The 61,507-nt window shown below is 42.6% G+C and overlaps 1 protein-coding gene across 1 annotated transcript; it reads left to right on the forward strand.

Moving 5' to 3' along the window:
• The first annotated feature begins 16,107 nt into the window (after positions 1-16,107).
• On the forward strand, positions 16,108-58,632 carry LOC110521387 (protein phosphatase 1H). Its single transcript, XM_021598917.3, has 10 exons — positions 16,108-16,835; positions 31,690-31,861; positions 33,443-33,802; positions 40,283-40,395; positions 40,832-40,916; positions 41,904-42,022; positions 48,967-49,030; positions 50,594-50,701; positions 53,422-53,573; positions 54,038-58,632. The coding sequence occupies exons 1-10, from the start codon at positions 16,603-16,605 to the stop codon at positions 54,183-54,185; spliced, it is 1,554 nt and encodes a 517-aa protein (XP_021454592.1). The 5' UTR covers positions 16,108-16,602; the 3' UTR covers positions 54,186-58,632.
• The last annotated feature ends 2,875 nt before the right edge of the window (positions 58,633-61,507 follow it).

Below are 61,507 nucleotides of genomic sequence, written 5' to 3' on the forward strand. Positions count from 1 at the left end.
TGTGCATGTGTCTGCTCAAACGGTCAGAAACAGACTCCATGAGGGCCCGACGTCCACAGGTGGGGGTTGTGCTTACAGCCCAACACCGTGCAGGACGTTTGGCATTTGCCAGAGAACACCAAGAGTGGCAAATTCGCCACTGGCGCCCTGTGCACTTCACAGATGAAGCAGGTTCACACTGAGCACATGTGACAGACGTGACAATCTGGAGACGCCGTGGAGAACGTTCTGCTGCCTGTAACATCCTCCAGCGTGACCGGTTTGGCGGTGGGTCAGTCATGGTGTGGGGTGGCATTTCTTTGGGGGGCCGCACAGGCCTTGATGTGCTCGCCAGAGGTAGCCTGACTGCCATTAGGTACCGAGATGAGATCCTAAGACCCCTTGTGAGACCATATGCTGGTGTGGTTGGCCCTGGGTTCCTCCTAATGCAAGACAATGCTAGACCTCATGTGGCTGGAGTGTGTCAGCAGTTCCTGCAAGAGGAAGGCATTGATGCTATGGACTGGCCCGCCCGTTCCCCAGACCTCAATCCAATTGAGCACATCTGGGACATCATGTCTCGCTCCATCCACCAACGCCACGTTGCACCACAGACTGTCCAGGAGTTGGCGGATGCTTTAGCCCAGGTCTGGGAGGAGATCCCTCAGGAGACCATCCGCCACCTCATCAGGAGCATGCCCAGGCATTGTAGGGAGGTCATACAGGCACGTGGAGGCCACACACACTACTGAGCCTCATTTGGACTTGTTTGAAGGACATTACATCAAAGTTGGATCAGCCTGTAGTGTGGTTTTCCACTTTAATTTTGAGTGTGACTCCAAATCCAGACCTCCATGGGTTGATAAATTTGATTTCCATTGATAATTTTTGTGTGAGTTTGTTGTCAGCACATTCAACTATGTAAAGAAAAAAGTATTTAATAAGATCTATTAATTCAGATCTAGGATGTTATTTTAGTGTTCCCTTTAATTTTTTGAGCAGTGTATATATATATATATATATATATATATGAGACCATTAGGTTCAGAAAAGCTGTAGGAGGAATTCTCTCTCCCTCTTCTTAACGTAATGGTCAGGGGTACAGCAGATCACGTTACTATTTATTCAAGATTTACAATACAAATAATGAAGTTTATTTTTGGGGTGAAAATCTTAGTTCAATGTTACATTTTATGACATACTGTACAAGACAACATGAGCTATAACAGGAGAGATGAGTCTCTGACACACTTCAATCTGGAAGTTAGGTAGTAAAGTTAAGAGGACCGGAGTGTGTTTTTAACAAGCCCTTCAATTGTAAAGGAAGTGTCTCACCCACCCATGGGTTGCATCCCAAATGACACCCTATAGTGCACTACTGGGCAAAGGTTGTGCAATTTAAACGGAATAGGGTGCCATTTGGGATGCCTCCACAGCTTCATGAAGAGGACCTCCCAGAGACCAAGCTCTCCTGCAACATGTCCGCTTCCACACTATAACAACAGTCTCCCCTTCCTGTGCTATTGTTCACCACAGGTCAAGTGAACTATAACATTGTAATCTATTTATCAATAGCATTTTAAATACCCCACATTGTTGCCAATTCACAAGAATGAATACAGTAAAAATGTCAGAGCGAAGTACTGATTTACCACTGTTTGGCTATTCTCTCTCACTACCAACTGCAGTGCACATATGGGGCAGTGCATGGCTGAAGTGTACTTTCATTATGACGGCTAATCTAAACTGTCAACATGCTCTTAAGTCAGCTTACTCTATACCCATAAGTCATCTGTTCCTAGAACTGTGGGTCAGAATTCTTCATAAGAATGACCTCTTGGAACACATAGAACTTCCAAAGTAACACAGCTGCTAGGCTGTTGTTTCCTGGGACAGAAGTGGATGTTACAAGAGATGAGCAGAATATATATACAGAGATTCCACAAAACATGCCGGTGTGGTGAAACTAAACAGTTGCCATTTCTTAAAGGGATAGTTCACCCAAATTACAAAATGACATAGGTTTCCATAGCCTGTAAGCAGTCTATAGACAAGGTTTGACAGCAATCTGTGATTTTGGTTTAGTTTACAGGGCACTGTTTCCAAATGGTAACATTTCCTATCAAAGTCCTGGTACAGATATTAGCATTTTTTGCACATCATGTCCAAATCATCTGAAAGCTCAAAGAAAGCCACAGATGATTTGAACATGATGCGTGAAAAATGATATCCGTACCATAACTTAAAATGGGATTTGTACCACAAATGCCTAAAAGTCATGGTACCGATTTTAGCTTTTTTCAGGCATACATTTTAGAAACTTTTGGATATGATGCACGAAAAATGCTAATATTGGTTCTGGGACTTGTGCCACAAATGCTAAAACATTAGCATTTTGAAACAGTGCAACTAAAAACATTTTTTTTAAATAAGCATGGATTGGTAAGGAAAGCACATTTTTATTTGTCACATGCTTTGTAAACAACAGATGTAGACTAACAGTGAAATGCTTACTTACGGGCCCTTCCCAACAATGCAGAGAGAAAGGAGAAAAAATAGAAAAGTAAAACACATAATAAAAGTAATAATAACTAGACAATGAGTAAGGATAACTTGACTATATACAACAGGTGTACAGGGTGTACAGGAGGAGACTAAGCATACACCCCTGAGGGGCCCCGTGGTGAGGGTCAGCGTGGTGTAGTTGTTGTTGTCTACACTCACCACCAGGGGGCAGCCCATCAGGAAGTCCAGGATCAAATTGACAAAATATGTAATTTCGTAATTTGGGTGAACTATCCCTTTAAGAACAGGGTCACCTGGAAATACAATCGAACATAAGTTAATTGGAGACGGTGAAACATATCGTTGTCCGTGGTGGCTTGACTTTTGTTTGCAGGGGCCTTAAATGGCAAGGGGGTGAATTTCACAGAAGAATTCCAGGAAGAGTAAAATGTAATATCTGAAGTGTATTAATAAAAGCGGTGCTTTAATGTGTCTGGAAACACAGGGTGAAAGGCCTGTGGATGCCACCGTGACCGCTCGACTGACCGACAATAGTTTTTCTCAGTGAGCTCAGAGGCCAAGCGCGCAACCACTAATCAAAGGCACAGCTAGGAAAGTGAGATGGAGGCTACCAGGCACACCGTCAGCCCACACAGCCAGAGACAGCCAGCCTAACCGGGCGGGAACAGAAGTTTGGAAACAAAGTAAGTACCTAAAGACTTAAAACAGAAACAGTAGCTCAAGCCTCTCAAAGCAACACCATTGATAAATAACACAACAATGTGGAAGGTCTTCATATGCATTCAGCAGGAACAGAGTAAAACATGCAGGGAACAAGAGTAACACGCATAAACTATTCTTCCACAACTCTGTGGTTACCTGGAAACCCCAACCAAATTGTCATGTCCTCGCTAATGATTAATGAACAGATTGAGGGTGTGCTACCTTTAACCAGGCTCTATAGGGAATAGGGTACAATTTGGGACGCAGCCTGAGACAGACAAGCCTTCCAGTTGTTTATATAACATTATGGTATAATCGGTTCATATTAATTGGACCTGAATGAATGACATGGTGTTGTTCTGATGTTAGTCTGAGTTAGTTCTCATAGTTTATGATATCGTGTGTCACAACAGTTCACAGGAACAGAACCTGAAAGCCCATATGTGGTGAAATGTCGTGTGTACTTCATTAGGCCAAATGATCTATAGAACAACCCCTGTGGGAACATAACTATTGATTCATTAATAAATGATCTATTTCCATATTGTTGTGGCATGCAGTATTGTGAGCATGCCTGCATTTTACCTTACAGGATCATAGAATCTGAGAATAAAATGAAACATTGATTGTTAAGAAGCTTATATAAAGATTGACTGCTGCTCAATGCCATCCACAGAGAGAGGCAAGTCTAGGATGTGCTTAATGGAATCGATCTAACCTTCAAATTCTCTTGGGGAACATCGTTGTGTTAGACATGTCTGCACTACAGTCAGTGGCTTACCCTGGCATTGTGTTCTACACTCATTTATACAGTAGGGACAGGAATATGTTTTCACATTTCTACCATAAACAAGGCACAGGTATACCTGGGCACAATCAAAATGAATGGGCATAAATAATCTAACGTAATTATTTGAGATGACTTAAACCCCAGTCATTAAAATATCGATTTACAGTAGGCCTGTTCACACCTACTGTGTAATGACTTCAATAAATAGACTTTACCTACCCAGTTAAGGTGAAATGGGTCGACTCTTCAAAGCAACACGACTGTCATGGGAACCAATGCAATCCATCAGGGAGCTACTCACTGTAACTGACTCAGTCCACCTTCACCTGCCTAGTTAACTTAGAATATGTACTGTCCACAGGAGGCTACTGAGGAGAAGACGGCACATAATAATGGCTGGAACAGAGTGAATGCAACGACATCAAACACATAGAAGCAATGTGTGTGATGTATTTGATACCATTCCAACCTCCTGTGGTACTGTCCCCAAGGCAGCTGGTGGCACCTTAACTGTGGAGGACCTGTTCATAGTAATATCTGGAACAGAATTCATGGAATGGTATCAAAACTTCCATGTGTTTGATGTCATTCCATTTACTCCATTCCAGACATTATTATGAGCACTCCTTCCCTCAGCAACCTCCTGGGTTATTTCAAGATTCCCTGGCGTTTGTGTGAAGATGGGTTTATCGGGGAATGTCTTCAATTAAACACACTGCACCCACACACAGAATGTGTGACATCCCTCCATGAGAAATACAGTACATTAGTTATCAGCGTGGCAGGAAGTGCTGCATTTATATTTTCTACTTTGTAAAAAGGAATTAGGACTGATAAAGATGGATATTTACGGGGTTGGCCTTCGTGAATGTCCTGGCATAGGAGTATGAAACACATAGTGGAGGTGAGAAAATGTAATATCAGGTTAATAAATGTAAGCACAGCACAGGCTTCTCTCAGCGCTGGCTCCTCTACAGAGGCTCAGTTATTCACTGCCTGCCTTCTTGTGGATGTTCATAGACTGCAGCCAAGGCTTGGATGCCAGATATCCTCTGCATAGTGACTGGGCAGTGATGAGATCAGACACAGTAATTCAGGTTTTTGTTGAATTCTTCTTCTTTGAATACTCATTTGTGGCCCTATTCTCAGAAAATAAATGGTTTCCTCTGTTAGTACAATATTGCAACTTCTAACAGTGAGTCAAAAGTGGAGTTTTCCACTGTCCAGTTTTCCAGACAGACAGAGAAACACATAACCACACGCACACACAGTAATAAAAATAACAATGGCCCAGGACTGGATCCCTGCGGAGTCTGTTAGAACATCCACAGCTTAACCCTGAAACTTACCAGATGGGAAAGGAATCGGATGCCAGTTTGCTCCTACTAAATCTCTATCAACACACTCACAGCTTGCCTCCAATACAGGTCCCTGTAGCCACACAGAATCACATTGGGTGTGATGAGAAACACACTAGACACACTCATTCAGTCATGTTATTAAAAGCCAAGGGCCCTATCAGCTAAGACAAAAGATCAAGGACTGTAAAAAGCAACAACAACAAAAAAGTCTCAAAGGGGTTGTTTGTGAAGTCCCGCCATGCTTTTATCTAATCCAACACACTTACTCAATCCACTGCTGATAACTACTGGGATCTCTGGTGTGAATGAAGCCAGATGAACATGTCAGCCGAATTTCCTTGGAAGATTCTGAATGAGCTTGGTGACACCTGGTGGTCATACAAGGAATTTACTACTATTTAACTGACACACACACACACACACACTTTACACTAAAACTGCTATTACTTTACTGTTACATGGTTGTGGCACACGGGCAGCAGTAAGATTTTTCCAGAGTGCAAGGTTCTTATGGCTGCTGTTAGAACAACACCGGACAGTCAGGAAGAGTGCATTTGAGCTGTTCCAGGTTAAATCCAAGACAGAAGTCTCCGTCACTGCTATTATTAACACAACTGTTTTACCAACAAATTCCCTGATTCCACTAACTGAATATTGGTCTACCCACTGGGCACAGACGTCAGTTCAACGTCTAGTTTTGATTTACATTTGGTTGAGTTGTCAACTATTGTGAATTCAACGTGAAAATAACAAAAAATGGCACCATGTCGTGATTTTGGTTAAAACATGAAATGACCTTACGTTGATTACTTTTTGCAAATCCAATGAGTTTTCCACATTGATTCAATGTCATCACTTATATTTTTTGGGGTTGAAAGGACGTGGAAACAACGTTAATTCAGTTCTTGCCCAGTGGTACCCCCAACAGAATATATTTCTGCTGTGGCCCCAGACAAGCAAACCTGATTCTACTTGTCAACTACTCATCAAGCCCTTGTTCAATCAGTTTTTTTGTCCACGGCAACAATAAAAATGTGTATGTTGGATGTACCGGAGGACTGGAGGAGGGAAACCTGGATGCATTGTCTCAATGTGATCCTGGTATGCTGATCCATTACCACCTTCTCTTCTTAATGCACAGCTGGTCAGATCCTCTAATCAGCTGAACAAAGCACTGTGCAAAGCTCTGAGCTTTGTCGAGTCATTACCATGACTCATGATACGCACACACAGAAAATCCCATGGATAATCTGATGGTGTAGTTAAGGCTCTTGAATGAGTGGATGACAGTCTGTCTGTCCATCCATCTGTGTCCCGCCCATCTTTAGGCCTAGTGGGCTGATATCTAGTGCCCCCACCTCCTCTCTTTACACACACACACGCACACGCACACACACACGCTCTCTTGTACAGCTAACCTTGTGGGGACACAAAATTCAGTCCAATTCAACATCCTATTTTCCCTAAACCCTGACTCATACCCTTACACTAACATTAACCCAAAAACCTAACAATAACCCTAGCCCTAAACCTCATTCTAACCCTAAGACTAATTCTAACCTTAACCCCCCTAGAAATAGAATTTGACCTTGTGAGGACAAACAAAATGTCCCCATTGGTAAATGCTTTGTTTATTTACTATTCTTGTGGGGGCTTCTGGTGTCTCTCTCTCACACACACTCTTGTACAGCTAACCTTGTGGGGACACAAAATTCAGTCCCATTCAACATCCTATTTTCCCTAAACCCTAACTCATACTCTTACCCTTACGCTAACATTAACCCAAAAACCTAACATTAACCCTAACCCTAAACATCATTCTAACCCTAACACTAATTCTAACCTTAACCCCCTTAGAAATAGCATTGACCTTGTGAGGACAAACAAAATGTCCCCAGTTGGTAAATGTTTTGATTGTTTACTATGCGTGTGGGGACTTCTGGTGTCTGTCTCTCTCTCTCTCTCTCTCTCTCACACACACACACACACACACACCTTATGACAAGGGTAGGCCAGGCCAGTGGCTTCTTCCCTCAATCCCCTCACTGTCTCATCACAGGCATAATCCACTCATGACAAAACAGAGATGGTCTATCCCTCTCTGAAGACAGACCTCAAACAAAACACAGAGAGGGAGAGGGATAGAGAGAAAAAGAGAGAGATGTTTTTGTAGTGTGAATACAGTATTCAACCTAACTGATTTTCAGGTGCATTAGGCATTGACGTCAATCCAATGTTAATTTAACACGGAGGTTAAGTAAGGATTTGACCCTAAAGTAATGGAAAAATAACATTCTGGTGACGCAAGAAAAGCCGTTAAAAGCGTTCAAATTGAAGGAAAAAAACATTGATGAGCTGATAAAATCACAGCCAGATCTCCTTCTGCTGGACCAGAATAAATAAATAAAGCTCTAGTGAGGAGATGGGCAGCCATGGACAGCCAACAAGACACGACTCACAATACAACAACACAAGCTGCCTGACCAATCATCCAGCTGTTTGTCAGTCAGGTCACTGTTCATTGGTGTGGATAAGAGTGTCTGCTAAATGACTATAATGTCAAAAAGTAGGAACATTTTCAGACACTCTTGGCTGACAATGGAAAAATACTTAAAAATGCCTCTATTTTTGAAACCAACACGTCTAGGGTATAGCCTTATGTTCATTCAGGTTGGTAGAACAGGGAGGTAGCAAAGGTATTATTTTCCCTTGGGAATAACACACATCCATAATGCCAAGAAGTCAACTGTAAACCCCTTGAGCAAATCTACTACTGTACTGTATCTAACTTCTGTAACAAACCTCAAACACCAGATGTTAAACACTATTACTTCTCATTGGCAATTGAGATCTCCTCTCCATCACACACAGACTGTTTCGGGCATTCTTCTCTCATGTGTTCCACTACATGCCAGTTCTCTTGGTGACTGCAGACAAAACTCCATACCATATCTGTGGGAGACAGCAGACATTGACGTTCATTTCACGTGCGCTTTCCTCACAATCTTAAATAAGCATGCCCCATTTAAAAAATGTAGGACCAGGAACAGATATAGCCCGTGGTTCACTCCAGACCTGACTGCCCTTAACCAGCACAAAAACATCCTGTGGCGCACTGCATTAGCATCAAATAGCTCCCCACGATATGCAGCTTCTCAGGGAAGGGAACCAATATACACAGGCAGTTGGGCAACTTGCCCAAGCCTCCCCAATTTCTCCTTCACCCAAATAGCTGATGTTCTGAAAGAGCTGCAAAATCTGGACCCCTACAAATCAGCAGGGCTAGACAATCTGGACCCTCTCTTTCTACAATTACAAATCAAATCACATTTTATTTGTCACATACACATGGTTAGCAGATGTTAATGTGAGTGTAGCGAAATGCTTGTGCTTCTAGTTCCGATAATGCAGTAATAATCAACGAGTAATCTAACCTAACAATTCCACAACTACAACCTAATACACACAAGTGTAAAGGGATAAAGAATATGTACATAAAGATATATGAATGAGTGATGGTACAGAACAGCATAGGCAAGATGCAGTAGATGGTATCGATTAAAATATATACTTATGAGATGAGTAATGTAGGGTATGTAAACATAAAAGTGGCATAGTTTAAAGTGGCTACTGATACATGTATTACATAAAGATGGCAAGATGCAGTAGATGATATAGAGTACAGTATATACATATGAGATGAGTAATGTAGGGTATGTAAACATTATAGTAAGTGGCTAGTGATATTTTTTTTTTACATCAATTTCCATCAATTTCCATTATTACAGTGTCTGGAGTTGAGTCAGTATGTTGGCAGCAGCCACTCGATGTTAGTGGTGGCTGTTTAACAGTCTGATGGCCGTGAGATAGAAGCTGTTTTTCAGTCTCTCGGTCCCTGCTTTGATGCACCTGTACTGACCTCACACTCTGGATGATAGCAGGGTGAACAGGCAGTGGCTCGGGTGGTTGTTGTCCTTGATGATCTTTATGGCCTTCCTGTGACATCGGGTGGTGTAGGTGTCCTGGAGAGCAGGTAGTTTGCCGCCGGTGATGCGTTGTGCAGACCTCACTACCCTCTGGAGAGCCTTACGGTTGTGGGCGGAGCAGTTGCTGTACCAGGCGGTGATACAGCCCGACAGGACGCTCTCGATTGTGCATCTGTAGAAGTTTGTGAGTGCTTTTGGTGACAAACCAAATTTATTCAGCCTCCTGGAGGTTGAAGAGGCGCTGATGCGCCTTCTTCACAACGCTGTCTGTGTTGGTCCCTGTGGCACCCCCATAGAGACTGCCAGAGGTCCGGATAACAGGCCCTCCGATTTGACACATTGAACTCTGTCTGACAATTCAGTTGGTCCGCGATGTGTACGCCGAGGAACTTAAAACTTACTACCCTCTCCACTATCCCGTCGATGTGGATAGGGGGGTGCTTCCTCTGCTGTTTCCTGAAGTCCACAATCATCTCCTTTGTTTTGTTGACGTTGAGTGTGAGGTTATTTTCCTGACACCACACCCCGAGGGCCCTCACCTCCTCCCTGCAGGCCGTCTCGTCATTGTTGGTAATCAAGCCTACCACTGTAGTGTCGTCTGCAAACTTGATGATTGAGTTGGAGGCATGCATGGCCACGCAGTCGTGGGTGAACAGGGAGTACAGGAGAGGGCTCAGAACGCACCCTTGCAGGGCCCCATTGTCGAGGATCAGCGGGATGGAGATGTTGTTACCTACCCTCACCACCTGGGGGCGGCCCGTCAGGAAGTCCAGTACTTAGTTGCACAGGGTGGGGTCGAGACCCTCTTGATGACGAGTTTGGAGGGTACTATGGTGTTAAATGCTGAGCTGTAGTCGATGAACAGCATTCTCACATAGGTATTCCTCTTGTCCAGATAGGTTAGGGCAGTGTGCAGTGTTGTTGCGATTGCGTCATCTGTGGACCTATTGGTGCGGTAAGGAAATTGGAGTGGGTCTAGTGTGTCAGGTAGGGTGGAGGTGATATGGTCCTTGACTAGTCTCTCAAAGCACTTCATGACGACGGAAGTGAGTGCTATGGGGCGGTAGTCGTTTAGCTCAGTTACCTTAGCTTTCTTGGGAACAGGAACAATGGTGGCCCTCTTGAAGCATGTGGGAACAGCAGACTGGGATAAGGATTGATTGAATATGTCAGTAAACACACCAGCCAGCTGGTCTATGCATGCTCTGAGGACTGGGGATGCCGTCTGGGCCTGCAGCCTTGCGAGGGTTAACACGTTTAAATGTTTTACTCACGTCGGTTGCAGTGAAGGAGTCCGCAGGTTATCAGTGGCACTGTATTGTCCTCAAAGCGAGCAAAGAATTTATTTAGTCTGTCTGGGAGCAAGACATCCTGATCCGCGACGGGGCTGGTTTTCTTTTTGTAATCCGTGATTGACTGTAGACCCTGCCACATACCTCTCGTGTCTGAGCCGTTGAATTGCAACTCTACTTTGTCTCTATACTTACGCTTAGCTTGTTTGATTGCCTTGCGGAGGGAATAGCTACACTGTTTGTATTCGGTCATGTTTCCGGTCACCTTGCCCTGGTTAAAAGCAGTGGTTCGCGCTTTCAGTTTCGAGCGGATGCTGCCATCAATCCACGGTTTCTGGTTTAGGAATGTTTTAATAGTTGCTGTGGGTATAACATCGCCAATGCACTTTCTAATGAACTCGCTCACCGAATCAGCGTATTCGTCAATGTTGTTGTTGGACGCAATGCAGAACATATCCCAATCCACGTGATCGAAGCAGTCTGATCGAAGCAGTCTTGAAGTGTGGAATCAGATTGGTCGGACCAGCGTTGAACAGACCTGAGCGCGGGAGCTTCTTGTTTTAATTTCTGTCTGTAGGCTGGAAGCAACAAAATGGAGTCATGGTAAGCTTTTCCAAAAGGAGGGCGGGGAGGGCCTTATATGCATCGCGGAAGATAGAATAACAATGATCCAGGGTTTTAGGGAGTCTTGTTTTCAGATTAGCCTTGTTAAAATCCCCAGCTACAATGAATGCAGCCTCAGTATATGTGGTTTCCAGTTTACATAGAGTAAAATAAAGTTTGTTCATGGCCATCGATGTGTCTGCTTGGGGGGGAATATATGCGGCTGTGATTATAATCGAAGAGAATTCTCTTGGTTGATAATGCGGTCGACATTTGATTGTGAGGAATTCTAAGTCAGGTGAACAGAAGGACTTGAGTTCCTGTATGTTGTTATGATCACACCACGTCTCGTTAATCATAAGGCATACCCCCCCCCCCCCCGCCCCTCTTCTTACCAAAGAGATGCTTGTTTCTGTTGGCGCAATGGGTGAAGAAACCAGCTGGCTGCACCGACTCCGATATCGTCTCTCGAGTGAGCCATGTTTCCATGAAGCAAAGAACGTTACAGTCTCTGATGTCTCTCTGGAACGCTACCTTTGCTCGGATTTCATCAACCTTGTTGTCAAGAGACTGGACATTGGCGAGTAGTATGCTAGGGAGTGGTGCGCGATGTGCCCGTCTCCGGAGCCTGACCAGAAGACCGCTTCGTTTGCCCCTTTTACCGCAATGTTGTTTTGGTTCGCTGGCTGGAATCCGATCCATTGTCCTGGGTGGAAGGCAAAACACATTATGAGCCCAAATTGTTGCGAAACCCATTACTAGCCTGTTCAACCTCTCTTTTGTATCGTCTGAGATCCCCAAAGATTGGAAAGCTGCCGCGGTCATCCCCCTTTTCAAAAGGTGGAGACACTCTAGACCCAAACTGCTACCCTACCCATCCTTTCCAAGGTCTTCGAAAGCCAAGTTAACAAACAGATCACCGACCATTTCCAATCCCACCATACCTTCTCCGCTATGCAATCTGGTTTCAGAGCTGGTCATGGGTGCACCTCAGCCACGCTCAAGGTCCTTAACGATATCATAACCTCCATCGATAAGAGACAATACTGTGCAGCTGTATTCATCGACCTGGTCAAGGCTTTCGACTCTGTCAATCACCATATTCTTATCGGCAGACTCAACAGCCTTGGTATCTCAAATGACTGCCTCGCCTGGTTCACCAACTTCTTGTCAGACAGAGTTCAATGTGTCAAATCGGAGGGCCTGTTATCCGGACCTCTGGCAGTCTCTATGGGGGTGCCACAGGGTTCAATTCTCGGGCCGACTCTTTTCTCTGTGTACATCATTGATGTTGCTCTTGCTGCTGGTGATTCTCTGATCCACCTCTACACAGACGACACCATTCTGTATACTTCTGGCCCTTCTTTGGACACTGTGTTAACTAACCTCCAGACGAGCTTCAACGCCATACAACTCTCCTTCCGTGGCCTCCAACTGCTCTTAAATACAAGTAAAACTAAATGGATGCTCTTCAACCGATCGCTACCAGCACCTACCCGCCCGTCCAGCATCACTACTCTGGACAGTTCTGACTTAGAATATATCTACAAATACCTAGGTGTCTGGTTAGACTGTAAACTCTCCTTCCATACTCACATTAAGCTTCTCCAATCCAAAATTAAATCTAGAATCGGCTTCCTGTTTCGCAACAAAGCATCCTTCACTCATGCTGCCAAACATACCCTTGTAAAACTGACTATCCTACCGATCCTTGACTTTGGCAATGTAATTTACAAAATATAGAATAGAATTTAGAATAATTTTGCACGCCCAATTTTTCAGTTTTTGATTTGTTAAAAAAGTTTGAAATATCCAATAAATGTCGTTCCACTTCATGATTGTGTCCCACTTGTTGTTGATTCTTCACAAAAAAAATACAGTTTTATATCTTTATGTTTGAAGCCTGAAATGTGGCAAAAGGTCGCAAAGTTCAAGGGGGCCGAATACTTTCGCAAGGCACTGTATATATTTTTTTTAATCACTGAAGCTGGAGACTCATACCTCCCTCACTAGTTTAAGCACCAGCTGTCAGAGCAGCTCACAGATCACTGCACCTGTACATAGCCCATTTGTATACAGCCCACCCAACTACCTCATCCCCATACTGTTTTTTTTTCTTCTCCTTTGCACCACAGTATCTCTACTTGCACATTCATCTTCTGCACATCTATCACTCCAGTGTTTAATTGCTAAATTGTAATTATTTTGCCACTATGGCCTATTTATTGCCTTACCTCATTTTCACACACGGTATATATACTTTTTTTCCTCCATTGTGTTGACTGTATGTTTGTTTATTCCATGTGTAACTCTGTGGTGTTGTTTGTGTCGCACTGCTTTGCTTTATCTTGGCCAGGTCCCAGTTGTAAATGAGAACTTGTTCTAAACTAGCCTACCTGGTTAAATAAAGGTGAAATAAATTTTTTTTAAAAAAATCAGATCAATCTCAGCTATGACTGACCCAGTCATGGATGCATGCCCAAGACCCTAGCATGTTTGTTCTGACCTTAGTGTGCTTGAATACACCCTATTATACATCAAAGCCCTGAGCATAAATAATATTATATAAAACAACAATCCTGAAGATGCTTAGCCTTTAAATTCAACTAGCAATATAAGTGAGTTGACTGGGTTGATTCTGGATTTCAATACTTGTCTGTCAGAGGAAAGAAGAGCCTGATTGATTTGAGCTCATTTTGCAGACAACAGAAGTCCGTAATAATTGATTTTTCATGTTTCTGATAAAGTGTCTGGCAGCAGCACGAAAGGAAATCATCCAGACTTCCTTTTGAAACTAGGATATATAGTACCTTCAGAAAGTATTCATACCACTTGATTTATTCCACATTTTGTTGTGTTATAGCCTGAATTCAAAATGGATTAGGTAGATTTTCTTGCTTACCCATCTACACCCAATACCCCATGACAAAGTGAAAACATGTTTTTTCTGTGCAAATGTATTGAAAATGAAATACAGAATGATATAATATCTCTTTCATCTAAGTCTCTAAGAGCTTTCCACACCAGTCCACAACATTTGCCCATTATACTTTTCAAAGTTCTTCAAGCTCTGTCAAATTGGTTCTTGATCATTGCTAGACAACCATTTTCAGGTCTTGCCATATACAGTACTGTATTTTCAAGTAGATTTAAGTCAACTTGGCCACTTAGGAACATTCACTGACTTCCTAGTAGGCAACTCCAGTGTAGATTTTGCCTTATGTTTTAGGTTATTGCCCTGCTGAAAGGTGAATTCACCTCCTAGTGTCTGGTGGAAAGCAGACTTAACCAGGTCTTCCTCTAGGATTTTGCCTGTGCTTAGCTCCAATCCGTTTCTTTATTCTGAAAAACTCCCCAGTCCTTGCCGATGACAAGCATACCCATAACATGATGCAGCCACCACCATGCTTGAAAATATGAAGAGTGGTACTCAGTGATGTGTTGTGTTTGGCCCAAACATAATGCTTTGTATTCAGGACAAAGTGAATTTCTTTGCCAAATTTTTTGCAGTTTTACTTTAGTGCCTTGTTGCAAACAGGATGCATGTTTATAATAAAATATTGTATTTTCAGATGTTTAAAGCCGATGTAAAAAAAATTAAGCAAAAGACACAAAAACGTAAAGCATAGAAATACTGTAGCACATAGAAGAGATCTATCGCTTCCGACTTGCTTTCAATGAGAATGACAGATCTATAACTCACATTTCTGTGAATTTTGTTGGGTTGCCCCAAAAAGTTACATGTTTCAGCTTTAAACTAATTGTTTTAAAGTCCCCATTGGCCTCATGGTAAAATCCCTGAGCGGTTTCCTTCCTCTCTTGCAACTGAGTTACGAAAATTGCCTGTATCTTTGTAGTGACTGGGTGTATTGATACACCATCCAAAGTTCAATGAATAACTTCACCATGCTAAAATGTCAGGTTTTTTTTGCGAGGCATTGGAAAATCTCCCTGGAGATGGAATCTGTGTTTGAAATTCACTGCTCGACTGAGGAAGTTATGAGGTAGTTATTCAAAAATCATGTTAAGCACTTTTTTGCACTCAGTCCATGCAACTTGTTATCTGACTTTTTTTACGACTGAACTTATTTAAGCTTGTCATATCAAAGGGGTTGAATACTTGACTGAAGACATTTAACTTTTAATTAATTTGTATATATTGTTTTTAAACATAATTCCACTTTGACATTATGGGGTATTGTGTGTTGGCCAGTGAATTTTTTCCCCTCCAATTTAATCAGTTTTAACCCCAGGCTGTAACAACAAAATATGAAAAAAGTCAAGGGATATTAATACTTTCTGAAGGCACTGTATAGGGACTAACACTTGCATTATATAGAACATAATCACAGGCAGCATCATTTTGACTGTCTGCATAGAAATATATACCTCTAGATTGTCTGATATATTTTCTCTGATTGGCTGTCTGTAATTAGGTCAATGAACCTCTTAAAAGACAAACCCATTAATTAAATATTGATCTATGTTGCCAGTTTGGCATCTGCAGTGTCTCAGGAGTTCCTTATTTCTCATTGAGAGGCTCCTTCCATAATGAGAAACTAGATCTGGAAAATACTACCATAATACATGAGTTAATATAGTCAAATCCTCCCATCACCTAGTCACAGCAAAACAAATGTATTGATCATAGAACATCATAACTCGATAGGTATGGTTACTATAACATTGGTATTTACCTGGTTATTCCATAATAGCCTAATTAAAAGACACATAGGCTCGTGGAAGTTATATTCCCATTACACAAAATGAAAATGGGACAAGGACAACTTTGACATGACTGAGAAGAGCATGTGATGTGGGAGAGTCTCAAATTGAATGAGCAGAACATGCTTTGTCGTGCAGAAAATGAGACCAACTAGGCTACTACAAAGAGGATGTAGGCTATTCCAAAGAGGATATAGGCTATCTGTCAGCTGACTTCACTCGCCATATTTTGAGGGTCTGAGCATGGAGCATTTCAGGGCAAGCAAACACTTGGTTTGAAGTGTATTTCACTGTACATTGCCTTCGGTTCTTGTTGTAGCAGTCTACTGTTGCCTACCTACCACGGCATTCCAGGATAATTAGCCTACATTTTTCACCTACTGGCGCTTTGCCAATAACAGCTGCTCACGGTCATAGCGCGATAGGTACGCGACCTAATCCAGCAAGCAAACGGTTTGTCACATGACTGTGCTCACCATGAGTTTATTTCCGCGTTCATTCGGTACAGAATGATTTGATAGAGAGAGGCGCATACCTGAACCGTTGCGGTCCGCAAAACGCGCCGCCAAGCCAAGGCGATATTCTGAGTGAGGGTACCCCGGCATTAGCATTGCTTGGACACACGCTGCAGCAAGAACATGCTCACCCGGGTGAAATCAGCTGTGGCCAATTTTATGGGCGGTATGATGGCTGGCAGTTCGAACAGTGAACCTCTCGGTGGCTCCGATTTACCGCTGAAATACCCGTACACAAGACCGGAGTTTCTGGGACTGTCACCGGATGAAATCGAGTGCTCGGCGGATCATATTGCTCGGCCGATACTCATTCTGAAAGAGACGAAGAGGCTGCCGTGGGCCACTGGTTATGCAGAGTAAGTATGCGTCCATCTTTATTAAGTCGCAGCAGGTTACAGCATGCACATTGCACTACCTGCACCAGAGGAAGCGTAAACATCAGCCTCATTTGATTGTGCCCCGGTTAGTTCCATGGGAATAGGCTATAATTGCGTCTGTCAGCGTAGCCTGCCACACTAGTGCAATGGGTTGGCAACAGGCAGCCCTTGTGCCAAAACTCGCCCGCAAGTGATATTTATTTATTTAGGAGTTACATTTTTTTTAAATCAAAGATTGTCAAATCACCAGGAATCCAGTTAAACATTTGTTTAAATTAGGCAATATTTTCCCAAGAGACGTGATCGTGTCGCAATGTAATCAATGTTTGAAATTATTGTTATTTTCAAACACAATCTATTTTTGGGCTTTGTTATGGTCAATTTGTAGTGTACAAATTATTATAATTATGTTCTGACCCGACCATCCATTCAGACAAAAATCGTCCAGCAGCTTAATTTAGTTGCCTACCCAGTGTTTTGTCACCCATTAGGACACTACATCACTGCCAAGTCTAAAGGTAGAGCTCGAAAATTCTAGCCGCTTGGGTGCTGCCATAGTTTCATTAGAAGTACCCGTCCAAGAAGGTCGGGGTGGCAGGGTAGCCTAGTGGTTAGAGCGTTGGACTAGTAGGAAGGTTGCAAGTTCAAATCCCTGAGCTGACAAGGTACAAATCTGTCGTTCTGACCCTGAACAGGCACTGTTCCTAGGCCGTCATTGAAAATAAGAATTTGTTCTTAACTGACTTGCCTAGTTAAATAAACGTAAAATAAAATTAAAAAGTAATTGGCCACAGATAAAATTGTCAAATCATGTTACATGTACAGTCGCTTTGATTGGACTGATCATGTCAACATCATACTTTCAATCTTAGCCATTGGATGTAAACATTACACAACAAGTTGGAAATCTCAAATTCAACAATGAGTGGGTTGAAAGGAATCAGTGAAAGTAGCATTGTAAAGTAACACTAGCATGCTATTTAGTGGAGGGGCTGTGTGGTCTGAAATCTGTGAGTAAGGGGCTCTTTTCCAAGTTTAAAATAATAAACATTCAACATTGGCCATGCTGTCAAATTCGTTCCTCTTTCTAGAGCTACGACCTGAATATCAATGATTCAACCTTGCATTTTTCCGAGTTCCCAGTTCAGAAGCTTCTAAAGCCATGAAATCATTTTGAAGAATTTTCCAAGCTGATTAGGCACAGTCAACTTAGTGTATGTAAACTTCTGACCCACTGGAATTGTGATACAGTGAATTATAAATGAAATAATCTGTCTGTAAACAATTGTTTGAAAAATTACTAGTAGATGTCCTACCCGACTTGCCAAAACTATTGTTTGATATATATATATATATATATATATATATATATATATACACACAAATAGTTTTAATGTCTGTTCCTTGTCTGTCATTAGATTTTAGACTATTTTCTCTCAAGCTTAATCTGTCCATCTATTCTCCACAGTTTTCCATTTCTTAGTAATTTCTCAGCTCTGGTAGACTGACATATTATCTGTCTATGATAAAGAAATGCAATTTGTAATACAAGGACACAGTGTGAAGGAAGGAGCTCTCCTCTGCATGGATGTTACAGCTTCAACTCCCATGTCCCGATGATTAACCCGATTTTAGATGTGCAAATGCTTCTTCATCTCAAGCTAGACATGACTACTGGCACAAATCCACAAAACTGACCATAGCATTTTCGCCCAGTGCAAAAGAGTAGAATATACAGTATTTAGGCCTAATGCAGTGGTGAGTTCAAGATCGTCATGGTTTGAACTTCAGAGAACAAACATGTTTTAATGGATCTGTGTTGTTTTAAATGACACCAAAACCCCTCTGTCTGCATCCCTCGACTGTGGAATGTTGAGGGTGATACCCGTTTACTCCCTCAGGATTAGAGATCACATCTCAATATCATCTCAATCATCTCAACTAGCCACTAGGTATGGAGACATTTCAATCACAAGAATGAAAAAAGGATTAGCAGTAGAGGTCGACCGAATAATGGGAATGGCCGAGTAATTAGGGGTGATTTCAAGTTTTCATAACAATCGGATATCAGTATTTTTGGACACCAATTTGGTCAATTATTACAATGTTTTTTTTTACACCTTTTTTAAATCTTTATTTAACTAGGCAAGTCAGTTAAGAACACATTCTTATTTTCAATGACGGCCTAGGAGCGGTAGGTTAACTGCCTCGTTCTGGGGCAGAACGACATATTTTCACCGTGTCAGCTCGGGGGATTCAATCTTGCAACCTTACAGTTAACTAGTCCAACGCTCTAACCACCTGCCTCTCATTGCACTCCACAAGGAGACTGCCTGTTACGCGAATGCAGTAAGCCAAGGTAAGTTGCTAGCTAGCATTAAACTTATCTTATAAAAAACAATCAATCAATCATAATCACTAGTTTACTACACATGGTTGATGATATTACTAGTTTATCTAGCGTGTCCTGCGTTGCATATAATCGATGCGGTGCGTATCGTTGCTCCAATGTGTACCTAACCATGAACATCAATGCCTTTCTTAAAATCAATACACAGAAGTATATATTTTTGAACCTGCATATTTAGCTAAAATAAATCCAAGTTAGCAGGCAATTTTAACCAGGTGAAATTGTGTCACTTCTCTTGCGTTCATTGCACGCAGTCAGTGTATATGCAACAGTTTGGGCCGCCTAATTTGCCAGAATTTTACGTAATTATGACATAACATTGAAGGTTGTGCAATGTAACAGGAATGTTGAGACTTATGGATGCCACCCCATACGGAACGGTTCCGTATTTCACTGAAAGAATAAACGTCTTGTTTTCGAGATGATAGTTTCCGGATTCAACCATATTAATAACCTACGACTCGTATTACTATGTTTTATTATGTTATTATGTTAATTAAGTCTATGATTTGATAGAGCAGTCTGACTGAGCAGTGGTAGGCAGCAGCAGGCTCGTTAGCATTCATTCAAACAGCACTTTTGTGCGTTTTGCCAGCAGCTCTTCATTGTGTGTCAAGCATTGAGCTGTTTATGACTTCAAGCCTATCAACTCCCGAGATTAGGCTTGTGTAACTGATATGAAATGGCTAACTAGTTAGCGGGGTGCGCGCTAATAGCGTTTCAAACGTCACTCGCTCTGAGACTTGGAGTGGTTGTTCTTCTTGCTCTGCATGGGTAATGCTGCTTCGATGGAGGCTGTTGTCGTTGTGTTCCTGGTTTGAGCCCAAGGAGGAGCGAGGAGAGGGACTGTAGCTATACTGTTCCACTGGCAATACTAAAGTGCCTATAAGAACATCCAATAGTCAAAGGTCAATGAAATACAAATGGTATAGAGAGAAATATTCCTATAATTCCTATAATAACTACAACCTAAAACTTCTTACCTGGGAATATTGAAGACTCATGTTAAAAGGAACCACCAGCTTTCATGTTCTGAGCAAGGAACTTAAACGTTAGCTTTCTTACATGGCACATATTGCACTTTCTTCTCCAACACTTTATTTTTGCATTATTTAAACCAAATTGAACATGTTTCATTATTTATTTGAGGCTAAATTGATTTTATTGATGTATTATATTAAGTTAAAATAAGTTAATCCAGAATTGTTGTAATTGTCATTATTACAAATAAATAAATATCGGCCGATTTAATCGGTGTCTGCCTTTTTGGTCCTCCAATAATCGGTATTGGCGTTGAAAAATCATAATCGGTCGACCTCTAAGGTCGAAGGTGAACCCTTCAAATAACTATTTTTGGTTCCAGGTAGAACTCTTTCGGGTTCCATGAAGAACCCTTTCCACAGAGGGTTCTACACGAAACCCAAAAGGGTTCTACCTGGAACCAAAAAAGCTAATTCTATGGGGACAGCGGAAGATCCCATTTGGACAACCATGGTCATTCAGCACCTACTCAGCATGCATGCTGCAAAGCACCAGTTTTACAAGCCACTACAAATAAAAGCAATCTAGTCCATGTGAGGCTATGCCCAACATGCCTCTGCCAGCTCTGTGTAGGCATGGCACTGCTACACTGCAGTGGATTTGTCAACAGCTGGTTGACCAGCAGGCCGTGTTGTTGTGGTGAGACCTGGCCCATCTCCTCCCAGCCGGAAGCCAGGCCATATTGAGATGATGTGATATCTACTGATCCACTTAGGGAGAGAATAAACAGTGTCCTGTGCCAAGGAATCACCCTCTAACTGTGATAACCTAGTCATAGGCTGTGTTATAAGAGCTGGATGCAGGCTGTTGTATTTAACTGATGGATGGAGAAAGAATATAATGGATATTGCAGTCTAAACTAAAGCAGCATCCCTACCCTGACCCGGCCGCTTCGCACGCTCTCTCCCAGGCTGCTGTCAGGTCTTGTTAGTGCTAACATTTCAGAAGGGCAGAGAGTCCTCCTCTCTCTCTTCCTCTCTCCCTGCTTCCTGTCCTGCATTTACATAGCACTCATGAACTGAATGGATAAGGATCAATACATCAGTCGATATGTGATTCTATGTAGCATGAACACTGCTACTTTGATGACTGGAGGCCGGCGGACATGCATGTCTAAGGGGATGTCGGTCAACTTCAGAGTACCCATACATATCACTGTACTCACATAGATAGTGGATGGTGTAGCACATGATGATGTTGCATAATGTTTCTACTGTACATAGTTTCTATCTCATAACAAGGCAGATGTCCACAAGAAAATGAGAGCAGTTTCAGGTCAATTGTCCATCAATCACGGCGACTGTTATACACAGGAACTGCATCAGTGTCAACATTTTAAGTGTTCTCCTCTCCTAATATAATGTTGTGGTTTGAGCGTGACTTAAATGTGATCTAATCACTCACTTTGGGTTCGATTGATCAATCAAGTCGTGCCTTTGTCATTAAATAGACCCTGACAATGTAATCAGAATGTATAAGAGAGGAATTAGATTACACGAGAAATGTCTATTCTGTCGAATGATCAAGGTCTGCTTGTGAAGTAAGATTACTGGTGATAAGAGAATTGTACTTCTCCTCAGATGCAATTTTCACAATGGAGACTGATGGTTTGCTCTTCTCTGCACCGGCTTTGTTCAGACTATGACTGATTGCACAATCACACCCTTCACATGCACATCAGTGTTGGGGAGTAGTAAACTACATGTAGTTCAATTAGTAATTTAACTACAGTTGCTTTTTTAAAATGTGTTTTACAATGTAGCGGTGTAGCTAACTACTGGAACTACACACTGTCTTCTGCAAAAATAAAATCTGGGTAGGCAATCATTTCCTTTCCTTTTCGGGTTCAGACCTGCCTAATTCTCACTTGAAACATTTATTTTTGTTTTAACAGAAGGTGTAATTTGGCCTATTAACATATGACCCCAAAGTGATTGGTTCTTGGAATTTGTAGTCTGACATTTCAGATTTACATCTAATTTTTCACAAAGTAGTTTTTACTTTTTTAAAGTAACAATTTATTTTTTATTTTTTTGCTCTCTGCATTGTTGGTCTACAGCTGTTTTACATACGATTTGATTTATATTTTCTTAAGGGTCGCTTTAGTGTTGCTTAACTTCTTCCAGTGTGAAGTATTTGGTACTGTAGCTTGGTAAACTATTTTGAGTAACTTTCCCAACACTGATGCACATTGATTCAGTATTCTACTGCGTAACAGTCAAATTGTGACTTCATAGCTAAGCATATCACTGGCTACATTCCCAAATCCACACAAGCACTTAGCAATGTCCAATACATTGGCTTGTTTTGACGTGATATGCTCGTGTTGACTGTTGATATTGGAACACAGCCACTGCCCTATTATTAGGACCAGGCAATGGTACACAATGACTGGTCCAAATGCATTCGGGTCTATTTAAGGTCAGACCGAGTAAGTGAGGCCATATAGAGGAAGTGGAATGAGGTAACCAACTGAATACCACAATCACTGTCTCTGAAGATGCTGTTCATCCCTTAGGCCTGACCTGGCTGCCCATTCCACTCAGATCAAATACCTATCAAGATAAAAGTGTAACACTTGATGGTCGGGAGTCTAGCTCTGCAGCTCCGCCTCCTTGTAGCTCCATCTCAGACAGTCTGGGCTCAAACACCTAGGGATCATTCATTACAGTATCTTTATCTGTGGCAGGGTTTGCCAATCTCGGTCCTGGGGCCTCCCAGTGGTGCACGTTTAGATTTTTGACCCTAGCACATGGCTTTTTCAAATAATCAAAGCTTAATGATGAGTTGATTATTTGAATCAGCTGTGTAGAGCTAAAGCAAAAACCAAAATGTGTACCCATGGGAGGTCCCATGACCGAGTTTGGGAATCCCTGATCTATGGGAAACTCTGCTGAGGTGGTCATTTTGTGTAATCTGCCTGGTACAAGAAACACTATTTAAACTAAAAAAGTATCCTCAACCATACAGTACACTAAACCCCTCCCTCTGCAACTGGACCCTGGACTTCCTGACGGGCAGACTCCAGGTGATGAGGGTAGTCAACAAAACCTCCACCATGCTGACTCTTAATATGGGCCCCCCAAGGGTGTGTGCTTCAAAAAAATATCTGTTTATTTTGACAGGGAAGACATTTTGAGACCTAGGTCTCTTTTTCAAATGTGCCCTGTATAATATAACATTATACACTATATATAAACTCAGCAAAAAAAGAAACGTCCTCTCACTGTCAACTGCGTTTATTTTCAGCAAACTTAACATGTGTAAATATTTGTATGAACATAACAAGACTCAACAACTGAGACAAACTAAACAAGTTTCACAGACATGTGACTAACAGAAATGGAATAATGTGTCCCTGAACAAAGGGAGGGGGGTCAAAATCAAAAGTAACAGTCAGTATCTGGTGTGGCCACCAGCTGCATTAAGTACTGCAGTGCATCTCCTCCTTATGGACTGCACCAGATTTGCCAGTTCTTGCTGTGAGATGTTACCCCACTCTTCCACCAAGGCACCTGCAAGTTTCCGGACATTTCTGGGGGAAATAGCCCTAGTCCTCACCCTCCGATCCAACAGGTCCCAGATGTGCTCAATGGGATTGAGATTGCCTGCAATGACGACAAGCTCAGTCCGATGATGCTGTGACACACCGCCCCAGACCATGACGAACCCTCCACCTCCAAATTGATCCCGCTCCAGAGTACAGGCCTCGGTGTAACGCTCATTCCTTCGACGATAAAGGGTAATCTGACCATCACCCTGGTGAGACAAAACCGCGACTCGTCAGTGAAGAGCACTTTTTGCCTGTCCTGTCTGGTCCAGCAACGGTGGGTTCAGCGCTGTCTTAGGCGTCTCACAGTACGGACATGCCTAATGCACGTTCACGCAGATGAGCAGGGACCCTGGCCATCTTTTCTTTTGGTGTTTTTTAGAGTCAGTAGAAAGGCTTCTTTAGTGTCCTAAGTTTTCATAACTGTGACCTTAATCGCCTACCGTCTGTAAGCTGTTAGTGTCTTAACGACCGTTCCACAGGTGCATGTTCATTAATTGTTTATGGTTCATTGAACAAGCATGGGAAACAGTGTTTAAACCCTTTACAATGAAGATCTGTGAAGTTATTTGGGTTTTTACGATTATCTTTGAAAGACAGGGTCCTGAAAAAGGGCCGTTTCTTTTTTTGCTGAGTTTACATACATACACACACATTACAATACAAAAACAGTCATGGGAAGTACAGACAAAAGCATCACAAATCAACTAGAAAAGCTGTTACATTCCTCCACAAATAAGTCCCCAATTAATGCTTTAAATTGCCTGAACGTTACCAGAACATCAAGATGAAATGTACTTTGAATTTTGTTTACAAAAATACGGTGCATTAGAACTAAAAGCAGCTTTACCTAGCTCAGTGGAGACCCTATGAACCTCGAGTTAACCAATCCTGTGAACGGGTCAGGCAACTCTGGTGAATCTACTCGACAGCAAAGTTAGCTAAGACGGAAGTTTATGAAGTAGGGCCTTGTAAACAAACAGGAGTAATGTGGTGATCTGCAGGTCTTTAGCAAAGTCCAGTCAACATTTTGATACAGGATGCAGTGGTGAGTCTCAAAACTGTTACGTGTAACAAAAGCATTATGGTAGATGGCATCCAATGGTTTAAAAGTAGTAGCAGCTGCACTTTGATAAATCATTTCACCATAAGAACAGATAAAAAGGTTGATTGAATAATCTGTTTACTACTGCTTAGAGAGAGCTCAATATGTTTGTGTAGAAAAAGACACATTTAAATCTTAGCTTCTTAACCAGTCATTTGTTTTTTAAATTTCAAATCCATATCAATACAAATGCCTAAGTGTGTGTGTATGTGTGTGTGTATATATATATATATATATATATATGTGTATATATATATATATATATATATATATATATGCAGGAACATGTTAGATTGGAGAACCATCTGATGAGTCAACAGTGCCTTCGTAGAGTATTCAGACCCCTTGACTTTTTACACACTTTGTTACGTTACAGCCTTATTTTAAAACATATTAAATTGTTTTTCACCCCCCATCAATCTACACACAATACCCAATGAGAAATCAAAAACAGGTTTGTAGAAATGTTTGTTAATTTATGAACTGAAATAGCACATTTACATAAGTATTCAGACCCTTTATTCAGTACTTTGTTGAAGCACCTTTTGGCAGTGATTACAGCAGCGAGTCTTTGATTGGGGAGTTTCTCCCAATCAAATCAAGTTTTATTTGCCACGTGTTTAGCAGATGTTATTGCGGGTGTAGCGAAATGCTTGCGTTTCCAGCTCCAACGGTGCAGTAATATTACTTGTTAGATATCTAACAATACACACAAAGAAATGTAAAGTAAAGGAATGGAATTAAGAATATGTCAATATTTGTGCTAGCAATGTCAGAGCGGCATAGATGAAGATACAGTAGAATAGGATGGAATACAGTATATACATATGAGATAATATGTAAACATTAAAGTTACTAGTGTTCCATTATTAAAGTGGCCAGTGACAATTTCAAGTCTATGTATATGGGGCAGCAGCCTCTGTGCTAGTGATGGCTATTTAACAGTCTGATGGCCTTGAGATAAAAGCTGTTGTTCAGTCTCTCGGTCCCAGCTTTGATGCACCAGTACTGACCTCGCTTCTGGATGATAGCGGGGTGAACATTCAGTGGCTCGGGTGGTTGTTGTCCTTGATGATCTTTTTGGTCTTCCTGTGACATCGGGTGCAGTAAGTATCCAGGAGGGCAGGGAGTACAGGAGGGGCTAAGCACGCATCCATGTGGGGCCCCAGTGTTGAGGATCAGCGAAGTGGAGGTGTTGTTTCCTACCTTCACCACCTGGGGGCGGCCTGTCAGGAAGTCCAGGACCCAGTTGCACAGGACGGGGTTCAGACCCAGGGCCTTAAGCTTAATGATGAGCTTGGAGGGTACTATGGTGTTGAATGCTGAGCTAGTCAATGAAAAGCATTCTAACATAGATATTCCTCTTGTCCAGATGGGATAGGGCAGTGTGATTGCATAGTCCATTGGTGTGGTAAGCAAATTGAAGTGGGTCTAGGGTGTCAGGAAAGGTAGAGGTGATAAGATCCATGACTAGTCTCTCAAAGCACTTCATGATGACAAGTGAGTGCTACGGGGAAATAGTCATTTAGTTCAGCTACCTTGCTTTCATGGGTACAGGAACAATGGTGAACACCTTGAAACATGTGGGGACAGCAGACTGGGATAGGTAGAGATTGAATATGTCCGTAAACACACCAGCCAGCTGGTCTGCGCATGCTCTGAGGATGCGGCTAGGGATGCCGTCGGGGAAATTCTGATCCCCATCAATCCCGTTAGCCTGAGTTCTGTCACGAAGATAATCATGAAACCATTAACAGGCGTCAAAGCTCAGGCCTGTGGAGGACAACTTATTCAATAAAATAACATGATTAACAGTATCAAAAGCTTTTGACAGGTCCACAAGCAAAGCAGCACATTTCATTGTAGTGTCTGAAGCATTGACAAGATCATTAACAGCTAAAGTGGTGGCTTGAATAGTGCAATGCCCTGATTGGTTTACATTGAAAATACATTTCTCAGATTAAAAAAGAGTAAAGTTGTGCGTTTACTAAGAATTCAAGAATCTTAGCTAGACAAGGAAGCCTTGAAATGTAGCGATGTAATTATTAAGATAACTACTCTCCCGTCCTTATGGAGTGGCAAGAAGAGCTGATTTCCATACTTTTGGAATATTTCATGATAACAACGTTAAATAAAACATCTGGGTTATTAACAAACGATGGGCGCTGCACGTTTAAGCAGACCGGGATCCAATTAGTCGGCCCCTGTGGATTTCTTGTTGTCTATTGCTGTAGCAAAGCGCCCAGAACTTATTTTCTGTAAATAGCCTAAAAGAAAAGGTTTGACTATAATTTCTCTTCTCATTCACTAGGTTTCCCCTATCACCTTCCTGCCCAATATCATTGTGAATTGGCTTAGAAGTTCTTTCAAAGAGAGCCTGCTGAAATGTAATGTTCTTTAAAAGCATCAATGATGGTATTTGTCCTGTAATGAGGCCAGTGTCTGAATGAATTTGTTGTGGCAAAGAGGTGGAAGTAGAACCCTTTTTTGTGATTTGCCAGTTTTCCAGAATATAGCCAGGTTCCCATTACAATCTGAAAGAATGTTTACATAATAATCAGCTGTAGCCTTTCTGATTTGTCTTGCACAATGATTCCTCAGTTGCTTAAAAGCTTGCGAGTCCGGGCCTAACCCTGTGTTCCTGGCCTTGACCCAAGCATCATCTCTTTTATGAAAGACTTCTGATAATGCCGGAGTGTACCAGGCATTCGATCTACCTTTCAACCTTTCATTTTTTGTACGGAGCAAAATTATCCACAATATTATTGAAGACATCTTAATAACAATGTATTTTATGTTTTGCTCAATCTGAGAAGGGAGGCCCACCCATGTCTATGCCAAAGGAAAAGCCCACCCATGTCTATGCCAAAGGAAAAGCCCACCCATGTCTATGCCAAAGGAAAAGCCCACCCATGTCTATGCCAAAGGAAAAGCCCACCCATGTCTATGCCAAAGGAAAAGCCCACCCATGCCTACACCAGAAAGACACATCAATCTCAGATAAAGCAGCCGAGTAAGCGAAACAGTGCCCCCTCTGTCTCGATATGTGTAGACCATGTATCTGATGCTGTCTGGACAAATAGAGGATGGAATGTCATACTATTTCTGGCCAGACCGCATCAGATACATGGTCTACACATACTGAGACAGAGGGGCACTGTTTCGCTCACTGTGCTGTTCTCTCCTGTAAGAGTTTCAGCAGAGAGGAAGAGGCGAAGCAAGAGGGCTCACTCTCACCGAAATCTTCCCAGAATAAGCCTAATGTGTTTATATGGGCGTACTATGTAGACCTAACCTTGTTGCCTGCCTTCGAGCCTTTAGAACAATGCCTCCCATTGTTAGGGTGGAGACATGAGCGTCTTGTCATTACATACCCTACAGATCTCTGGTTTTAGCCACTTGTGATTTGGAAAGGAAAGTTGACGGTTGCGCAGTTTGGATGCTGGCTTCCCCTAAAGTAAATTTATGTTTTGCCAAAATGATATAATTACTCATGTCCAAATAAAGCCATTGAAAATAATTCACCAGAGAGCATGACTTAGTCACAGAGGATCATTAGCTTCTGTAAAAATAAAAAATAGCTGTGGATTATTTCAAAGCACAAGTGCTTAGGCATTGGAAAGCCCGCAATTTGGGCAGCGTGCGTGGCAGTAGGCCTAGCAGATTGAGTTGTGGCTGTCAGTGAAAAGCACCTTAAACAGCGGTCACCAACCTGTTCTGAGTCCAGATCACTTTCGGAGTCAACATGCAAGCTGAGATGTACTGCTCAGATATTTTTTGAAGCCATATTTAAACGTACGCCTGTGCAACATTCACCAACTAAAAACAGTCCTGTAGCAATGAGGTTTGTGCAGTAGGCTATAGGCCCAATACATTATCACTGCATATTGGCTATGCTTGAATTGCCTTGCAGACATTGTTCTTCTCAGACCATTTAGAAAATATATTTAAACATTTTAGGTATATGATTACACTGGTATAGAACATTTGTTGTATTACTTGTGAGGCACAGCTGCGTGAACATGCGGTTGAAGTCGGAAGTTTACATACACCTTAGCCAAATACATTTAAATTCAGTTTTTCACAATTCCTAACATTTAATCCTAGTAAAGATTCCCTGTCTTAGGTCAGTTAGGATCACCACTTTAATTTTAAGAATGTGAAATGTCAGAATAATAGTAGAGAGAATGATTTATTTGAGCTTTTATTACTTTCATCACATTCCCAGTGGGTCAGAAGTTTACATGCACTCAATTAGTATTTGGTAGCATTGCCTTTACATTTTTTAACTTGGGTCAAACATTTCAGGTAGCTTTCCACAAGTTTCCCACAATAAGTTGGGTGAATTTTGGCCCATTCCTCCTGACAGAGCTGGTGTAACTGAGTCACGTTTGTAGGCCTCCTTGCTCGCACACACTTTTTCAGTTCTGCCCACAAATGTTCTATAGGATTGAGGCCAGGGCTTTGTGTTGATGGCCACTCCAATACCTTGACTTTGTTGTTTTCAAGCCATTTTCCACAACTTTGGAAGTATGCTTTGGGTCATTGTCCATTTGGAAGACCCATTTGCAACCAAGCTTGAACTTCCTGATGTCTTGAGATGTTGCGTAAATATATCCACATAATTTTCCTGACTCATGATGCCATCTATTTTGTGAAGTGCATCAGTCCCTCCTGCAGCAAAGCACCCCCAGAACATGATGCTGCCACCCCTGTGCTTCACAGTTGGGATAGGGTTCTTTGGCTTACAAGCCCCCCTTTTTCCTCCAAACATAACAATGGCCAAACATTTCTATTTTTGTTTCATCAGACCAGAGGACATTTCTCCAAAAAGTGCGATCTTTGTCCCCATGTGCAGTTGCAAACCGTAGTCTGGCTTTTTTATGGCGGTTTTGGAGCAGCGGCTTCTTCCTTGCTGAGCGTTCTTTCAGGTTTGTACCTTTTCCCCCAGCATCTTCACAAGGTCTTTTGCTGCTGTTCTTGGATTGATTTGCACATTTGCACCGAAGTACGGTCATCTCTAGGAGACAGACATTGTCTCCTTCCTGAGCGGTATGATGACTGTGTGGTCCATCAGATGAACGTGGTACCTTCAGGCATTTGGAAATTGCTCCCAAGGATGAACCAGACTTGTGGAGGTCTCCAATTTTCTTTCTGAGGTCTTGGCTGATTTTCTTTTGATTTTTCCATGATGTCAAGCAAAGAGACACTGAGTTTGAAGGTAGTTCTTGAAATACATCGACATGTACACCTCCAATTCACTCAAATGATGTCAATTAGCCTATCAGAAGCTTCTAAAGCCATGACATTATTTTCTGGAATTTTCCAAGCTATTTAAAAGGCACAGTCTACTTAGTGTATGTAAACTTCTGACCCACTGGAATTGTGATACAGTGAATTATAAATGAAATAATATGTCTGTAAAAAATTGTTGGAAAAATTACTTGTCATGCACAAAGTCCTAACCGACTTGCCCAAAACTATAGTTTGTTAACAAGAAATTTGTGGAGTGGTTGAAAAACGAGTTTTAATCACTCCAACCTAAGTGTATGTAAACTTCAGATTTAAACTCTTGTGTATGTTATATATATATATATATTATAATATTGTACTTTTTTCTGGACTGATGACCTGCATCTGATGGTCAGTTTGAGGGGAGGGAGCAGCTGTGAGGCTGCCTCACCATCTCTCCGCTCTCCCTCTACTAATGGTGAAATTCAAGTCGCACTGCATTATTTCTGCCTCATGCACCAATTCATTTTACTACTCCTATGACCAGAGAAAGTGAAATATTCCTTGATATTAAGAGACACAAGCTGTTAATAATAGCAAAGCAGGCTTATCGGAAGAGTTTGCTATATTCATTCATTATAGCTGCAGTGCTGGTTGTGGCTTGAGTGGTAGTAGGGAAAAGGCACATTTTATGGCTTTTAAGTGTGTAACAAAGTGTTGACAGTGCTGAATGACAACTTACACATGAACTTACCCATAAAAACAGCAGCTTTTTGCTGTATTCATTGAGTCTAGTCGTGGTTCTGAAATATCACAGTATCAACTTTGCTGTGCGTTCAAAGCTTATTTTTACAGTCCATGGCTTGAGGAAACTGTGCAGACATGGTGATCTGAGCTATCTGATTGGCCAGCGGTAGGCCTATAGTTGCACTTGATTTGCTCTCTGGGCCTGCCGGGTAGGTGAAGTTTTACCTTCACACATGAAATCATTCAAAATGGGAACACGTTGCTTTCCCGGCACTAGGGCTACTGAATCAAGTGCACCTACCACCAACAACATGAAATGAAGAAAAAAAAATAATATATAGGAATGCAAGGCTTTATTGTTGGGTTTTTACAAAAATGTTTGGTGATCGACTAGTAATGCCTTGGAGAACGACCAGTCGACCGTGATGGACTGGTTGGTGACCACTGATACCACTGTGACCACTGAAATATTTTTGAAGATAATGTGTCTTGAAGTGTAATTGAGAATGTTGAGGCAAGAAGGGGAGAGGTGTATGGCGAAGACATGGCACGTCTCTCTCCAGAAATCAGGTGCTCAGCTCTCCAGAATGCGCACAGCTTCCTCCCTCCAATTCTTGCTTATTTATTGTTGCATTGTATGAGTTGTTTGTTTACATAAAGTGTCCACTGGTTCAGATTTACCTGCTGCCCTTACTTTACAAGAGAAATGAATGTGTGTCTGCTTCCCATTGGCCTCTCTCTCCCACAGGGTGATCAACGCGGGGAAGAGCCATCTGAACGAAGACCAGGCGTGCTGTGAGGTGGTGGTGGTGAGGAGTAGACCCAGTGCCGGGGGCAACTCCACCTCCAACAGGCCCCCTACCACCCGGAGGAGGTCCTCTCTGCCCAATGGAGAGGGGCTGGGGCTCAGGGAGAACACTGTGAGTAGCCCCACTTTTCCAGATGTAGTCTAATACCCTGAGGCCTTCCCCCTCATTCTATCACATCAGGACCTGTAGACTCTTCTATTCCCCGGCCTCATATCATCCATAGTCTCTTATCCAGTCTGACATATAAGCCTGGTAAGCAAGGCAAAATGAGGCTACAGTCTACTGCCTTCCAGCTACAGCAGTGGTCGCTAAGCCTGGTTCTAGAGCGAGCTGCAGGGTGCGGTGTGCAGGTTTGTGATATTCCAGCACTAACACACAGGATGTGAAGACTGATATTCCAGCCCAGCTCTAACACACTTGACCATGTCAAATCTGTCGTTCTGCCCTTGAACAGGCAGTTAACCCACTGTTCCTAGGCCGTCATTGAAAATAAGAATTTGTTCTTAACTGACTTGCCTAGTTAAATAAAGGTAAAATAAATAAAAAATTAAATGTCAACTAATCTGCAAAATGATGGTAAGCTGAAAGGGGAGTGTAAGTGATGGATGGGAACAAAAGACTGCAGACAAGTAGATGTGTTCCTGTAGATGACCAGGGTTGTTTCCAGAGCTGCAGACTAGTAGCTGTGTTCCTGTAGATGACCAGGGTTGTTTCCAGAGCTGCAGACTAGTAGATGTGTTCCTGTAGATGACCAGGACCAGGGTTGGTTCCAGAGCTGCAGACTAGTAGATGTGTTCCTGTAGATGACCAGGGTTGTTTCCAGAGCTGCAGACTAGTAGATGTGTTCCTGTAGATGACCAGGGTTGTTTCCAGAGCTGCAGACTAGTAGCTGTGTTCCTGTAGATGACCAGGGTTGTTTCCAGAGCTGCAGACTAGTAGATGTGTTCCTGTAGATGACCAGGACCAGGGTTGGTTCCAGAGCTGCAGACTAGTAGATGTGTTCCTGTAGATGACCAGGGTTGTTTCCAGAGCTGCAGACTAGTAGATGTGTTCCTGTAGATGACCAGGACCAGGGTTGTTTCCAGAGCTGCAGACTAGTAGATGTGTTCCTGTAGATGACCAGGGTTGTTTCCAGAGCTACAGACTAGTAGATGTGTTCCTGTAGATCACCAGGACCAGGGTTGGTTCCAGAGCTGTAGTATCTACCCCCTCTGCTGTATGTCTAGCCTCCTGTCCCTCTCAACCCGCCCTACTCAGGCCCACTCAAAGCCTACACCAATATACACCTACACAAGTGCCCCATTTAGTCACTTCATCTGACAGTGAAATAATACCAGTGTAGAGTCAAGCATGATGTACTGTTTTTGGTATGCTCTGTTGTACACTGCAGACTGCTTGCAAACAATAGTTTTGCAGCTACAGTGGGATATGAAAGTGATTTAGGTACATGAAGTCTAGTGATGTATTTGTATGCATGTGGTTTGTATGCGTTTGTTTTGTTCTACTTAAATTCCTGTGTGTGTCTGTGCATGCCGGACCACACAGGTATATTTGATAGGAAGCTTGTGTACATCTCAGAGACTGTGTGTGCTACAGTTTTCAGGTCTACCACAGAAAAAAGAAAAAAAACGGTATATGTTTGTGCTTGGGGAATATCTGTTTCCTTCTGAAATACTGTGTGTGTGTGTCCAGGACGTGGAGCCCGGACTGACCTTCCACTACTGGGGTCTGTTTGACGGCCATGCGGGCTCAGGGGCAGCGGTGGTGGCATCTAAGCTGCTCCAGCACCACATCATAGAACACCTCCAGGAGGTCCTGGATGTCCTGAGGAACCCGGCCCAGCTGGCCCCCATCATCCAGGGGGAAGAGCCCACCAACTACCACCTCACCCCCACCACCCACCGGGGCATCACCAGGGCCGCCTCCCTGCGGGGGGCTGCAGGGGCCCCCGGCTCCCCCAGCCACCCCCCGCCTACCAGGTTCTTCACGGAGAAGAAGATCCATCACGAGAGCATGGTGATGGGAGCCATTGAGAACGCCTTTAAAGAGATGGTGAGTTCAGGGCTATGTTCAGTAGGCGAACATTGTAGATGGAAGTGTAATGAAAACCGTGGATGTGATTCCTTGTTTTATATTTCAGAGACCGGCATATTTGTTCTACATCTATTTCTATCCGAACGACTACGTTGTGGCCTGTTGAACTCCGGTCTGAAGGAACGCATTTTCAATTGTGCTGAGTGACGTTCTGGGAGTAAGGGACTCTACATATATAAACCATGCATTAATTAGACATGAATTATAGCATAAGGGACACCGCAGCATCAATTAAATACAGCACATTCACTTTAAGAGACATCGCAGCACACTTTAACTATCTATTATCTGTTCATTATCTGCTCAATTGATGGACGTTGATCAGCGGCCTCTCGGCAATTACGGTATTTTTTTCTGCCGATTTATATAAGCAGTTGGCATACGGAGATCAACATCGCAACCCACTGGGAATAGGACTAGTAAGCATTGTATGAATGCAGCTTCCTTCTTTATTTCTAATAATAACTGTCTGGTTATTGTACATACAGACATACTCTGCCTATATGTCTGAAGTAGGTTAATTAAGCAATAAGGCACGAGGGGGTGTGGTACATCCAATCGCAATAACATCTGCTAAACGCATGTATGTGACAAATAAAATGTTATTTATATGGCCAATATATCATGCCTTAGGGCTGTTCTTAAGTACGACACAACACAGAGTTCCTAGATACAGCCCTTAGCCGTGGTATATTGGCTATATACAGTTGAAGTCTGAATTTTACATACACCATAGCCAAATACATTTAAACTAAGTTTTTCAGAAGTCCTGACATTCAATCCTAGTAAAAATTCCCTGTCTTAGGTCAGTTAGGATCACCACTTTATTTTAAGAATGTGAAATGTCAGAATAATAGAGAGAATTATTTCAGCTTTTATATCTTTCATCACATTCCCAGTGGGTCAGAAGTGTACATGCACTCAATTAGTATTTGGTAGCATTGCCTTTACATTTTTTAACTTGGGTCAAACATTTCGGGTAGCCTTCCACAAGCTTCCGACAATAAGTTGGGTGAATTTTGGCCCATTCCTCCTGACAGAGCTGGTGTAACTGAGTCAGGTTTGTAGGCCTCCTTGCTCACACATGCTTTTTCAGTTCTGCCCACAAATTGTCTATAGGATTGAGGCCAGGGCTTTGTGTTGATGGCCATTCCAATACCTTGACTTTGTTGTCCTTAAGCCATTTTGCCACAACTTTGGAAGTATGATTGGGGTCATTGTCCATTTGTAAGACACATTTGCAACCAAGTTTTAACTTCCTGACTGATGTCTTGAGATGTTGTTTCAATATATCCACACAATTTTCCTGACTCATGATGCCATCTATTTTGTGAAGTGCACCAGTCCCTCCTGCAGCACAGCACCCTAACAACATGATGTTGCCACCCCTGTGCTTCAGGGTTGGGATGGTGTTCTTCAATTTACAAGCCTCCCCCTTTTTCCTCCAAACATAACAATGGTCATTATGGCCAAACATTTCTATTTTTGTTTCATCAGAGGACATTTCTCCAAAAAGTACGATCTTTGTCCCCATGTGCAATTGCAAACCGTAGTCTGGCTTTTTTATGGCGGTTTTGGTGCAGTGGGTTCTTCCTTGCTGAGTGGCCTTTCAGGTTATGTCGATATAGGACTCGTTTTACTGTGGATATATATACTTTTGTACCCGTTTCCTCCAGCATCTTCACAAGGTCCTTTTCTGTTGTTCTGGGATTGATTGAGTGGTTGAAACACGAGTTTTAGTGACTCCAACCTAAGTGTATGTAAACTTCTGACTTCAACTGTACCACAACCCCCCGAGGTGCCTTATTGCTATTTCTAACTTGTTACCAATGTAATTAGAACAGTACAAATACATGTTTAATCATACCCGTGGTATACGGTCTGATATACCAGGGCTATCAGCATTCAGGGCTCGAACCACCCAGTTTACAATGTTTCTTAACTCCAGGTTTGATTTTTATTTGCTCCATCTTCAGCTGTGTCTGTGTGTTCTTCCGGCAGCTCCTTAGCATTAAGACGAGTGGGTGTCTTAACAGCTGGCTGCCAGTGATAAGGCGTTACCCCCTCTCTATCTCCCCATCGCTTTAATCCATTATCTGTGACTGTTCCCTTCAAATCAGCAGCATATGGTGCCAGTCAATCTACAGTAGCGCAATTGGTGGACTTTTCCCTTCCAACCCGCAGGCCCTCCAAAAATGTCTGTGCTGCTCAACATCTGGTTGTGGGGCTGTAAGTGGATGTGTGGACTTAAATTCAGCTCAGTCAGCAGCCCAGTGGTCATACACACGGAGTATCAAAAGGGTGGTCATGACAGGATTGGCCAATGAGGGGTCACGAAGGTTGTGGGTTTTTAGCCCCGTTGTCTAACGTTTTTAATGAGGATTCTTGCTTTTGTCCCTGCTGACTTCAGCTGTTGTTTCCTATCTACACATCTGAGAGAGAGTTCACCTCCTGGTGTCTAGTTAATTGATAACATCTAAGCCTGAAATGCTGATATCTGAGTGCCAAAATGCATTCTGATCTCACCTGTTCCATATAACTGCTGACATTAACATGCATAACTTCAGACAAACCTGGGTACTGCGGTGGTAGCTGTTTCCTCTACATCACCACTAGATGGCAGTGTGCAGCCATTTATTGAGAGTTAGTGTGATTTTTCCCAGCCTATTGTCACTGTCAACCCAATCTATCGAGACTAATAATAATGCACCATACCTCATGCACCTGTACACATTTCTGACTGTCTTTATGCTTAACGATTGTGTTATAATGAAAGTGTGATGTACAAGAATTTAAGATGAAACATCTATATATAAATCCAGAATTTCATCAAATAACAGTACACGGTCATGCCGATACAGTTGAGTGGATGTCACACACATTTTTGGCTTTGATTCAACAGCAGTCTATTATGGAGAATTTTAGATGTTAAACCCCGTACCATGATATTCCACACTATTCCGCTCATTCACATACTTGATTTCATAACGTGAATATGCTGCTCTTTTCTTTTCTCCCTCTCTATCGCTCTCATTCTTTATCTTTGTCACTCTCTCTTCACAGGGACAAGGCAACACTTTTCTGTCCCTCTGCTCCCCCATCTCTTCTCGCTTCTTATTTTAATTAACCTAATTCTCAAATTAATGTAAATCTTTCATCATTATTGGGGTGGTGGTGCAAATTAGCCAGTAACTCTGTCTGACTAGTTTACCCCACTCTTATCTGGGGTAACCACCAACCACCGGTTCGGAGTCTAGTTCTCAGGCTGACATGAATCACCACATTCCTATGGAAACGGGCCGTGTCTGGAGGAGGCTGCCAGAGCCTGATAAACACACAGAGACAAGTAAACATCAAAAAGAAACATGGCTCACGACGGCCTTATCAGCAATCTGTTTACAGAAGGACAGAAATAACAGGGGAAGATCAGATCTTTGGGAAGCCTAGTCTTCCTCTCTGCTGCTCTGGAAATACATGCATTTACCCCACTAAAGCTATAGTCAATTATGCCTGTAATGGGGTAAAAACCCTAATCCTAACTTGTTGTCTTGCATTGACTGTTTGTATGCTTAATTGTGAAATAGTTTTTTTCATTGTGCCTACCAGATGCCATAAGGGAAGAAAGGTGTAGCTAGTTGTTTATGAGGAAAATATTTATTATTGAAGGCTTCCCTCCCTGCAGCCACAGGCGTTTGACAGGATGTATATGTATGCACCGCTACAGATTCAAAACTCACCCTGGGTGAAGGACACGTTTGTTCACGTCGTTCCCCCTTCGTAACACACACACACACACAAGCACACAGACAAACACACACACATCTCCTGAGAAATGTGTTTCTCCTCCAAGCCGCCAGCAGTGGTGGGAAACGGTTGCTGGCGTGTCACTAGGACCTTGTTACAGGAGAGTTTTACACACACACACACACATGCACACAAATGTCAGTGAAGACACTTGCCAGCTGGTCAGCGCATGCTCTGAGTACACTTCCTGGTAATCCGTCTGGCTGTGCGGTCTTGTAAATGTTAACCTGTTTTAAAGGTCTTACTCTCATCGTCTATGGAGAGTGTTATCATACAGTCGTCCGGAACAGTTGGTGCTCTCATACATGGTTCAGTGTTGCTTGCCTCGAAGCGAGCATAGAAGCCATTTAGCTCGTCTGGTAGGCTCATGTCACTGGGCAGCTCTCGGCTGTGCTTCCCGTTATAATCCTCTGTGATCGTTTGCAAGCCCTGCCACATCCGACATACATCACTGGGCCCGAATTCCCTGCCATTCAGGACCTCTATACCAGGCGTTGTCAGAGGAAGGCCTTAAAAAGTTTCAAAGACTCCAACCACCCTAGTCATAGACTGTTCTCTCTTCTGCCGTTCATCAAGTGGTACCGGAGCATCAAGTCTGGGACCGAAAGGCACCTGAACAGCTTCTATCCCCAAGCCATAAAACTGCTGATTAGTTAATCAAATGGCTACCCGGACTATTGACATTGACCCTGTTTTTATTATTTATTTCATTATTTTAATTGTTTTGCACTGACTCTCTTGCACTGACTCTATGCACACTCACTAGACTCTACTCATACATACTACACTGACAGTCCAACACACAAAACACACTCTCACACACACACACACACAGACACACTTTCACATTCTTCACATATGCTGTTGCTACTCTGTTTATTATATATCCTGATTGCCTAGTCACTTTTACCCCTACCTACATACTGTATTGCCTCAACTACCTCGTACCCCTGCACATTGATTCTGTAATGGTACTACTGGTACACTGAACTAAAATATAAATGCAACATGTAAAGTGTGGGTCCCATGTTTCATGACCTGAAATAAAATATGTTCCATAAGCACAAAAAGCTTCTTCCTCTCAAATGATGTGTACAAATGTTGCATCCCTGTTAGTGAGCATTTCTCCTTTGCCCAGATAATCCATCCACTTAACAGGTGTGGCATATCAAGAAGCTGAACAGCATGATTATTACACAGGTGTACCTTGTGCTGGGGCAAAAGGCCACTCTGAAATGTGCAGTTTTGTCACAACACAATGCCACAGATGTCTCAAGTTGTGAGGAAACGTTTATGGCGTCATTTGGGCGAGCAGCTTGCTGATGTCAACGTTATGAACAGAATGCCCTGTGGTGCTGGGGCAATGGTATGGGTAGGCATAAGCTACGGACAACGAACACAGTTGCATTTTATCAATTGGAAATTTGAATGCACAGAAGGTAGTGACGAGGCCCATTGTGATCCCATTTACTTTACGGTATTTGTGACCAAAGGATGCATATCTGTATTCCCAGTCATGTGAAATCCATAGATTAGGGCCTAATTCATTTATTTCAATTGGCTGATTTCCTCATGAACTGTAACTCAGTAAAAAAAAAAAACAATTCATTTTTATTTAGCAAATATGTCTTACTTTTTAACTCTGCATTGTTGGGAATGGGTTCGTAAGTAAGCATTTCACTGTAAAGTCTACACCTGTTGTATTCGGCCCTATACAATTTTATTTGACACAAACCACACACGCACACAGTCTTGTAAAAGTAACCGTGTGTGTTTTCCACAGCGGACTACATGCTAGGGACAGAGTACATGTATTAGCGTGCACTATTTCTTCACTCTTAACATATCTCTAGAGATCATGACATTGCTGTAACGCAGGACACACATTTTCACTCATCAATTCCTGGTCTGGACCCGTATTCATACAGCCAGTGTCACAGTAGGATTGTTGACCCTGCGATAGACGAGCATCCTATCCAGGGGGGTGTACAATGTACATCAAGCTGCTTCACGCTACAGAAACAGGAGATTGGCTGCTGCCCTATCAGCTGTTCTTGCTCGGACAAGGCTACATACTCTGGTTTGTGCTTCAAACCATTTTAACTTCTCCACGACTCTCACTTGTATAGAGTAGAAAGGGTTAACGTGTGAAATAGTACATCATTTTGGTGGAGCTATAGGTAGGTTGGTTACATTTTTTTAATGTTAGCTTTTTTGATGAATTCAGTGACAGATTAATTATTCACCTTATTAATGAATTAACATCATGGATTTTAAAAATAATTTTCTCTGTTTTAATTAGTGCTAAATTAATCAACCTAATTAAGCCGTGTAATAACGAGTACTCCCTCAAACCTCCCCTCATCTTTAGGTTTTCATTTATTGTTTTTGCTCCTGGACATAATGCTCTTACTGTGATTGGACCCCAGGAAGAGTTGCTACTGCCTTGGTATCAGCTAATCGGGAACTATTATAAATGCAAACGTTATATATGGTATGTTACTGTAGCAAGGACTTTAATCCACATCAGGTCCTTCTTTCGTGCTACTTTGTAATTGGAAAATATATGTTTAGAGACCAAGCTTTTTTGCTGTGTGTATACTTATGTGTTTGGTTGTTTGGTTGTGTTTTCAGGATGCCCAGATTGAGAGAGACAAGGCTGTGTTTAACATCTCAGGAGGCTGTACTGCTCTGTGTGCACTCTTTTTATTGGGAAAGCTCTATGTTGGAAATGCCGGGGACAGCAGGTGAGACACACGCACACGGGTGGATTTCGATGAGTAAAATATGTCTGGTGAGATCCATCTCTCTCAACTTTTCTGTTTACACTAGCCTTGGATGTGGTGTGGCCAAAGCAACATTCCGGCTTCAGGTTTGAGTTCAGCTATTAGCATACTGTAATAGTATATAGACAAACAAAATAAGGATACCAATTCAAACTATACAGGAGCTTCTCATCTAAACCACATTGCACATAGTGGTGCACACTTGATTAATATAATGATTCACAAATGTGTGGTTATTTTAAAAAGCCTTTAACTTGCAATTTGGCTAACAGAGAAAACATGCTGTCTACTAGTATTAAGGTCATTCTTGCAGGGACATGTGGTGTGGGAGAGCCATTGTATTTACACACACACTAACAGAAATAAACACATGTTGTTTTGTTGCTTTGCCCTTCAGAGCGATCATTATCCAGGGTGGAGAGGTCATCCCCATGTCTACAGAGTTCACACCAGAGTCAGAGAGGCAACGCCTGCAGTTCCTGGTAAGAGGAAGAATTAAACTACTGTATCACAAAACATGACCACAAAGTCACTACATATGTATAAGAACTTGATGTCAAGTGTAAGTAACCTTATGTCTCACTCATTATGTAAATGTAGTTTTGTCATTATTTTAAACTGCAAAAATGTTCTGCTCTATTGTTTGAGTCAATGCTCCTCACAAACGGTTTCCTAGATCTAGCTAAATGCCTGAAAGGGACATCATAAGTCCATGTCCCAGGTCATTTGTTGTGTAGATCCAGTTATTGACCTCAACCCTAATGATCATATACAGTATTTTAGACCAAACAAACTATTGTAGTTTTTTCTTCATCAAATATTTAGCAGCCATCATTTTTGGGGGTTTCAAATAACTTGCATATATTCAAATACCTTTAAATATTATTATTTGTTTTTCTGAGAGGTATTCAGGATACTTTTAAATGTTAATTGTTTTTCTGAGACCTTTATTTGAATATCAAGGGAAATAATTGCCTTCAGTTGATTCTCTATATTCGACTACATTTTTGAGAACTTTGAATATTGTATTGTTGATATTTGGAAAGAAACTACAAAATGCTAATATTTTTTGCTCAGGTCTGCGTAATAGCTCCCACAGTTCCCGGTAAGTGGAGGAACTCGACTACAACCCCCTGAATCATAGCGAACTTTAGCTGTGCTTGACTGGAGCAATGGAACCAATAGACTAGTCGCAAAAGTGCAATCCCCAGCCATCTAACATTCCAGGCAGAGAAAACGATCAAAGTATTTGAAAGATTTCAAATAATATTTGAACCCAGGTCTGCTCTGTTCTTATTAAGCACAGCTGTCAGTTATCACAACATATGACTCCCTGTACAGACAGTAACTAGGCTGAACTCTCCTGCCTGGTGTCTTGGTTGGTTTAATAGACTGTGTGATTGAAATGCCCAGTGGATAGGAAGGCAATCTCCTCTCTCTTTCTCCCTCTCTCTCTTCTCTCTGTAAAGGCCTACATGCAGCCGCACCTGTTAGGAGGCGAGTTTACACATCTGGAGTTCCCGAGACGTGTACAGAGGAAGGAGGTGGGGAAGAGGATGCTTTACCGGGACTTCACTATGTCTGGCTGGTGGGTATCTATTTATCTGTCTAGTCTGTCTCTACCCAACTGTCTCTCTGTGTCTGTCTTTCTTTCCACCAGTGGTTTGTTTGATTACTGGAACTGAAGTAATGAGGGCCTTGGTCCTCTCATTAGAATAAGTTAGACCGATGCTGCATTTAGGAAATCATCCTACCCCACCATTTTACCATAGTCATGAGATCCATAATCATTAGATCATTCAAATTAGGCATCTTTGCATGAATTGTCATTGGAACTTTACAGTTTGCAATTTCACAAGCAACTACACAGTACTATTGAAATAATGTCCTTTGTCCGCAATCACTTTGTCTATCTGAAACTCTCATTCTCATCCATGGCACTCAGTAAAGCTGATTGACAGGGAATGCTCTGATAGACCCAGACATTCTGTGTTGTCTGTATGAATGACGGGGAATGCTCTGATAGACCCAGACATTCTGTGTTGTCTGTATGAATGACAGGGACATTTCAGCTCATCAGTGATCTGGACAGAACTAGGACCCATCACAGCTCCACATCATCTTTGCTACAGAGGCAGACTGAAGGGAGGAGTGAACGAGCAAGAGGTGATTGAGGGGAGGTTTATTGGTGCTGGAGCGTTTCTCAATGCAGTTCTGTCTGTGTGCTTTTAAGATGTGCCGAGGTAGAGCCGTGCTGCTCCTTATTGAATCCAGAACTGAGGATCTGTCTCACTGACTCAGACATGCCTGTGATGTATTTTTAAACAGATTCCTTTAAAAGTGGCCTCTTCTTAGGACTACAACTGGCCACTAGTGTACCATAACAGACAAAAGGACGTAACTGCATTTGTGTGTGTGCTCCCTCACTCCTTCCACCACCTCCTCCCTCTCATGCCCAGTTGGCAGTGAGCTGGGCTGTGAGTTGATAGTGCAGATGGGGGGGTTGTTAAGGATGGCAGGCGGTGGTGTTTCAGGGCTGTGTTCTGTTGATGGATGTTTAGCAGCATGCATGTTCTACATGTTCAAACACCCGGCAGCCAACAGTGGAGGGAGACCAGGAGGGAGAGAGAGAGAGAGGGAGCAGGAGATCAAGGGACTCAAGCTGTCTCACTGGACTCCTGTTCTCTGAGACAAAGGAGAGGAGAGAGGGGTGAATCCTAGAACGTTCATCATTGTCACACATTTATTTACTGCTCTCTTTTGTCTTTCTCTCCCTTCTCCCTCTCCACATGCACTCCCCTCTTTCTTGCCTACGATGGCAGTGTGATGTAAATAGTCTATTTTTTGAGAGATACTGTAGGCCCACACCCCTGTCCACTTTGGCCCTGTTTTTAATTCTGAACGCACACTGCATCGATTTATAGTCTATCAAACTTGGGCAAACGGTTGTCTTAAGGTTTGCCTTTACTCTCTAATATCGCAATCTGTCTGACTGCATACATGACTGACTGCAGCTGACGGCCCCTCAATGTCACCCCACAGTTTATTGATGTGTGTGTGTGTAAGTGCCTGTGTGTGTTTGAGTCGTGGTTTCTATACTGAGCACGTAACGCTAATGTCTCTCTCTATCACCCCAGTACACTGAGCAGTGGCCCTGCCCACTCGTAAGAGATGAGATCACTGCTCTCCTGCCCATCTCTCCATCTCTCATCACCAGCAGAGTGGAGGATACAGGCTAGCAGTTACTACACCCACCACCTCTCCTCCCCTCTCCTCTGTCACACACTACAGTGTGGTTGTCTGAAATAGACCACCACACTGTATAAAACCATGGTCTAATGAACAATGAAATCCACACACTGGTACATGCTCCCAGGGGTAGGTTCATTGGACAATATTTCAACCCCAAGCTGAGTCTTCGTCAGGAAAATGAGCCTGTGAATGTCTGGTGCTGTTTGCAGCGACCATAGTGTTGTCCCTGACAGTCCCAGAGGTATGAGTGGGAGCAGGTATTATAAGGGGATTAATGTGTGTATGTCACGCTGTCACAAATGCTTTATCTCCAGCTAGACAGAGCGAGACCGAGCTCTGAGACTGGGAGCATCCTGGTAAAACACTAACTTCACTGGGAGTCTGACTCAGTCCCCATAGGGACTAGTCTGAAGATGTCTGCTAGATGTCCTTTGAAATCATAAAGGCTGCTGGGGCTTTTCAGTATAAAGCTTTATGTTTTTGTAGGTGAAATGATGGAATGAAAATAACCCTACAGAATGAGTCAGAAAGGACCATAGATCATATTTAAGTGCTAAAGTGAAGGACAGTATTTCTGTGCTCAGCCTTACACGTTTGTATAACACTAGATGGATACTGAAGATAGATGGATACTGTGGATGGGATGGATACTGTGGATGGGATGGATACGGTGGATGGATGGAGGATACTGTGGATGGATGGATACTGTGGATGGATGGATGGATGGATGGATGGATGGATACTGTGGATGGATGGATGGATGGATACTGTGGATGGATGGATACTGTGGATGGATGGATACTGTGGATGGATGGATACTGTGGATGGATGGATGGATACTGTGGATGGATGGATGGATACTGTGGATGGATGGAGGATACTGTGGATGGATGGATGGATGGATACTGTGGATGGATGGATGGATACTGTGGATGGAAGGAGGATACTGTGGATGGATGGATGGATACTGTGGATGGATGGATGGATACTGTGGACGGATGGATGGATACTGTGGATGGATGGATACTGTAGATCAGTGGTTCCCAAACTTTTTATGGTCCCGTACCCCTTCAAACGTTCAACTTCCAGCTGCATACCCCCTCTAGCACTAGGGTCAGCGCATTCTCAAATGTTGTTTTTTGCCATCATTGTAAGCCTGCCACACACACACTATACAATACATTTATTAAACATAAGAATGAGTGTGAGTTTTTGTCACAACCCGGCTCACATGCAGGAGCAGGGCACAAATAATAATATAATAATAATCAATAATTTTACTCTTTATTTAACCATCTTTCATATTAAACCTTATTTGTTCATTGAAAATTGTGAATAACTCACCACATGTTAATGAGAAGGGTGTGCTTGAAAGGATGCACATAACTCTGCAATGTTGGGTTGTATTGGAGAGAGTCTCAGTCTTAAGTAATTTTCCACACACAGTCTGTGCCTGTATTTAGTTGTCATGCTAGTGAGGGCGGAGAATCCACCCTCACATACAGTGGGGCAAAAAAGTATTTAGTCAGCCACCAATTGTGCAAGTTCTCTCACTTAAAAAGATGAGAGAGGCCTGTAATTTTCATCATAGGTACACTTCAACCATGACGGACAAAATGAGAAAAGAAATCCAGAAAATCACATTGTAGGATTTTTAATGAATTTATTTGCAAATTATGGTGGAAAATAAGTATTTGGTCACCTACAAACAAGCAAGATTTCTGGCTCTCACAGACCTGTAACTTCTTCTTTAAGAGGCTCCTCTGTCCTCCACTCGTTACCTGTATTAATGGCACCTGTTTGAACTTGTTATCAGTATAAAAGACACCTGTCCACAACCTCAAACAGTCACACTCCAAACTCCACTATGGCCAAGACCAAAGAGCTGTCAAAGGACACCAGAAACAAAATTGTAGACCTGCACCAGGCTGGGAAGACTGAATCTGCAGTAGGTAAGAAGCTTGGTTTGAAGAAATCAACTGTGGGAGCAATTATTAGGAAATGGAAGACATACAAGACCACTGATAATCTCCCTCGATCTGGGGCTCCACGCAAGATCTCACCCCGTGGGGTCAAAATGATCCCAAGAACGGTGAGCAAAAATCCCAGAACCACACGGGGGGACCTAGTGAATGACCTGCAGAGAGCTGGGACCAAAGTAACAAAGCCTACCATCAGTAACACACTACGCCGCCAGGGACTCAAATCATGCAGTGCCAGACGTGTCCCCCTGCTTAAGCCAGTACATGTCCAGGCCCGTCTGAAGTTTGCTAGAGAGCATTTGGATGATCCAGAAGAAGATTGGGAGAATGTCATATGGTCAGATGAAACCAAAATCTAACTTTTTGGTAAAAACTCAACTCGTCGTGTTTGGAGGACAAAGAATGCTGAGTTGCATCCAAAGAACACCATACCTACTGTGAAGCATGGAGGTGGAAACATCATGTTTTGGGGCTGTTTTTCTGCAAAGGGACCAGGACGACTGATCCGTGTAAAGGAAAGAATGAATGAGGCCATGTATCGTGAGATTTTGAGTGAAAACCAGCAAGGGCATTGAAGATGAAATGTGTCTGGGTCATTCAGCATGACAATGATCCCAAACACACTGCCCGGGCAACGAAGGAGTGGCTTTGTAAGAAGCATTTCAAGGTCCTGGAGTGGCCTAGCCAGTCTCCAGATCTCAACCCCATAGAAAATCTTTGGAGGAAGTTGAAAGTCCGTGTTGTCCAGCAACAGCCCCAAAACATCACTGCTCTAGAGGAGATCAGCATGGAGGAATGGGCCAAAATACCAGCAACAGTGTGTGAAAACCTTGTGAAGACTTACAGAAAACATTTGACCTCTTTCATTGCCAACAAAGGGTATAATAAATTCCTAAAAAAATCCTACAATGTCATATTCTAGATTTTTTTTTTTTCTCATTTTGTCTGTCATAGTTGAAGTGTACCTATGATGAAAATTACAGGCCTCTCTCATCTTTTTAAGTGGGAGAACTTGCACAATTGGTGGCTGACTAAATACTTTTTTGCCCCACTGTAGGTACGTGGTTGCAAAGGGCATCAGTGTCTTAACAGCACGATTTGCCAAGGCAGGATACTCTGAGCGCAGCCCAATCCAGAAATCTGGCAGTGGCTTCTGATTTAAATTCAATTTTCACAGAACCGCTTGTTGCAATTTCGATGAGGCTCTCTTGTTCAGATATTGGTAAGTGGACTGGAGGCAGGGCATGAAAGGGATAAGGAATCCAGTTGTTTGTGTCATCCGTTTCAGGGAAGTACCTGCATAATTGAGCATCTAAGTCTCTCCGGTGCTTCGCTGTATCACGTTTGACATTGTCCGTAAGCTTGAGTTCATTTGCAAACAAAAAATCATACAATGATGGAAAGTCCTGTGTGTTGTCCGTGTTAATACAGACAGAGAAGAGCTCCAACTACTTAAACAGCCTAAATGTTGTACCGCATATTGAATATAGTTGCGGAGAGTCCCTTTAATCCTAGATTCAGATCAGTCAGGTGAGGAAAAAACATCCCCAGATTGGCCTGTCGTGTGAGAAACTCGTTATCATGCAAGCGGACAGACAAGTGAAATTATGGTCAGTAAAGAGAACTTTAAGCTCGTCTCTTAATTTTTAAAAAGCGTGTCCATACTTTGCCCCTTGATAACCAGCACACTTCTGTATGTTGTAAAAGCGTTACATGGTCGCTGCCCATATCATTGCATAGTGCAGAAAATACATGAGTTCAAGGTCCTTGCTTTAACAAAGTTAACCATTTTCACTGTAGTGTCCAAAACGTATTTCAAGCTGTCAGGCATTCCCTTGGCAGCAAGGGCCTCTCGGTGGATTCTGCAATGTACCCAAGTGGCGTCGGGAGCAACTGCTTGCATGAGAGTTACCACTCCACTATGTCTCCCTGTCATGGCTTTTGCGCCATTAGTACAGATACCAACATGAGCAGCTGCTATGGTAGGTTACATACGGACGGTTAGTGCAATTCCCGCAAGAGACTAACGGTTAATGTGATTGGATGTTAATTATTTGACTAGGTTACCTGTATTTGGCATTGTTGTTATTTATCTGAACTCTAGATGGTTTAATTCGATTTTTGGCAGTGAAACGAGGCTACTCAGGCGAGGGGGGGAAAACACCCAAATGTATGGCCCGGCCCCGTGGGAAAATATAAAGGGACTGTTTTGAAAATGTGAAGATTTTTTTAAAAATTTTTTTTTAAATAAAACATTTTTAAAAATGGGAATCACATTTTTATTTGGCGTACCTCTGACGTCAAGGGGTACACGTACCCAGTTTGGGAATACCTGCAGATGGATGGGTGGATAGATGAATAGATAAATACTGTAGATGGATGGATAGCATGGCCTCCGATCTAGCTCTGCATGCTGCAGAAAGTGCTGAGTGAGTGAGTCCTGCTGGCCCAGGGTGGAAGCATATGGTCTCCGAGTGGAACCAGTAATCTAAAAACCTTTCCAGTCCTGTCTAACCCTCCTCTCTCTACACCAGCACAGCTGAAATGCATCTGACAAGATATGGTAGGATGGCTTTCATTACCAAGCTGGTGTTTATCACATTCACATGCAGGACCAGGTGTGAATTTAGAAGAGAAAATCCAGAATCCTTTCAGTTGGTATAAATGGTGTGTGATTTGTGACCATGGGGTGGTTACTTTCGATGTGGTCATAACTGCTGCTTAGAAAGGAAGGTGGAACGTTTAACACTGAAAAGGAATGTGCATTAGTACATTGGCTTTCTTAAGGAGCCAGTATAGATGTTTTTACATTGAATGTACTATAGATGCCCAGATTCAAATGTAAGACCTTTCCTTAGCACGTGTGTAATATTTTCCAGTCTGATCTCTTGTACTGCATCTTCATCGACTCCCAGTCACATGCTGTTGAAAAATGCATGAGTGGGGGTTGTTTAAGCACTGCTTTGAGAATATGGGGGATTATACAGGGGGGGGGGGTCAATCAATCACCCCTCTCTACACACACACACACACACAAACAATCTGAAACGGGAACACCATCTCATACATTCATTGGTATTTCCCACTTTGTCACAAGGGTATACATTCGCAAAAAAAAATTTGAAGATATGTTTTCTGTCTTTGTATTGTCTGGGTGTTTCTCTTTTCTTCCTAACTCTGTCTCCTCAGCTCAGCTGAGGGAGGTGGTGTATCTCCCGGGCACACTGCGTACGAACCACTGCCTGCCTGGCTGCCATAAAACAAAAACCCATTAAAGTCTCTTCTCTCCGGTGTGCAGGGCATATAAAACCATTGAGGACGACGACCTGAAGTTTCCCCTAATCTACGGCGAAGGGAAGAAGGTAAGACTGCTCTCGCCGAACCGCCTGCCTCTCTCCCTGCTCCCTGCCTGCTGATAGGGTTACTCCCACAGCCTTGTGTTGCTAAGCTGTAATCAAAGCTCCACCAGGGCACCATTAGTCAACCCAGTGTCACACTGGAGGAAGGAGCAGTTTCAGCCTGCAGGAAGGCTCACTATGGTGGCGTTACAGACCATCTTTATAACAGTCACACTGCACACACAATAAGATTGCTAGCCTATATCTTGTTAATGTGGTTCCTGAGATGCCAAGCCAAAGTCTGGTTATCACAGTTTGCTACTATGCCCATCATCTGACATGTAGTAGAGGGCTGTGTCGTTAGTTGAGGACCAAGAAGATATCCCCCCAAGTGCAGTCTGTTACCACACTAACCCTCCTATCACAGTCGGCTGTTCCCATGACATCAAGTGCTAGCCGAGGCCTGTCCCCCCTTTACAGTGGGGGAGAGAGAGATTGGTAGATAGGGCAATGGAGTGTAGGGAGAGAGGGCATGAGATGGGTAGATAGAGCGTTAGAAGGGAGGGAGAGATGGGTAGATATGGCGATAGAAGGGAGTGCATGGGGATCTGCTGGAGAGGAACGCCAGAGCACTTCAAAGCCTGGCACAGCATGTTGGGTCCGTACATACGCTCAACAGTTAATCCCAGGACGTTTCTCCTTCCGCCCGAGGAGCTCTCTCTCACTCCCTCTCTCCCTGTCTCTCTCCATCATTATCTAGTCTCTCTTTTCATCGTTCTCTAGTTGCGGCATTTGCACTGCACACTGATCCAAGGTCAGGCCAACTGCCTCCTCAATCTCTCCTCTACCTTCACTCTTACCCCCTCTTTCTTTCCTCGCCCCCCTCGGTCTGCCATTCTCTTTCTCATCTTCCTCTCTCCTCACTCTCACCGCTTCCCTCCTCTCTTTCTCTCTCCTCCTCACATGGCTCCTATTTGATATAGATTCAATTAGTACTGCTCCCCAGCTCCGAGCCGATAGCCCTTTTCAGAGACAGAGGTGATATGTGCAGACAGTAGCAATCAAAAGGAATTTCACACAGAGTACAAATGAGGGAGACCGTAGACTGTGCCGGTGTCTCAGACTAGGGAGAGAGGCGAGAGATCGTTAAGGATTGTGTGCGTTTATGAAGATCAGATTTGCTCTCAGAGCGAACATATCCTTGGAGGTCATCATTATTAAGGTCATGAGGCCATCATTGGTCCAGTTTTCAGTTCTGCCCTGATGAATAAGGAATCTCAGAGGGGAGTATGATTGATTTATCTGGGCCAGGGTAAATAGAATTAAAATTTTGTAGATTTATTTTAAGAGGATTCTTTCAATTCATGTTTGTTATTTCAATTCCCCATCCCGCGGAGTTGACAGAGTTGAAAAAACGGTAGAATTGACCCTGAGGTCAACACATCAAAAGACTTCAATGAATCAAATGATTCCAAACATTGGTTTGGAAATAATTGTTGTTGCCAAAACAGAGTTGGGGAATGAGGATCATAGGGTCAGAGGGAGGTGATTATAGTTCCTCTCTTTGATGGTCTCATCCCTCCACAGGCCCGTGTGTTGGCTACCATCGGGGTCACCAGGGGCCTGGGAGACCACGAGCTCAAAGTGCATGACTCCAACATCTACATCAAGCCCTTCCTGTCCTGCTGTCCCGAGGTAGAGTACTGTACTCCTCATTTTCTATTTCCTGTCTATCAATAACCTGATGGGTTTTTAATAGTGCCGTAATCACATTCCAGTGCATCAATCCTTATTGACCTCAAGATCATCATGATACAATGAGAGGAAGCCATGCCTGTGTTCCAAACGGCACCCTATCCCTTTTTATAGTTCACCGCTTTTGACCAGGGCCCATCAAGTCTTAAAAGAAGCTCTCACCTCCCAACCAACCCTCCACTGAACACGTACCTCCTGCCTCCTGATAGTCAGGAAGCTCTCAACACTCTCTTGATCTTTAATTCATCACCCTCTGAGTTCAGTCATGGTTCAGACAGTATGCAACTACTACAGTAGATTAACTTTTTTTTTAAGATCTCTTCTTTTAAACCTTTTTTCCTTGCCGTCTATCTGCCCTTGCTGTTGCTTTAAAGTCACAGTAAATACATGTGCAGACAGTATGTATATAAGATGGAGGTCATAAAATTGCTATGGAATCCAGCGGTCAGTGGTTTCCACGGTTTCCCATTGGGTGAACCCAAGGTCAAGGCTCTTCCTGTTAATCACTTCCTGTTGTGGGTCAAAAGTTAGATGTGGTTAGTGGGAGAGTCATCACTGTTTTACAGTATGACGTCTCAATTTCGAAATCTCCCTTGAACTGTATTGTGAAACAGATTCTTAAGATTGTGTCTCCCATTGCTGGTTATTATTCCAGTCAGACAGAGGTTGATAAGACAATATTTTTTGCCTATAGCCTTTCGACTGATTCTTTCACAACCACTATTACAACACCGTCTTCATGTAGTGTTTGTTCAGTGACTGACTAGCACTGCCAGTTTGTATGAGGTGACGTGATATGCCTCCTATGGAGGAACAACATGGCAACATGTCCATGGTTATCACCATAACAGTACTCCCTCTACCAGCACATTGAAACAACAATACTTCAAAACCATGGCACTTTGTACAAAGACCAAAGCCAGGGGCATTACTTAGTGTTCTCTGATTGTGACATACTGCAGGATGCCTTTTCATTATACCAGATACTTGAAGAGCGTGTGCTGTAGCAGTGCTAGTAGATGGAGTAGCGCTGATCGATGCATTTACACCTTATTCACATAAGTATTCAGACCCGTTGCTATGAGACCAGAAATTGAGCTCAAGTGCATCCTGGTTCCATTGCTCATTCTTGACATGTTTTTACAACACTTGTGGTAAATTCAATTGATTGGACATGATTTGGTAGGGCCCACACCTGTCTATATAAGGTCCCACAGTTGACAGTGCATGTCAGAGCAAAAACCAAGTCATGAGGTTAAAGGAATTGTCTCCTAGAGCTCCTAGACAGGATTGTGGAATGTGGGAAAGGTAACCATAAAATGTCTGCAGCAATGAAGGTCCTCAAGAACACCGTGGCCTCCATCATTCTTAAATGGAAGAAGTTTTGAACCACCAATACTCTTCCTATAGCTGGCCGCCCGGCCAAACTGAGCAATCGGGGAAGAAGGGCCTTGGTCAGGGAGGACCAAGAACCTGATGGCCGCTCTGACAGAGCTCCAGAGTTCCTTTTGTGGAGATGGGAGAACCTTTCAGAAGGACAACCATCTCTGCAGCACTCCACCAATCAGGCCTTTATGGTAGAGTGGCCAGATGGAAGACACTCCTCAGTAAAAGACACATGACAGCCCACTTGGAGTTTGCCAAAAAACACCTAAAGGACTCAAGATTCTCTGGTCTGACGAAACCAAGATTGAACTCTTTGACCTGATTGCCAAGCGTCATGTCTGGAGGAAAACTTGCACCATCCCTAAGGTGAAGCATGGGGGTGGCAGCATCATGCTGTGGGGATGTTTTTCAGCATCAGAGACTGGGAGACTAGTCAAGATCGAGGGAAAGATGAACGAAGCAAAGTACAGAGAGATCCTTGAAGAAAACCTGCTCCAGAGAACTCAGGACCTCAGACTGGGGCGAAGGTTTACTTTCCAACAGGACAACGACCCTAAGCACACAGCCAAGACAACGCAGGGGTGGCTTCGGGACAAGTCTCTGAATGTCCTTGAGTGGCCCAGCCAGAGCCTGGACTTGAACATGATCGAACATCTCTGGAGGGACCTGAAAATAGCTGTGCAGCGACGCTCCCCATCCAACCTGACAGGATCTGCAGAGAAGAATGGGAGAAACTCCCCAAATACAGGTGTGCCAAACTTGTAGCATCATACCCAAGAAGACTCATGGCTGTAATCGCTGCCAAATGTGCTTCAGCAAAGTACTGAGTAAAGGGTCTGAATACTTATGTAAATGGAATATTTCAGTTATTTATTTATTTATTTATTTCAATTTGCAAACATTTATAAATGCCATTTTTTCCTTTGCCATTATGGGGAATTGTGTGTAGCTTTAACTTCCTTCATACTGGGAACAGTGACATAAATGTTTTCTACAAGTTCTTCTGACTCTGGGGAAGTAGATAAAGCGCCTGATTGCCAAAATCCCGAAGTATCCCTTTAAGACCACACCGGTCTTAAAGGGATATTGTGTGGAGGGAGACGGTGTTACAATGTGTGGAGGGAGACGGTGTTACAAATTGTGTAGTGCATACCTCTGAATGGTGTTGATTTTCTATCACCATTAATGGCCTAAAGTGCAGACTGGATGTGTCTGTGATCTTCTATTTTCTCTGTAATAAGATCACTATTAACCCCCTCTCTCCCCATCCACAGGTCAAAGTGTACCCACTGACGCAGTATGAACATGGGGTGGATGACGTCCTGGTGATGGGGACAGATGGGCTGTGGGACGTCCTATCCAACCAGGACGTTGCCGAGGCAGTCACTGGTTTTCTTGCCAACTGTGGCCCTGACGACCAGTATAGGCATGTTCTACGTTCCATGTTCTGCTCATACTACTGTAGCCCAGCTGCTAACAGACATGCTGTGGTCAAATCACACTCACCTCACTCTTATTTGGAGAGGATATGCTTCTTACAGTATCTTGCTGTAATTACACACATTTTAAAAGTATTTTCTGAAGTCAATGAAGAGCTTGTGAGACTAGTAACGTAAAGGTTCCTTTCTTGAGGATCCCATGGCATGATGGTTGATTTAAGTGATAACATTAAAATCATTTCTGAAATGTCCTACCCCTTTCTTAGTTTGGGGTTAAGTAAACTCCAGATGACTGGTGGGAGAGTATAGAGACTTTCTAAAGTGTAGGTTATAATGTCATCATTCTCTTGCTCTTTGTTCACACACTGTATGGAGATGATTACAACTAACTGTTTCCCTATGTCAAAGTATATTGTCAATAGTGTCTTTTGTCTCTTCCATTGTGACCCAGGTACACGATGGCAGCTCAGGACTTGGTGATGAGGGCACGGGGGGTCCTGAAGGACCGAGGCTGGAGGATAGCCAACGAACGTCTGGGCTCCGGAGACGACATCTCTGTCTACATCATCCCTCTGAGGTACGGCAACCTGCAGACCTAGCCGTAGCCCAGGTCCAGCTCACCACCACCCAGCATGGGACTCTAGACAGGTTCTGTGTCCAAAATGACACCCTATTCCCTATATAGTGCACTACTTTAGGCCAAGGCCATGACAAGTATTGCATTATGTAGGGAATAGGGTGCAATTGTAGGCGTTCTCCCAACCGGCAGACCTAGCTAAGGGCCAGCTCACCACCCACCATGGGACTCTAGACAGGCTGCCCCCCTCTACCATCTATCCTATCCCCTCTGTCCTAAAATCAATGCCCTGGTGCTCACACAGTGCTTCATCCCAAATGGTTTTCCTGAGGAAACAAAATGGCTGCTGGTTGTTGTACAGTACAGGGTAGCATGATTGTTCTTGTCTCTTGTGAAAGGAAGGAAAATCTCAGGATGTTCCAATATACAGTACCTTCAGTTTCTTCTTGTGTTTCTGTGCTGCAAGGGAACAAATGACAATTCTGGATTTAAAGGCCCACCGGGGCCATGTATTTCGAGTAATTCATAACCAACCCTTTGTTGTTTTTCAGTAGGCTACGGCTTCTGCATTGCCAAATATTTTCTGATGCAATGGAAGAGTATTGCTTTCACAAAGGCAATACTTTTCTTATGGATATCGCATGGGGAAAGACAAAGGGACTCTCTTTCAAAGTGCAATGCTTTATGGGATTGTTTTTTATCCTTTTTAGATGAGATATTGTTACTATATTACTGATTATGAACAAGTAAAAATGCTTAGAAATGAGTGGATTTTAGATATCCATGCTGTACAGTGTAAAGAACCTGTTTTGAGTTGTCTGTATATACTGTACCGTTATGAAACCTCTTCTGTCCCTATGATCCATTACGTACATAAGTCACTGACCTAGACAGTACAATCCTACCACAGACAAACTATAGCGTTCAGCTCTCAGAACTATTGTTTGGGTGTTCCTCTCCAAGTGAAAGGTGAATGAAGTCAGACTTATGGTCGTTTTATTGCCAGTGACAATGTTAATCTCTCATTGTTTATTTTTTTCTTCATTTTGACAGGCTTGTTTTTTCTTTCATTGCGATGACCCTGAAAGTTGATTTACTTAAAGGATGTGCAGAAACACATTTTATACATAATTGTGAAACAGCTACCTCATGTTTCTGCTTTGTTTTAAACAAGATATCCAATCCCTTGCCCCAGTTGAACCTTTTTAGTTTCCTATTTGTCAAATACTTGTTTGCATCATCCTGTTTGCGTGCTCGTTTACTTTTCAAATATGAAACAGCCATTCCTTAATGAATTGTCACTAGTTTTCATACAAATATAGCTTAGTTTAGCTCTGTAACAAAATATTAGGAAATGTGTTCTGTATAGCGACATGAATAGGATGTAAAATTGGTCAAGTTTACTGAATGTTCTTACAGCTGAATCCTAAATTGAGACATGGTTGTCTCATTTTATCTTATTGAGACAAATGCTTGATTTATGCAAAAGTTCAAGTTACGAGTGTGGATCTCTCAAATGAACATTCAGTTCTTGAAGGCTAGAATTACATCCCTTAAGCAGATACATTTATTAGCAAGTGCTTGGGAGAAACACATGAGATTAAATTGAATGCTGGTATGAAAACTGTGTCTCTCTGTTTTTTGTTGTTTTTAAGTTATCTTTACTTGTAGTTTACTGAACATGTGTCACAACTCAGGGAGCTATGTGACCAATTCTCATGCCGGATGCTATACAGAAAATGTGTCTGTACCAGAGGAGGCTGGTGGAAGGAGCTTTAGGAGGACCGGTTCATTGTACAGACTGGAATGGAATAAATGGACCGGTATCAAACATGGAAACCAGGTTTGACGCTGTTCATTCAATGCCATTCCAGCCATTACAATGAGCCTGTCCTACAGCTCCTCCCACCAGCCTCCTCTGCGCTGTACAGGAATTCTTATTTTATCCTGAATCCTTTTGTTATTATGCAGTCTGGTATTTACACTTTGCTGAACAATACTCTGCAAACTAACCATTTAGGGCATTAACCTGAATCGATTGCTGTTCAGATACAGTATGAAGGATGTACAGTGTATTCTTGTGTTTCCACCTCTTCCATTTTCTGGATTAGAAAATGGAGGACGTAATGCCAGGTGAACTTCCTTTATTCAATGCAGTATGATGACAATGTTCCTGGATGTCCAGTCATGAACTACGCTAATGGACATTGTACACATCTCTCCTACTGCCGTGGGACCTCTACTGATGCCACTGGCGCTCTTAAAAACACACACAGTCACTATGATGTCAGAATTTGGGACTTGCTAGATGTCGTTTTAAGTTGATTCATCTGAGTTGTTCAAAAACGTTGTTAGGGAGGTGTTGATGTCCGATGTGTGTGTCGCTGACTAAGACCGCACTGTTTCTAATCCAATCAAATTACTCTAGTCGTGGCCTAATGCATGTTAATTTGTCTCTGTTCCTTTTAATGTATTTGGCATGTTTATTTCAAAGCTGTTTCAAAGTGTTTTTGTTCTGATAACACAAACTTTACTCATATATTTCTCTATGACTGACCTGCTCAAAACATTGCAGAAAGAGGACCAGGGCTCTCTTCAGTCTGGATCACCGAAGCGTTACAGATTGTGTGATAGAAATGTAAAGGTAATTTCCAATTGAGCCGACTTAAGCAGTGTTTACCGTGAATGCAGTCTCTGCTAGCGTGGGAACATTGGCTTTACATTTCAATCACACTGTAACGCTAAACTTACTCAATACAGTTGAAGTCGGAAGTTTACATACACCTTAGACCAATACATTTTAAACTCAGTTTTCACAATTCCTGATATTTAATCCTAGTAAAAATTCCCTGTATTAGGTCAGTCAGGATCACCACTTTTTACTTTTAAATGTGAAATGTCAGAATAATAGTAGAGGGAATGTTTTATTTCAGCTTTTATTTCTTTCATCACATTCCCAGTGGGTCAGAAGTTTACATACACTCAATTAGTATTTGGTAGCATTGCCTTTAAATTGTTTAACTTGGGTCAAACGTTTCAGGTAGCCTTCCACAAGCTTCCCACAATAAATTGGGTGAATTTTGGCCCATTCGTCCTGACAAAGCTTGTGTAACTGGGTCAGGTTTGTAGGCCTCCTTGCTTGCACACACTTTTTTAGTTCTGCCCACACATTTTCTATAGGATTGAGGTCTTTGTGATGGCCACTCCAATACCTTGACTTTGTTGTCCTTAAGCCATTTTGCCACAACTTTGGAAGTATGCTTGGGGTCATTGTCCATTTGGAAGACCCATTTGCAACTAAGCTTTAACTTCCTGACTGATGTCTTGAGATGTTGCTTCAATATATCCACATAATTTTCCTGACTCATGATGCCATCTATTTTGTGAAGTGCACCAGTCCCCCCCTGCAGCAAAGCACCCCCACAACATGATGCTGCCACCCCTGTGCTCCAAACATAATGATGGTCATTATGGTCAAACAATTCTATTTTTGTTTCACCAGAGGACATTTCTCCATGTGCAGTTGCAAACCATAGTCTGGCTTTTTTATGGCGGTTTTGGAACAGTGGCTTCTCCCTTGCTGAGCGTTCTTTCAGGTTATGCCGATATAGGACACGTTTTACTGTGGATATAGATACTTTTGTACCTGTTTCCTCCAGCATTTTCACAAGGTCCTTTGCTGTTGTTCTGGGAATGATTTGCACTTTTCGCCACAAAGTACAGTCATATCTAGGAGACAGAACGCGTCTCCTTCCTGAGCGGTATAAGGGCTGCGTGGTCCCATTTTGTTTATACTTGCGTACTATTGTTTGAACAGATGAACGTGGTACCTTCAGGCGTTTGGAAATTGCTTTCAAGGATGAACCAGACTTGTGGAGGTCTCCAATTTTTTTTCTGAGGTCTTGGCTGATTTCTTTTGAGGCACTGAGTTTGAAGGTAGGCCTTGAAATACATCCACATGTACACCTCCAATTGACTCAAATTATGTCAATTAGCCTATCAGAAGCTTCTAAAGGCATTCAACCAAGTTTATGTGAACTTCTGACCCACTGGAATTGTGATTAAGTGAAATAATCTGTGTAAACACTTGTTGGGAAAATTACTTGTCATGCACAAGGTAGATGTCTTAACCGACTTGCAAAAACTATAATTTGTTAACAAGAAATTTGTGGAGTGGATGAAAAATGATTTTTAATGACTCAAACCTAAGTGTATGGAAACTTCCGAATTCAACTATATGTATTGAATAGAGCCTCAAGCAGAAGCAGAATGTAAACATAATTGTAAATAAAATGTAAAGGATACTTCTAGAACAATTCTCTCTTTTGTACTACTGTATGTGCTCTACATGGTTCTTAAGCCCAAGTAAAGAAATGAAGTAAACAGGCATTTGTAATGTTTTGGAAAATGCATAGAAGAAAATAATTTGAAGGATTGCTTTTCAAATGGATTAAAAATACTATGAGCTGATTCTGAAGCCTTTTTTCTTGTAAATGTTTCATAAGGAACTGTACAAAGGGTACACTCATTATCACAAAGTACCATTGTGTCTACAGTATTTACCACAACCGATTTAGATAGTTCTATATACAGTAGACATACTGATGTCGGAAGCCTTTGTCTAGTGTTCAGCTCTCAATCCCCAGACTGCACTAAGTGTTTTGCTTTAGACAGATGGAAGGTGCTACAAGAGGTGTTGATTGATTCCTTGGTTCAGCAGTGCTCTGGTGAGCCCTATATGGCAGGTTGGGCCCCTGGGGGAGCAGACATCTGGAGGGAGGGAGGGGGTCGACTGGCTGGATGCTCTGTTACCAGGGCTCTCCATTTGTCTTTCTGTTATTCCTCACATGGTGACTCCTTGCCTTTTTCTTACCTGTATTGGAAGAGTAGGTTCAAGGTCCCTCCCCTCAGACCTTTTTCTCCAATGCATTTGAGGAATCGAGGGGAATATGAATTGAGAAATAACCCATCACAGCACTGCCCCCGCCTCCCCACCACCACCAATCACACACAGCCAGGGAACTAGAGCAGCTTAGCAGGGGCACCCTGGTGTGTCTGTGCCCTCAGTGCACTCATTGTGACACAGTGTCATGATACTCAACTCCCTGTCAGAGTCCCATGGGGTGAGGGGTAGGCCGATCAGTTAGAACAAATCCCCAACTGGCAGATGAAGCTTCTGCGAGGGAGAAAGGAAGGCTCATGAGAGACTGGGGGATCGTATGATACCCATGCAACTGTCCACACCTTCGGGTTTGTATGTAATATATTTTTGTCAATGTCTATACTGAACAAAAATATAAACGCAACATGCAACAATTTCAAAGACGTACTGAGTTACAGTTCATATATGGAAATTGGGCATTTGAAATAAATGAATTCAGCCCTATCTATGGATTTCACATGACCGGCAATTCATATATGCATCTGTTGATCGAAGATACTTTAAAAAGTAAAAAATGAAGGGGTGTGATCAGAAAACCAGTCAGTATCTGTTGTGCCCACCATGTCCCTCATGTAGTGCGACACACCTTCTCAAAGAGTTGAGGCTGTTGATTGTGGCCTGTGGAATGTTGTTCCACTCCTCTAAAATGGCTGTGCGAAGTTGCTGGATATTGGCGGGAAATGGAACACGCTGCCGTAGACGTTGATCCAGAACATCCCAAACATGCTCAATGGGTGATATGTCTGGTGAGTATGCAGGCCATGGAAGAACTGGGACTTTTTCAGCTTCCAGGAATTGTTTACAGATCCTTGCGACATGGGGCCGTGCATGATCATGCTGAAACAGGAGGTGATGGCAGCGGATAAATAGTATGACAATGGGCCTCAGGATCTCGTCACAGTATCTCAGTGCATTCAAATTGCCATTGATAAAATGCAATTGTGTTCGTTGTCCGTAGCTTATGCCTGCCCATACCATAATTCCACAGCCACCATGGGGCACTCTGTTCACAACGTTAACATCAGGAAACCGCTCGCCCACATAACACGATGCACGTGGTCTGTGGTTGTGAGACCGGTTGGACATACTGCCAAATTCTCTAAAATGACGTTGGTGGCGGCTTATGGTAGAGAAAGTAACATTAAATTCTCTGGCAACAGCTCTAGTGGACATTCCTTCAGTCAGCATGCAAATTGCCCACTCCCTCAACTTGATATATCTGTGGCATTGTGTTGTGTAACGACAACCTCACATTTTAGAGTGGCCTTTTGTCCCAACCATAAGGTGCACCTGTGTGATGATCATGCTGTGTAATCAGCTTCTTATGCCACACCTGCCAGGTGGATGGATTATCTAGGTAAAGGATAAATGCTCACTAACAGGGATGTAAACTAATTTATGCACAACATTTGAGAAAAATAAGGTTTTTGTGAATATGGCACATTTTATGGGATCTTTTATTTCAGTTTATAAAACATGTAACCAACACTTTATATGTTGTGTTCATATTTTTGTTCAGTGTACATACATTTTGAGCTTTATAAAGCGTATTGTCTGAGCATACTGCACCACAGAGAGAAAGTTTAGAATATTATGTCCTTGCCCTGTCTGAAAGTAAAGTTCCACATATGTCTCTTCATAAATGGGAAATGTACTTGAGTCCAACTGCATTTGAGATGAAGGCTAATATTCAATTTGGATGGATTCCACTGATTCAGAAAATTCCGCTTTGTATTCCAGAGAACAAGCCAAGTTGTACTCTTACACAGGCAGCCCAATTCAGTTTTTGTTTCACCAATCAGATTAGCTCTGAAAAATATCTGATGTGATTGGTCAAAAGACTAATTAATGGAAAAATATTTGAATTGGGCTCTGTGTAAACACAGCCTAATACAGGATTGAAGAGAGTGTGGCAATAAGAGAAAGGAGTCTTACCACACCTGAAGTTCGTAGATGGAATAGTTTAGACTTTAGACCAATTAGTCAGCCTTGCTGAACTGCAAGTTTTCCACCTGGCTGGTGAGGTCTGTGTGAGAATGATTTGAGTCTTATTCAGAACTGAACACTCCAGGAAATGTTCTGGAATGTTGAGGCAGCCTATCATAATGGATCTTTAACCCTCTAAATATTGTATTATCAAACACATCATTCATTTTTTGAGAAAGCATACACTTAATTCACTGCTAGCTGCCATCTTGTTTCTGAGTAAATTCATGTTTGATTAGTGGAATCATATTGAATGAGGTTGTGGAGAGTAGTGAGGGTTTATGGACCACCAGTGACCATTACTATAACAGTATTGTTATTGTGGAATTAACTCACTGCATAACTGTATGTTCCAGAAGTCTTATCTGGCCACATTATCCTATCCTTGAGTAGTGATTAAAAGAAACACGCACAAA

The sequence above is a fragment of the Oncorhynchus mykiss genome, chromosome 4, assembly GCF_057628025.1.
Source record: "Oncorhynchus mykiss isolate SJ-2025 chromosome 4, ASM5762802v1, whole genome shotgun sequence".
NCBI lineage: Eukaryota > Metazoa > Chordata > Actinopteri > Salmoniformes > Salmonidae > Oncorhynchus > Oncorhynchus mykiss.

Coding starts and splice junctions, on each gene's coding strand:
- LOC110521387 (XM_021598917.3), top strand. CDS start 16,603: ATGCTCACCCGGGTGAAATCAGCTGTGGCCAATTTTATGGGCGGTATG. Junction 31,862..33,442: donor TGGGGCTCAGGGAGAACACT/GTGAGTAGCCCC, acceptor GTGTGTGTCCAG/GACGTGGAGCCCGGACTGAC. Junction 49,031..50,593: donor TCTACGGCGAAGGGAAGAAG/GTAAGACTGCTC, acceptor ATCCCTCCACAG/GCCCGTGTGTTGGCTACCAT.